Below are 72,089 nucleotides of genomic sequence, written 5' to 3' on the forward strand. Positions count from 1 at the left end.
AGCCAAGACACCTTAGCCAAGACACCTTAGCCAAGACACATTAGCCAAGACACCTTAGCCAAGACACCTTAGCCAAGACACATTAGCCGAGACACATAAGCCAAGACACCTTAGCCAAGACACCTTAGCCAAGACACCTTAGCCAAGACACCTTAGCCAAGACACCTTAGCCAAGACACCTTAGCCAAGACACCTTAGCCAAGACACCTTAGCCGAGACAAATTAGCCGAGACACCTTAGCCAAGACACATTAGCCAAGACACATTAGCCAAGACACATAAGCCGAGACACCTTAGCCAAGGCACCTTAGCCAAGACACCTTAGCCAAGACACATTAGCCAAGACACATTAGCCGAGACACATTAGCCAAGACACCTTAGCCAAGACACCTTAGCCAAGACACCTTAGCCAAGACACATTAGCCGAGACACATTAGCCAAGACACCTTAGCCAAGACACATTAGCCAAGACACATTAGCCAAGACACATTAGCCAAGACACCTTAGCCAAGACACCTTAGCCAAGACACCTTAGCCAAGACACATTAGCCGAAACACATTAGCCAAGACACCTTAGCCAAGACACCTTAGCCAAGACACCTTAGCCAAGACACATTAGCCAAGACACCTTAGCCAAGACACCTTAGCCAAGACACATTAGCCAAGACACCTTAGCCAAGACACATTAGCCAAGACACCTTAGCCAAGACACCTTAGCCAAGACACATAAGCCAAGACACCTTAGCCAAGACACCTTAGCCAAGACACCTTAGCCAAGACACATAAGCTAAGGAACATTAGCCAAGACACATTAGCCGAGACACTTTAGCCAAGACACATTAGCCAAGACACCTTAGCCAAGACACCTTAGCCAAGACACATTAGCCGAGACACATAAGCCAAGACACCTTAGCCAAGACACCTTAGCCAAGACACCTTAGCCAAGACACCTTAGCCAAGACACCTTAGCCAAGACACCTTAGCCAAGACACCTTAGCCAAGACACCTTAGCCAAGACACCTTAGCCAAGACACCTTAGCCGAGACAAATTAGCCGAGACACATTAGCCAAGACACATTAGCCAAGACACATTAGCCGAGACACCTTAGCCAAGGCACCTTAGCCAAGACACCTTAGCCAAGACACATCAGCCAAGACACATTAGCCGAGACACATTAGCCAAGACACCTTAGCCAAGACACCTTAGCCAAGACACCTTAGCCAAGACACATTAGCCGAGACACATTAGCCAAGACACCTTAGCCAAGACACATTAGCCAAGACACATTAGCCAAGACACATTAGCCAAGACACCTTAGCCAAGACACCTTAGCCAAGACACCTTAGCCAAGACACATTAGCCGAAACACATTAGCCAAGACACCTTAGCCAAGACACCTTAGCCAAGACACCTTAGCCAAGACACCTTAGCCAAGACACCTTAGCCAAGACACATTAGCCAAGACACCTTAGCCAAGACACATTAGCCAAGACACCTTAGCCGAGACACCTTAGCCAAGACACCTTAGCCAAGACACATTAGCCGAAACACATTAGCCAAGACACCTTAGCCAAGACACCTTAGCCAAGACACCTTAGCCAAGACACCTTAGCCAAGACACCTTAGCCAAGACACATTAGCCAAGACACCTTAGCCAAGACACATTAGCCAAGACACATTAGCCAAGACACCTTAGCCAAGACACCTTAGCCAAGACACCTTAGCCAAGACACCTTAGCCAAGACACCTTAGCCAAGACACATTAGCCAAGACACATTAGCCAAGACACCTTAGCCAAGACACATTAGCCAAGACACATTAGCCAAGACACCTTAGCCGAGACACCTTAGCCAAGACACCTTAGCCAAGACACATTAGCCAAGACACCTTAGCCGAAACACATTAGCCAAGACACATTAGCCAAGACACATTAGCCAAGACACATTAGCCAAGACACCTTAGCCAAGACACCTTAGCCAAGACACCTTAGCCAAGACACATTAGCCGAAACACATTAGCCAAGACACCTTAGCCAAGACACCTTAGCCAAGACACCTTAGCCAAGACACCTTAGCCAAGACACCTTAGCCAAGACACATTAGCCAAGACACCTTAGCCAAGACACATTAGCCAAGACACATTAGCCAAGACACCTTAGCCGAGACACCTTAGCCAAGACACCTTAGCCAAGACACCTTAGCCAAGACACCTTAGCCAAGACACCTTAGCCAAGACACCTTAGCCAAGACATCTTAGCCGAGACACATTAGCCGAGACACCTTAGCCAAGACACATTAGCCAAGACACATTAGCCTAGACACACAGTCGGTGGGACACACACAATCGGTGGCAGTCAGTGCTAGCAGACGTGAAACTGTTTGCTCTGTTGTTATTCACTAGTGACTCTTGTAAAAGTGATGCTTCTACGCCGATTTGTTTTGAACCCTAAAGATTGGGTCGTGAAGTCGAAGTTCCAGTAGTGGTCTCCTTGGTTCAGCGGAGGATTGTGCTGTGATTTGGGCGTGATTCATTCCTGCGTCCCGGCGGTTACGCCCGGCGGACAGCATTGGTCAACCCAAACCAGCTGCCTAGCCGACAAGTGATCACCAGGAGATCTGTTAAGTTGGTGCTGTGATTGGTGCGCTTAGTCCGTAAACGTTTCGTGTTTTGTTTGTAAACAGACGGTGCGTGCTAGCAACAACAAAAGTGATCTTCCCTGTTTGGGTTAAGTGGCGTCGTTTTTCGCATATTGAGGCTCTGCTTCGCTACGTTCATGCGTTGGTGTTAGTGTGCTCGGCCTAGTGGTTCCACAAACATTAGTGAAGAGGAGTGCTTGTTTGGTTTAGTGAAGCTACGCGATCGTCGCTTCCGATCCTGTTTGACTCCCGAGAGTGTGAGTGTCGTGAGTTACCGCGAGTTTCCCCTCAGCGTGGCTTGGCCGCTGTTAAGCTCCTTCTACACGTCTGCTACTTCATGTACTAAATGAGTGCGCGTGGAAAAAATGAGTGAGCACGACACAAGCCAATCAAATGCAGGCTTGGGCACGGCGCTGAAGGACTTCTTCCGTAAGAGCAGCAAGACTGTACGCTCACCCCCTAGTGGGAACGTACAGAACAATGAAGCTGATTGCAGAGAAGAAGAAGTAGTGGCAGGTAAGGAAGTTACTGCCAGTTATGCAGGAGCGGCGAAAAATATCGCCTGCAGCCAGGGAGCCGGAACGGGGTGTGATGAAACCCAACCAGCGGCGGAAACGGGTGGTTCCATGCAAGTAGGCAGAAGCAAGCTGAAAGAAGCCCTGGAGACAGCGAGGGAGTTGCATCTCTACACCAAAGACCGCAACAATGTTCACGCACCCATCAAGAGGATGTCGGTCAAAATATTATCCGATCTCAGCAGCGTGGAACGTGAACTACTTACATGGAAGATGCGAGCAGAACGAGCAGAAAAGCTGCTTAGCGAGGCTAGATCGAGTTGCAGCGAGACGGTGACACCACTGACGCAAACCGCGGGTTCATCTAAACGGGGGAGAAGTGTGATAACCCCGGAAGCTGTACCATTGATGCAGAAGAAGCCTAAAAGTGACGCTTCGGGGAACCTCGTAACCGAAACTCCCATAACCGAAACGTCCGACGAACTGCCGTGGACCACCATCGTTAAGCGGAGGCAGCAAGAGCCCAAGAAGACGACTACCGAGCAAGCGGGTAAGGCAGCAGTCCTGCCAAAGATGGCCTCTCAAACGCGCCACAAAACGGAAGCGATAGTAGTGGGGCTCAAAGAAAAGGAGTCGTACGCCGACATTCTGCGAAGGGTGAAGGCGGATCCGAAACTGCAATCGCTTGGGAAGCAAGTTTCCAAGGTTAGACGCACGAGGGAGGGAAACCTGATTTTCGAGCTGAAGCGAGACGATGCAGTAAGCGGTAGCGACTTTAAAGACCTGCTGCAGGATTCCGTGGGAGAAGCCGGTCAGGTCACAGTGCGAGGAAATGTTGCGACACTTGAAATTCGCGACATAGACGAGGTGACAAGCCTGGAAGATGTTGAACGCGCGCTAAAAGCGAGATTCGAACTCGGTACTACTCGCCTCGACATCAACATAAAGCCGGCATTCAACGGAACGCAGACAGCCTGCATAAAAATGGCAGCCAAGCAAGCGCTGCTTATAGCGTCAGCGAGAGAGGTAGAAATTGACTGGTCAATTTGCCGAATCCGCATTCTGCCACAATCGCGAAGGTGTTTCCGCTGCTGGGAATACAACCATGTGAAGCGAGACTGCAAGGGACCGGATAGGAGAAACAACTGTCTGCGGTGCGGCGAGGAGGGCCACCAGGCTCGCACGTACACCAAACCGGCAGTATGCCTAGTATGTGCTCCAGGCAACAATGCTCACCAGGTCGGAGGAACGTATTGTCCAGCAGCCCAGAAAGCATGGAGATAGTGCAAGTAAACCTGAATCACTGCGAGGCTGCACAAGATCTTTTGTGTCAGGTAGTGGTTGAGGAAAAGGGCGATGTGGTCATTCTGTCGGAGCCGTATCAAGCACCGAAAGGCGGCAGCAACAACTGGGTTTCGGACAAAACAGGCAAGGCTGCAATCTGGGCTGCGGGAAGATTCCCGATTCAGAGAGTGGTTTCCTGTACATTCGAGGGTTTCGTGATCGCCGAAGTAAACGGAGTGTGCATCTGCAGCAGCTACGCACCGCCAAGCTGGGAGCTGAAAAGGTTCAACGAGATGTTGGACAACCTAGTCGCTGAACTCAGTGGGATAAGCGACGTGATCATCGCCGGAGACTTTAACGCATGGGCCGTTGAATGGGGGAGCATTCGCACGAACAACAGGGGAGAAGCGATACTGGAGAGTTTCGCCCGGCTGAACGTTGTCCTGGGAAACGTTGGCTCCACTCCTACATTCAGCAGGAACGACAGGACGTCGATTATCGACATTACGTTCTGTAGTCCCGTCCTGGCGCAACACCTAAACTGGCGAGTGAGCGATGCGTATACCCTGAGCGATCATCGAGTTGTCCGGTATAGCATCGGGAAAAAGCGCATAACACTGCAGGTTCCGTCAAACAAAATGCGAGGCTGGAAAACCCGGATGTTCAACAAAGAACTTTTCTTGGAAGCGCTTAACTTCGGCGATTTTGGAATAGTTCGAAATGCTCCAGATCTTGTAGCTGCTCTGTCCACGGCGTGTGATGCCACGATGCCCCGTAGAAAGCCACCCCGTCATTCCCGTACTCCTGCCTACTGGTGGGACTCTACCATCGCGAAGTTCCGGTCTGATTGCTTGGCAGCCCGCAGAAAAATGCAACGTGAGAGGTGTCCGAAACGAAAACTGCAGCTGAGAGACGCCTACGTTACGGCTAGGTCGGTCTTAAAGAGAGAGATTAAGTCGAGCAAACGGCGTTACTTTCTTCAATTATGCGCAGCAGTCGCTCGGAAGCCATGGGGTTCTGCTTTCAAGGAGCTGATGGGGAAAGGCAGAACACATGAACCCGTCGAGCGTTGCCCTGTTGTGCTTAAAAGCATCATCGAAAGATTGTTCCCGACGCACAACCCTCCGGTACTAAACCCAGCGTTCACAGTCCCGGAGTCCGAACCTGAGCCGATTACAGTCGACGAGATCCTCAGGATCGCTGACCGCCTCAAACCAGGAAAAGCACCCGGGCCGGATGGACTTCCTAACGAGGCAGTCATGGTGGCCATGAAAGCGTATCCGGCAGTGTTCCAAACCGTGCTGCAGACCACTCTCCTGTCTGGGCAGTTCCCGTCGTTGTGGAAGAAGCAAAAGCTGGTTCTAATTCCAAAGCCGGGCAAGCCACCGGGTGACCCGTCAGCCTTCAGGCCGTTGGGTCTCATCGACACCATGGCTAAGGTTCAGGAGATGACGCTTCTGGATCGTTTGGTTCAATACACGGAAGGCGAACACGGACTTTCTGAGTGCCAGTTCGGTTTTCGGAAGAAGCGCTCAACGGTTGACGCAGTACTGGCGGTGCTCGAGAAAGGCAACGCAGCGTTTCGTCGGAAAAGGTGTGGTGCTCGCTACTGTGCAGTCGTCACTATAGACGTCAAAAACGCATTCAACAGCGCTAGTTGGGAGGCGATAGCAGTTGCGTTGGAGAACATGAGGGTTCCCCCGTATTTGTGCAGGGTGCTGAGGAGCTACCTCCACGGCCGCGTTTTGCAGTACGAAACAGGCGAGGGGGTTAAAACGTCCACCATTACAGCCGGAGTTCCACAGGGATCAGTTCTTGGTCCCACCCTGTGGAACGTCATGTATAACGGAGTACTAACCCTCGCTCTTCCTCCAAAAACTGAGCTCACCGGCTTTGCAGACGACATTGCGTTAACAGTCACCGGCGAATCCATCGAGGAGGTTGAGATGTTAGCCACGGATGCTGTCGGTAGAATCGATGAATGGATGAAAGCAGCCTGCTTAGAAATTGCGCCCGCGAAAACAGAGTTCATACTCATCAGCAGCCATAAGGAAGTGCAGAAGGCATCGATACTGGTGGGCTCAGAGCACATTGAGTCCGTCAGGAATCTCAAATACCTTGGGATTCGAATCGATGACCGGCTGAAATTCAAGCACCATCTAGATGATGCATGCAATAAAGCCATGAAGACCGCAAATGCGTTGGCATCATTCATGCCAAACATAGGTGGACCCAGCAGCAGCATACGACGTCTTCACGCAAGCGTTGCCATATCCGTTATAAGATATGGTGCGCCAGTCTGGGCGCATATTCTGTCGGAAAAGCAGCACCAGAATACTGTACGTAGAGTACATCGGCGATTGGCCATGCGTGTTGCTAGTGCTTACCGTACCATCTCGTACGATGCGGTTTGCGTGATATCGGGTATGATGCCCCTATGCATCATTCTTGAGGAGGACTTGGAGAATTTCCGGACGGCACGTGCGGGGGAACCTCTCACTGCAGCTGTGAAGAAACGCATCAGGGCAGAGACGACGCAGAAATGGCAGAGCAGCTGGTCAAGTTCAACAACAGGCAGATGGACCTATTCGCTGATTCCCGATGTTGCGGCATGGGTTGGAAGGACGCATGGTGACGTAGACTTCTTCGTCACGCAGATTCTTTCCGGCCATGGCTGCTTCCGGAGCTACTTGCATAGGTTTACGCACGCGTCTTCGCCGCGGTGCCCAGCTTGTCCGGACGCCGACGAGACGGCAGAACATGTCATGTTCGGCTGTCCAAGGTTCATAGCCGAACGTCAGCAGCTGAACGACATGTGCGATACGGAGGTTGGGCACTCAAACTTGGTGCAGCTGATGCTCCAGAACAGCAATATGTGGGAGGCTGCGTCGACGATGATGCGCCAGGTCGTTACAAAGCTGCAGCGGTGGTGGAGAGAAGACCAGATGCATGGTCTTGCCTGAGAGTTTAGTGTGAAGTGTTGTGTTGTTTGTGTGTGCGTGTGTGACCGTTCAGTGTAAAACCTACATGTGCTCGAGAGTGTTATATGTTGCTAGTACGTACCAAGTAGACTAAGTGCACTGCACTGCCCCTCTCATGAAGTAATACCGCGAGGTGATTCCGTGGGAGGGTGCACAGGGTTCAAAGAGAGTTTTTTACTGGGTAAAAATCCCATGTCCCCCACTGTGGGTGTCTTTCGAAGATTTTAAACTCCTTGTAAAAAAAAAAAAAAAAAAAAAAAAAAAAAAAAAACATTAGCCGAGACACATTAGCCAAGACACCTTAGCCAAGACACATTAGCCAAGACACTTTAGCCGAGACACTTTAGCCAAGAAACATTAGCCAAGACACTTTAGTCAAGACACTTTAGCCAAGACACATTAGCCAAGACACCTTAGCCAAGACACCTTAGCCAAGACACATTAGCCAAGACACCTTAGCCAAGACACCTTAGCCAAGACACTTTAGCCAAGACACCTTAGCCAAGACACATTAGCCAAGACACTTTAGCCAAGACACCTTAGCCAAGACACCTTAGCCAAGACACCTTAGCCAAGACACCTTAGCCAAGACACCTTAGCCAAGACACCTTAGCCAAGACACCTTAGCCAAGACACCTTCGCCAAGACACATTAGCCAAGACACCTTAGCCAAGACACATTAGCCAAGACACCTTAGCCAAGACACATTAGACGAGACACATTAGCCAAGACACCTTAGCCAAGACACCTTAGCCAAGACACATTAGCCAAGACACATTAGCCAAGACACCTTAGCCAAGACACATTAGCCAAGACACCTTAGCCAAGACACATTAGCCAAGAAACATTAGCCGAGACACATTAGCCGAGACACATTAGCCAAGACACCTTAGCCAAGACACCTTAGCCAAGACACCTTAGCCAAGACACATTAGCCGAGACACATTAGCCAAGACACCTTAGCCAAGACACATTAGCCAAGACACATTAGCCAAGACACCTTAGCCAAGACACCTTAGCCAAGACACCTTAGCAAAGACGCATTAGCCAAAACACCTCAGCCAAGACACCTTATCCAAGACACCTTAGCCAAGACACATTAGCCAAGTTACATTAGCCAAGACACCTTAGCCAAGACACTTTAGCCAAGACACCTTAGCCAAGACACCTTAGCCAAGACACATTAGCCAAGACACCTTAGCCAAGACACCTTAGCCAAGACACATTAGCCAAGACTCCTTAGCCAAGACACATTAGCCAAGGCACATTAGCCGAGACACATTAGCCAAGACACCTTAGCCAAGACACCTTAGCCAAGACACATTAGCCGAGACACATTAGCCAAGACACCTTAGTCAAGACACATTAGCCAAGACACCTTAGCCAAGACACATTAGCCAAGACACCTTAGCCAAGACACATTAGCCAAGACACATTAGCCAAGACACCTTAGCCAAGACTCCTTAGCCAAGACACATTAGCCGAGACACATTAGCCAAGACACCTTAGCCAAGACACCTTAGCCAAGACACCTTAGCCAAGACACCTTAGCCAAGACACATTAGCCGAGACACATTAGCCAAGACACCTTAGCCGAGACACCTTAGCCAAGACACATTAGCCAAGACACATTAGCCAAGACACCTTAGCCAAGACTCCTTAGCCAAGACACATTAGCCAAGACACATTAGCCAAGACACATTAGCCAAGACACATTAGCCAAGACACCTTAGCCAAGACACCTTAGCCAAGACACATTAGCCAAGACACATTAGCCAAGACACCTTAGCCAAGACACATTAGCCAAGACTCCTTAGCCAAGACACATTAGCCAAGGCACATTAGCCGAGACACATTAGCCAAGACACCTTAGCCAAGACACATTAGCCAAGACACCTTAGCCAAGACACTTTAGCCAACACACATTAGCCAAGACACATTAGCCAAGACACATTAGCCAAGACACCTTAGCCGAGACACCTTAGCCAAGACACCTTAGCCAAGACACATTAGCCAAGACACATTAGCCAAGACACATTAGCCAAGACACATAAGCCAAGACTCCTTAGCCAAGACACATTAGCCAAGGCACATTAGCCGAGACACATTAGCCAAGACACCTTAGCCAAGACACCTTAGCCAAGACACCTTAGCCAAGACACCTTAGCCAAGACACATTAGCCAAGACACATTAGCCAAGACACATTAGCCAAGACTCCTTAGCCAAGACACATTAGCCAAGGCACATTAGCCGAGACACATTAGCCAAGACACCTTAGCCAAGACACATTAGCCAAGACACCTTAGCCAAGACACATTAGCCAAGACACCTTAGCCAAGACACCTTAGCCAAGACACATTAGCCAAGACACATTAGCCAAGACACATTAGCCAAGACTCCTTAGCCAAGACACATTTGCCAAGGCACATTAGCCGAGACACATTAGCCAAGACACCTTAGCCAAGACACATTAGCCAAGACACCTTAGCCAAGACACATTAGCCAAGACACTTTAGCCAAGGCACATTAGCCAAGACACATTAGCCAAGACACCTTAGCCGAGACACCTTAGCCAAGACACATTAGCCAAGACACATTAGCCGAGACACATTAGCCAAGACACCTTAGCCAAGACACATTAGCGAAGACACCTTAGCCAAGACACATTAGCCAAGACACATTAGCCCAGACACATTAGCCGAGACACATTAGCCGAGACACCTTAGCCAAGACACATTAGCCAAGACACCTTAGCCAAGACACATTAGCCGAGACACATTAGCCAAGACACCTTAGCCAAGACACCTTAGCCAAGACACCTTAGCCAAGACACATTAGCCGAGACAAATAAGCCAAGACACCTTAGCCAAGACACATTAGCCAAGACACCTTAGCCAAGACACATTAGCCGAGACAAATAAGCCAAGACACCTTAGCCGAGACACATTAGCCAAGACACATTAGCCAAGACACCTTAGCCAAGACACATTAGCCAAGACACCTTAGCCAAGACACCTTAGCCAAGACACCTTACCCAAGACACATTAGCCGAGACACATTAGCCGAGACACATTAGCCAAGACACCTTAGCCAAGACACATTAGCCAAGACACCTTAGCCAAGACACATAAGCCAAGACACCTTAGCCAAGACACATTAGCCAAGACACATTAGCCAAGACACCTTAGCCAAGACACCTTAGCCAAGACACCTTAGCCAAGACACCTTAGCCAAGACACATTAGCCGAGACACCTTAGCCAAGACACCTTAGCCAAGACACATTTGCCAAGACATCTTAGCCAAGACACATTAGCCAAGACACCTTAGCCAAAACACATTAGCCAAGACACCTTAGCCAAGACACATAAGCCGAGACACATTAGCCAAGACACTTTAGCCGAGACACCTTAGCCCAGACACCTTAGCCAAGACACATTAGCCGAGAGACATTAGCCAAGACACCTTAGCCAAGACACCTTAGCCAAGACACCTTAGCCAAGACACCTTAGCCAAGACACATTAGCCAAGACACATTAGCCGAGACACATTAGCCAAAACACCTTAGCCAAGACACCTTAGCCAAGACACATAAGCCAAGACACATTAGCCAAGACACATTAGCCAAGACACCTTAGCCGAGACACATTAGCCAAGACACATTAGCCGAGACACATTAGCCAAGACACCTTAGCCAAGACACCTTAGCCAAGACACCTTAGCCAAGACACATTAGCCAAGACACATTAGCCGAGACACATTAGCCAAGACACCTTAGCCAAGACACCTTAGCCAAGACCCCTTAGCCAAGACACATTAGCCAAGACACATTAGCCGAGACACATTAGCCAAGACACCTTAGCCAAGACACCTTAGCCAAGACACCTTAGCCAAGACACCTTAGCCAAGACACCTTAGCCAAGACACATTAGCCGAGACACATTAGCCAAGACACCTTAGCCAAGACACATTAGCCAAGACACATTAGCCGAGGCACATTAGCCAAGACACCTTAGCAAAGACACCTTAGCCAAGACACCTTAGCCAAGACACCTTAGCCAAGACACATTAGCCAAGACACCTTAGCCAAGACACATTAGCCAAGACACCTTAGCCAAGACACATTAGCCAAGACACATTAGCCGAGACACATTAGCCAAGACACCTTAGCCAAGACACTTTAGCCAAGACACATTAGCCAAGACACATTAGCCGAGACACATTAGCCGAGACACCTTAGCCAAGGCACATTAGCCAAGACACATTAGCGAAGACACCTAAGCCAAGACACATTAGCCAAGACACATTAGCCAAGACACCTTAGCCAAGACACATTAGCCAAGACACATTAGCCAAGACACATTAGCCAAGACACCTTAGCCAAGACACCTTAGCCAAGACACCTTAGCCAAGACACATTAGCCAAGACACATTAGCCGAGACACATTAGCCAAGACACCTTAGCCAAGACACCTTAGCCAAGACACCTTAGCCAAGACACATTAGCCGAGACACATTAGCCAAGACACCTTAGCCGAGACACCTTAGCCAAGACACCTTAGCCAAGACACCTTAGCCAAGACACATTAGCCGAGACACATTAGCCGAGACACATTAGCCAAGACACCTTAACCAAGACACATTAGCCAAGACACATTAGCCAAGACACCTTAGCCAAGACACATTAGCCGATACACATTAGCCAAGACACCTTAGCCAAGACACATTAGCCAAGACACATTAGCCAAGACACATTAGCCGAGACACATTAGCCAAGACACCTTAGCCAAGACACCTTAGCCAAGACACCTTAGCCAAGACACATAAGCCAAGACACCTTAGCCAAGACACCTTAGCCAAGACACATTAGCCAAGACACCTTAGCCAAAACACCTTAGCCAAGATACATTAGCCAAGACACATTAGCCGAGACACATTAGCCAAGACACCTTAGCCAAGACACCTTAGCCAAGACACCTTAGCCAAGACACATTAGTCAAGACACCTTAGCCAAGACACATTAGCCAAGACACATTAGCCAAGACACCTTAGCCAAGACACTTTAGCCAAGACACATTAGCCAAGACACATTAGCCAAGACACATTAGCCGAGACACATTAGCCGAGACACCTTAGCCAAGACACATTAGCCAAGACACCTAAGCCAAGACACATTAGCCAAGACACATTAGCCAAGACACCTTAGCCAAGACACATTAGCCAAGACACATTAGCCAAGACACATAAGCTAAGGCACATTAGCCAAGACACTTTAGCCGAGACACATTAGCCAAAACACCTTAGCCAAGACACCTTAGCCAAGACACATTAGCCGAGACACCTTAGCCAAGACACCTTAGCCAAGACACCTTAGCCAAGACACCTTAGCCAAGACACCTTAGCCAAGAAACATTAGCCAAGACACATTAGCCGAGACACCTTAGCCAAGACACCTTAGCCAAAGCACATTAGCCAAGACACCTTAGCCAAGACACATTAGCCAAGACACATTAGCCGAGACACATTAGCCAAGACACATTAGCCAAGACACATTAGCCAAGACAAATTAGCCAAGACACATTAGCCACGACACATTAGCCGAGACACCTTAGCCAAGACACCTTAGCCAAGACACCTTAGCCAAAACACCTTAGCCAAGACACATTAGCCAAGACACATTAGCCGAGACACATTAGCCAAGACACCTTAGCCTACACACCTTAGCCAAGACACCTTAGCCAAGACACCTTAGCCAAGACACATTAGCCGAGACACATTAGCCAAGACACCTTAGCCAAGACACCTTAGCCAAGACACCTTAGCCAAGACACCTTAGCCAAGACACATAAGCCAAGACACATTAGCCAAGACACATAAGCCGAGACACATTAGCCAAGACACCTTAGCCAAGACACCTTAGCCAAGACACCTTAGCCAAGACACATTAGCCAAGACACCTTAGCCAAGACACCTTAGCCAAGACACCTTAGCCAAGGCACCTTAGCCAAGACACATTTGCCGAGACACCTTAGCCAAGACACATTAGCCGAGACACATTAGCCAAGACACCTTAGCCAAGACACATTAGCCAAGACACATTAGCCGAGACACCTTAGCCAAGACACCTTAGCCAAGACACATTAGCCAAGACACCTTAGCCAAGACACCTTAGCCAAGACACCTGAGCCAAGACACATAAGCCGAGACACATTAGCCAAGACACCTTAGCCAAGACACCTTATCCAAGACACCTTATCCAAGACACATAAGCCAAGACACATTAGCCAAGACACATTAGCCGAGACACATTAGCCAAGACACCTTAGCCAAGACACATTAGCCAAGACACATAAGCCGAGACACATTAGCCAAGACACCTTAGCCAAGACACCTTAGCCAAGACACCTTAGCCAAGACACCTTAGCCAAGACACATTAGCCAAGTTACCTTAGCTGAGACACATTAGCCAAGACACATTAGCCAAGACACATTAGCCAAGACACCTTAGCCAAGACACCTTAGTAGAAGCACATTAGCCAAGACACCTTAGCCGAGACACATCAGCCAAGACACATTAGCCGAGATACATTAGCCAAGACACATTAGCCGAGACACCTTAACCAAGACACATTAGCCAAGACACATTAGCCAAGACACATTAGCCGAGACACATTAGTCAAGACACCTTAGCCAAGACACATTAGCCAAGACACATTAGCCGAGACACATTAGCCAAGACACATTAGCCAAGACACATTAGCCGAGACACATTAGCCAAAACACTTAGCCAAGTCACATTAGCCAAGACACATTAGCCGAGACACATAAGCCAAGACACATTAGCCAAGACACCTTAGCCAAGACACCTTAGCCAAGACACCTTAGCCAAGACACCTTAGCCAAGACACATTAGCCAAGACACCTTAGCCAAGACACATTAGCCAAGACACCTTAGCCAAGACACATTAGCCAAGACACATTAGCCGAGACACATTAGCCAAGACACCTTAGCCAAGACACTTTAGCCAAGACACATTAGCCAAGACACATTAGCCGAGACACATTAGCCGAGACACCTAAGCCAAGGCACATTAGCCAAGACACATTAGCGAAGACACCTAAGCCAAGACACATTAGCCAAGACACATTAGCCAAGACACCTTAGCCAAGACACATTAGCCAAGACACATTAGCCAAGACACATTAGCCAAGACACCTTAGCCAAGACACCTTAGCCAAGACACCTTAGCCAAGACACATTAGCCAAGACACATTAGCCGAGACACATTAGCCAAGACACCTTAGCCAAGACACCTTAGCCAAGACACCTTAGCCAAGACACATTAGCCGAGACACATTAGCCAAGACACCTTAGCCGAGACACCTTAGCCAAGACACCTTAGCCAAGACACCTTAGCCAAGACACATTAGCCGAGACACATTAGCCGAGACACATTAGCCAAGACACCTTAACCAAGACACATTAGCCAAGACACATTAGCCAAGACACCTTAGCCAAGACACATTAGCCGATACACATTAGCCAAGACACCTTAGCCAAGACACCTTAGCCAAGACACATTAGCCAAGACACATTAGCCGAGACACATTAGCCAAGACACCTTAGCCAAGACACCTTAGCCAAGACACCTTAGCCAAGACACATAAGCCAAGACACCTTAGCCAAGACACCTTAGCCAAGACACATTAGCCAAGACACCTTAGCCAAAACACCTTAGCCAAGATACATTAGCCAAGACACATTAGCCGAGACACATTAGCCAAGACACCTTAGCCAAGACACCTTAGCCAAGACACCTTAGCCAAGACACATTAGCCAAGACACCTTAGCCAAGACACATTAGCCAAGACACATTAGCCGAGACACATTAGCCAAGACACCTTAGCCAAGACACTTTAGCCAAGACACATTAGCCAAGACACATTAGCCAAGACACATTAGCCGAGACACATTAGCCGAGACACCTTAGCCAAGACACATTAACCAAGACACATTAGCCAAGACACCTAAGCCAAGACACATTAGCCAAGACACATTAGCCAAGACACCTTAGCCAAGACACATTAGCCAAGACACCTTAGCCAAGACACATAAGCTAAGGCACATTAGCCAAGACACTTTAGCCGAGACACCTTAGCCAAAACACCTTAGCCAAGACACATTAGCCAAGACACATTAGCCGAGACACCTTAGCCAAGACACCTTAGCCAAGACACCTTAGTTAAGACACCTTAGCCAAGACACCTTAGCCAAGAAACATTAGCCAAGACACATTAGCCGAGACACCTTAGCCAAGACACCTTAGCCAAAGCACATTAGCCAAGACACCTTAGCCAAGACACATTAGCCAAGACACATTAGCCGAGACACATTAGCCACGACACATTAGCCAAGACACATTAGCCAAGACAAATTAGCCAAGACACATTAGCCAAGTGTGCGAGTTTGCACCCCCCTTTTTGAAGCGAAAGGAAGGAAATTAAAAACTGCATTCGCGGCCGTGCATCTTCGGCGTCAGGTCGCTTCGGCGACAGGCAGCCTGCTGCATCTTTCGTGTAAAGTGCTTTGGTATCGAGGGACAGACTAGTGTGCTGAAACCTAGTGCTCGTGGGTGGCTTGCGTTTTGTTTACTAACAAAAACGGTGCGTCGCTAGCAACAAAGTGTTTGGTACGGTGCTTGGTACGAATCAGTATTTTGCGCGGCGTGTCCTTTGTGTCGATCGAAAATAGTATTCGTGAGGGCAGCAGGCGTCCCCACGCACATTAAAGTAAAACGTGTCTCCACGCACATAAGTACATGTGCGTCCCTGGTTTAGTGCGACGTTGCGTACACTGATCCTGACTACGTGCTGTTCGAACGTGAGTGTGAGCCTGCGTGAGTGATCGTATAGTGCGTCAGATGGTGTTCAGCGGTGAGTGCTGTGCTTAAGGCTCATTTACACGAGCGAAACGCAGCATTTTTTAAAATGAGTGAACACGAAGGAAGTCACCCAAACGCATTGGGTACTGCACTGAGCGTTTTCTTCGGCCGTAGCAGTAAAACTGTGCGTTCTCCGCCCAGTGGAAATTCCCAGTCGGTAGAAGAAGGGAAGAAGGACAGTGAAGGACAGGGAGCAGGTGAGCATACTACAATCGAATGTTGCGATTTAGCTCAGGAAGCGCAGGCGGAAAAAGATCCTGCAGGTATTGCTGGCGGAAAAAAGCTTGTGCAGATGCAAATATTTCCGAGGCAGGAGAGCGCCGAAGCATTGACCAAAAGCAGGCTTCAAGAAGCGCTTGACACGGCGCGTGAGTTGCACCTGTACACTAAGGATCGCAACAATGTCCATGCGCCGATAAAGAGGATGTCGGTGAAAATATTGAATGCTCTTAGCAACGTGGAACGTGAGCTTGCTACCTTGAAGCTGCGAGCAGAAAGAGCGGAAAAGGCACTAAGCTATGCTGAAGCAACCCGCGATTCATCGGCTACTCCTGTTATCCCTCTGGCAGGCCCCTCGAAACGTGGGAGAAACCAGAGAACACCGGAGGCCGATGTAGAAGGACAAAAGAAGCAGAAGAGCGATATCACGGAGAAGAAAATGCCGACTTCAGCCGATGAAAGCAGCGAGTATCAGTGGAATACTGTTGTAAGGAAAAAACAGCAGAGACCAACACCCGCAGAAGAAAAACATGCCGCTTGGACTTATCCTCCATCGAAGCCGCAAGTGCGTCCGAAAACAGAAGCCATAGTGATCGGGCTTAACGAAAAAGATTCCTACGCGGATATCTTACGGCGTGTTAAGACAGACCCAAAGCTACACACGCTGGGTAAACAGGTCTCGAAGATCAGGCGCACGCGAGAAGGAAATATGATCTTCGAGCTGAAAAAGGACGAAACGGCCTGTGGGATGAATTACAAGGATCTCCTACAGGAGTCTGTGGGAGAAGCGGGGAAAGTAACAGTACGTGGCAACGAGGCGACAATTGAATGTCGTGATATAGATGAAGTCACAGCAGCAGAGACAGTTGAACTCGCTTTGCGAAGTCGGTTCGAACTAGGAAATGCCACCGTGGAAATAAAGATGAAACCGGCGTTTAATGGAACGCAGACGGCGTACATAAAAATGCCGTTAAAGCAAGCGTTGATTGTAGCAGAAGCCAGAGAGGTAGAGGTTGATTGGTCAATCTGTCGCGTCCGCATTTTGCCCCAGACCAGAAGGTGTTATCGTTGTTGGGAGTTCGACCATGTCCTACGTGACTGTAAGGGCCCAGACAGAAGAGAGCACTGTCTACGCTGCGGTGAAAAAGGGCATCAAGCGCGAACCTGCGTCAAACCAGCAGTGTGTCTCGTGTGCCCCCCGGGAAGCAATGCACACCAAGTCGGAGGAACCCGTTGCCACGCAGCTCGGAAAGCATGGAAGTAGTCCAAGTGAACCTTAACCATTGCGAGGCTGCACAGGATCTTCTGTGGCAGGTGATAATGGAGGAAAAAGGCGATGTGGCCATTATATCAGAACCCTATCGTGCACCAGGTAACACCAACAACTGGGTCATGGATAAAACTGAGATGGCTGCAATCTGGGCTGTGGGACCTTTTCCCATTCAAACAGTAGTATCCTGCGGCTTCGAGGGGTTCGTCATCGCCCTGATCAATGGAGTCTATTTCTGCAGCTGCTACGCTCCCCCCAGGTGGGAGCTAAACAAATTCAACGATATGTTAGACAGCCTAGTGGAACAGCTCGAGGGTCGAAGCCCAGTAGTTATAGCTGGAGACTTCAATGCCTGGGCGGTTGAATGGGGAAGTAGACGGACGAACACCAGAGGAGACGCGGTGCTAGAAAGCCTTGCTCGACTGGATGTTGTTTTGGGAAACGTAGGTTCTACTCCCACGTTTAGTAGAAATGATAGGACTTCGATTATAGACATCACGTTCTGTAGCCCAATCCTAGCGCGACATCTGAACTGGAGAGTGAGCGAAGCGTACACTCTCAGCGACCATCGAGTTGTCCGATACGCTGCCATCAGAAGGAGCATGCCAACGACAGTGTATACTAACGGCACCCTAGGTTGGAAAATTCAGTTTTTCGACGAGGAGCTGTTCAAGGAGGCGTTAGCCTTTGGTGGCTTCGCAGATGCGCGCAGCGTGCACGAACTAGCAGCTGGGTTGACTGATGCTTGCGATGCGACAATGCCGAGGAGAAAAGCCTCCAGCTGTAAGCGAAACCCTGCCTATTGGTGGAACGCTTCTATCGCGACACTACGGGCCAGGTGCATAGCAGTACGCCGGAAATTACAGCGGGAGAGACGTATTGGAAACCGAGATCAACTGCGAGCAGCATACGTCACGGCCAGGTCTGAGCTGAAGAGAGCAATTAAAGACAGTAAGAGGAGATGCTTCCTGGAGCTTAGTGCTGAAATTGCTCGGAAGCCCTGGGGTTTTGCCTACAAGACAGTGATGCAGAAGGTGAAAACTCGCCAAGAGCCTGTGGAACGATGTCCCATGAGGCTTAAAAGGATCATTGGGAATTTGTTCCCCACTCATGACGCTCCAGAACTGTACACTACCTTCAGAACTTCAGAAAAAGAGATTGAGCCAATAACTGAAGACGAAATTCTACGGATTGCCGACCGTCTTAAACCTGGGAAAGCACCTGGCCCGGATGGCATTCCAAACGAAGCAGTCAAAGTAGCCATGAGAGCTTTCCCGAAAGTGTTCCAGATTGTACTCCAGGACACACTGAAGTCAGGCCAATTCCCGCCGACGTGGAAACAGCAGAAGCTGGTGCTAATACCAAAACCAGGAAAGCAGCCGGGCGACCCATCAGCTCTAAGGCCTTTGGGGCTCACTGATTCCCTGGCTAAGGTACAGGAAATTCCTATTCTGGATCGCCTGACAGTGCACACGGAAGGTCCGCTTGGACTTTCTAAGCGGCAGTTTGGATTTCGGAAGAAGCGCTCAACAGTCGACGCAATGTTGGCAGTGCTGGAGACGGGATATGCTGCGTTTCGGAGAAAAAGGTCCGGTGCACGTTACTGCGCGTTGATTACAATCGATGTAAAAAACGCCTTTAACAGTGCTAGCTGGGAGGCAATTGCTGCTGCGTTGGAGCGCATGGAGGTTCCCCCGTACTTGTGCAGGCTCTTGAGTAATTATCTTCAAGGACGGGTGCTACAATATGACACGGAGGAAGGAGTCCGGACAACCTCGATTACGGCAGGCGTCCCACAGGGATCAGTTTTAGGACCCACTCTGTGGAACGTCATGTATGACGGGGTGCTGACTCTCGCACTGCCACCAGGAGCTCAATTGATCGGGTTTGCAGATGACATCGCCCTTACAATAACCGGCGAAACGATTGAGGAGATCGAGATGCTGGCAACGGACGCAGTCAACAGGATTGATAGGTGGATGAGAGGGGTAAAGCTGCAAATTGAGCACGCGAAGACGAAGTTTATAGTCATCAGCAGCCACAGGGAAGTACAGAAAGCTACGATATTGGTTGGCTCGCACCACATTGAGTCTACCAGATATCTAAAATATCTCGGAGTCATAATCGACGATCGGCTGAACTTCAAGCAGCACCTCTTAGAAGTGTGCGGGAAGGCTATGAAGACCGCAAATATGATGGCAACATTCATGCCAAATATAGGTGGACCAAGCAGCAACATTAGGCGCCTACACGCTAATGTAGCTACGTCCGTAGTGAGGTACGGAGCCCCTGCGTGGGCGCACATCATGTCGGCGAAGCAGAACCGGAAAGCTGTGGATAAGGTACACAGACGATTGGTCATGCGTGTTACCAGTGCGTATCGTACCATATCGTATGATGCGGTATGCGTAATTGCGGGAATCATGCCGCTCTACATCACCCTTGAAGAAGACGCGAAGAACTTCCGCAACGCACGCTCGGGGGAACCTCTTGCTGATGGAGCAGTTAAGTCGGAGTCAAAGAGGAAATGGCAGGTGGCTTGGAGCAACTCGGCGAAAGGGAGATGGACCTATTCCTTGATCCCCGACGTTGAAACGTGGCTGGGAAGGAAACATGGCGAAGTGAACTTCTTCGTCACACAATTTCTCTCCGGTCATGGCTGTTTCAGGAACTACCTGCATAGATTCCGACATGCCGCTTCACCACGATGCCCAGCATGCGGGGACGTAGATGAGACAGCTGAACACGTTTTGTTCTACTGTCCTAGATTCGCTGAGGAGCACCGGCAATTGAGCGACAAGTGCGGAACGGCAGTGAACGCGTCGAACATCCTGCAAGTGATGTTGCAGAGTGCAGATCTGTGGAAGGCAGCTGAAACGGCGATGCGATCGATTCTGGTGAAACTGCAGAAACAGTGGCGACAAGATCAACGGTTTGGTCTCGCATGAGTGTGTGCTGTGCTGTGTATGTGATGTCCAGTGTTGTGTTGTGTTGTGAAAAAATAAAAAAAAAAAAACAAACAAAAGTGTTGCTTGTTGCTAGCGCGTATCATAAGACAGACTGAGTGCCACAGCACTGCCTCTCCCATGAAGTAATACCGCGAGGTGATTCCGTGGGAGGGTGCACAGGGTTCAAGGAGAGTTTTTTACTGGGTAAAAATCCCATGTCCCCCATTGTGGGTGTCTTTCGAAAATTTTAAACTCCTTGTAAAAAAAAAAAAAAAAAAAAAAAAAAAAAAAAAAAAAAAAAAAAAACATTAGCCAAGACACATTAGCCGAGACACCTTAGCCAAGACACCTTAGCCAAGACACCTTAGCCAAAACACCTTAGCCAAGACACCTTAGCCAAGACACATTAGCCAAGACACCTTAGCCAAGACACATTAGCCAAGACACATTAGCCAAGACACCTTAGCCAAGACACCTTAGCCGAGACACCTTAGCCAAGACACCTTAGCCAAGACACATTAGCCAAGACACATTAGCCAAGACACCTTAGCCAAGACACATTAGCCAAGACACCTTAGCCAAGACACCTTAGCCAAGACACATTAGCCAAGACACCTTAGCCAAGACACATTAGCCAAGACACATTAGCCAAGACACTTTAGCCGAGACACTTTAGCCAAGATACCTTAGCCGAGACACCTTAGCCAAGACACCTTAGCCAAGATACCTTAGCCGAGACACATTAGCCAAGACACCTTAGCCGAGACACATTAGCCAAGACACCTTAGCCAAGGCACCTGAGCCAAGACACCTTAGCCAAGACACATTAGCCAAGACACCTTAGCCAAGACACATTAGCCAAGACACATTAGCCAAGACACTTTAGCCGAGACACTTTAGCCAAGACACCTTAGCCGAGACACATTAGCCGAGACACATTAGCCAAGACACATTAGCCAAGACACATTAGCCGAGACACATTCCCACTTGGCAAAAGTCGTACGACATCGAGGCTTATTAGCCGGCTTATTAAAAGCTTACTAGCAACTTAGTAAGCCTCGTTCGTGGATCGTTCGCGGGGGTGGGGGAATCGGGTACAGGGGCGGGGCGTATGCCGTATGTACGCTTGTATATAGCCTGCAAGCTTGCAGGCTTATTTATAATAAGCTTTGGTAGCCTAATAAGCTTCAGTGTGTCCCGTTCTTTCCTTCGCTTTTTTGTTCTTTCTCGCTTTCCCTTTCTTTCCTATTGCTGCTTTCGGGACACCCTCGTCCCGAACACACCACGACCGTGAACGAAATAATTACCAGGAAATACATACGATCCCTTTTTTTATTGCACATACGCTCATCATGCGACAAACAGGTAAAAAAACTGAGGTTTCTGTAAATATATAGAAGAAAAAAAAAACGGAGAGACGTGAGAAATCTTTACACTTTGTTTTTTTTCTTTAACTCATTTCGAGTGTTAAAATGCGTTCCTCATCCTGCGGTTTAACTCCGGCTTCACCCTTTCCGCTTCACGGCCAAACTCTTTCCATCAGCTGATCGACTCGATGGGATTCACTACGCACAAAACACAAGGAATAGAATTAATTCACTTATCACAATCACTAGTTTTCACATTACTTACCGGAGCAAAGAATCACTTCACAAAACACGATAACGCTTGCGCACACACCTCCGCCTCCAGCAAAGGCCAAACTCATATGAATACGCCAAAGACAGGGCAAAAGCAATTTTGCAGTGAAAGAAAGGAGACAGCGAAAAACAATATAGTGCCACACTCCTCGACAGGCTTCAAAGTGTGGAACCAAAATTGTCTAACACTTCGAGCATGGGACCGTTCAGGTGTGGGGTTGGTTGGTGACGCAGGTTGCGGTGAGGGTTTACATAGAATATAGGAGCGTGTGTGAGTGAGGTAGGGTGGTGGAGTGAGAGTTTGTCGTACGATCGCTCGAAAGTGAGGGTCAGGGGCAGTGTTGTGAACGGTGATGTTCATTGACATGCAATTGTTGACATTCACTCTGTTCGAAGATTCGCATTCGCATCCAGCTCTTTCATTTGACATTCACGTTAAAAAATGTCATTCGACACAATGACATTTTTTGAATCCATTCATTTGACTATTCGTTTGACCATCAATAGTAGGCTACGCAAACCTTATAGTTTGTCTTGTAAATTATATTCAATTAACAATTTGTTGAACGACTGTGCTTTGCAGGAATCCTTTAGGTGACACAAAATACGGTGTGGCGAGATTACCTGGAGCAGTGATTGAGTGAAACCGTAATAAATCGCCCAAACTAAATCCTCATTGATTTCAATATAAAAAAAGAATATCTTAGTTTTATCCCAAAAATGGAAAACTTCATTAATGATTATTTTGTTCCCAGCGTCAACGCATTATAATTTACGGAATTCCTTTGGATATTATGTTTCGAAAAAAATGTCAAAAAATGTCAAATGACATTCAAACTACACTGTTTACATTTCATGTCGCCGCAGAAACTCTGACGGTAAAACAAAAATGAATATCACTCCATGAATGTCATGTCATGGCAACGTAGAATGTCTTCGAATAAAAATTGATGTTGACAGACGCTTGCTACGAATGTCATAAAAAATGTTAACAGTTCACAACACTGGTCAGAGGTAGCGAGAATGAAGAAATTTCCCCCCTCTCATGCGATTTCTGCCAAGTGGGTTAGCCAAGACACCTTAGCCAAGGCACATTAGCCGAGACACATTAGCCAAGACACATTAGCCAAGACACCTTAGCCGAGACACATTAGCCAAGACACCTTAGCCAAGACACCTTAGCCAAGATACATTAGCCAAGACACCTTAGCCAAGACACATTAGCCGAGACACATTAGCCAAGACACCTTAGCCAAGACACCTTAGCCAAGACACCTTAGCCAAGACACCTTAGCCAAGACACATTAGCCAAGACACATTAGCCAAGACACCTTAGCCAAGACACATTAGCCAAGACACCTTAGCCGAGACACATTAGCCAAGACACATTAGCCAAGACACCTTAGCCAAGATACATTAGCCAAGACACCTTAGCCAAGACACATTAGCCGAGACACATTAGCCAAGACACCTTAGCCAAGACACCTTAGCCAAGACACCTTAGCCAAGACACCTTAGCCAAGACACATTAGCCAAGACACCTTAGCCAAGACACATTAGCCAAGACACCTAGCCAAGACACATTAGCCAAGACACATTAGCCGATACACATTAGCCAAGACACCTTAGCCAAGACACCTTAGTTAAGACACCTTAGTTAAAACACCTTAGCCAAGACACTTTAGCCAAGACATATTAGCCGAGACACATTAGCCAAGACACATTAGCCGAGACACCTTAGCCAAGACACCTTAGCCAAGACACATTAGCCAAGACACCTTAGCCAAGACACCTTAGCCAAGACACCTTAGCCAAGACACATTAGCCAAGACACATTAGCCAAGACACCTTAGCCAAGACACCTTAGCCAAGACACCTAGCCAAGAAATATTAGACAAGACACCTTAGCCGAGACACATTAGCCAAGACACCTTAGCCAAGACACCTTAGTTAAGACACCTTAGCCAAGACACCTTAGCCAAGACACATTAGCCGAGACACATTAGCCAAGACACCTTAGCCAAGACACATTAGCCAAGACACCTTAGCCAAGACACATTAGCCGAGACACATTAGCCAAGACACCTTAGCCAAGACACCTTAGCCAAGACACATTAGCCGAGACACATTAGCCAAGACACCTTAGCCAAGACACCTTAGCCAAGACACCATAGCCAAGACACCTTAGCCAAGACACATTAGCAAAGACACATTAGCCGAGACACATTAGCCAAGACACATTAGCCGAGACACCTTAGCCAAGACACTTTAGCCGAGACACATTAGCCAAGACACATTAGCCAAGACACCTTAGCCAAGACACCTTAGCCAAGACACCTTAGCCAAGACACCTTAGCCAAGACACATTAGCCAAGACACCTTAGCCAAGACACCTTAGCCAAGACACATTAGCCAAGACACCTTAGCCTAGACACCTTAGCCAAGACACCTTAGCCAAGACACCTTAGCCAAGACACATTAGCCGAGACACATTAGCCAAGACACCTTAGCCAAGACACCTTAGCCAAGACACATTAGCCGAGACACATTAGCCAAAACACCTTAGCCAAGACACCTTAGCCAAGACATCTCAGCCAAGACACATAAGCCAAGACACATTATCCAAGACACATTAGCCGAGACACATTAGCCAAGACACCTTAGCCACGACACCTTAGCCAAGACACCTTAGCCAAGACACCTTAGCCAAGACACCTTAGCCAAGATACCTTAGCCGAGACACATTAGCCAAGACACCTTTGCCGAGACACATTAGCCAAGACACCTTAGCCAAGGCACCTTAGCCAAGACACCTTAGCCAAGACACCTTAGCCAAGACACCTTAGCCAAGACACATTAGCCAAGACACATTAGCCAAGACACTTTAGCCGAGACACTTTAGCCAAGACACCTTAGCCAAGACACATTAGCCGAGACACATTAGCCAAGACACATTAGCCAAGACACATTAGCCAAGACACCTTAGCCAAGACACCTTAGCCAAGACACCTAGCCAAGACACATTAGACAAGACACCTTAGCCGAGACACATTAGCCAAGACACCTTAGCCAAGACACCTTAGTTAAGACACCTTAGTTAAGACACCTTAGCCAAGACACCTTAGCCAAGAAACATTAGCCGAGACACATTAGCCAAGACACATTAGCCGAGACACCTTAGCCAAGACACCTTAGCCAAGACACATTAGCCAAGACACATTAGCCAAGACACATTAGCCAAGACACATTAGCCAAGACACCTTAGCCAAGACACCTTAGCCAAGACACATTAGCCGAGACACATTAGCCAAGACACCTTAGCCAAGACACTTTAGCCAAGACACATTAGCCAAGACACATTAGCCAAGACACCTTAGCCAAGACACCTTAGCCAAGACACCTTAGCCAAGACACCTTAGCCAAGACACCTTAGCCAAGACACCTTAGCCAAGACACCTTAGCCAAGACACATTAGCCAAGACACCTTAGCCTAGACACCTTAGCCAAGACACCTTAGCCAAGACACCTTAGCCAAGACACATTAGCCGAGACACATTAGCCAAGACACCTTAGCCAAGACACCTTAGCCAAGACACATTAGCCGAGACACATTAGCCAAAACACCTTAGCCAAGACACCTTAGCCAAGACATCTTAGCCAAGACACATAAGCCAAGACACATTAGCCAAGACACTTTAGCCGAGACACATTAGCCAAGACACCTTAGCCAAGACAACTTAGCCAAGACACCTTAGCCAAGACACCTTAGCCAAGACACCTTAGCCAAGACACCTTAGCCAAGACACCTTAGCCAAGATACCTTAGCCGAGACACATTAGCCAAGACACCTTAGCCGAGACACATTAGCCAAGACACCTTAGCCAAGGCACCTTAGCCAAGACACCTTAGCCAAGACACATTAGCCAAGACACCTTAGCCAAGACACATTAGCCAAGACACATTAGCCAAGACACTTTAGCCGAGACACTTTAGCCAAGACACCTTAGCCAAGACACATTAGCCGAGACACATTAGCCAAGACACATTCCCACTTGGCAAAAGTCGTACGACATCGAGGCTTATTAGCCGGCTTATTAAAAGCTTACTAGCAACTTAGTAAGCCTCGTTCGTGGATCGTTCGCGGGGGTGGGGGAATCGGGTACAGGGGCGGGGCGTATGCCGTATGTACGCTTGTATATAGCCTGCAAGCTTGCAGGCTTATTTATAATAAGCGTTGGTAGCCTAATAAGCTTCAGTGTGTCCCGTTCTTTCCTTCGCTTTTTTGTTCTTTCTCGCTTTCCCTTTCTTTCCTATTGCTGCTTTCGGGACACCCTCGTCCCGAACACACCACGACCGTGAACGAAATAATTACCAGGAAATACATACGATCCCTTTTTTTATTGCACCTACGCTCATCATGCGACGAACAGGTAAAAAAACTGAGGTTTCTGTAAATATATAGAAGAAAAAAAACGGAGAGACATGAGAAATCTTTACACTTTGTTTTTTTTCTTTAACTCATTTCGAGTGTTAAAATGCGTACCTCATCCTGCGGTTTAACTCCGGCTTCACCCTTTCCGCTTCACGGCCAAACTCTTTCCATCAGCTGATCGACTCGATGGGATTCACTACGCACAAAACACAAGGAATAGAATTAATTCACTTATCACAATCACTAGTTTTCACATTACTTACCGGAGCAAAGAATCACTTCACAAAACACGATAACGCTTGCGCACACACCTCCGCCTCCAGCAAAGGCCAAACTCATATGAATACGCCAAAGACAGGGCAAAAGCAATTTTGCAGTGAAAGAAAGGAGACAGCGAAAAACAATATAGTGCCACACTCCTCGACAGGCTTCAAAGTGTGGAACCAAAATTGTCTAACACTTCGAGCATGGGACCGTTCAGGTGTGGGGTTGGTTGGTGACGCAGGTTGCGGTGAGGGTTTACATAGAATATAGGAGCGTGTGTGAGTGAGGTAGGGTGGTGGAGTGAGAGTTTGTCGTACGATCGCTCGAAAGTGAGGGTCAGGGGCAGTGTTGTGAACGGTGATGTTCATTGACATGCAATTGTTGACATTCACTCTGTTCGAAGATTCGCATTCGCATCCAGCTCTTTCATTTGACATTCACGTTAAAAAATGTCATTCGACACAATGACATTTTTTGAATCCATTCATTTGACTATTCGTTTGACCATCAATAGTAGGCTACGCAAACCTTATAGTTTGTCTTGTAAATTATATTCAATTAACAATTTGTTGAACGACTGTGCTTTGCAGGAATCCTTTAGGTGACACAAAATACGGTGTGGCGAGATTACCTGGAGCAGTGATTGAGTGAAACCGTAATAAATCGCCCAAACTAAATCCTCATTGATTTCAATATAAAAAAAGAATATCTTAGTTTTATCCCAAAAATGGAAAACTTCATAAATGATTATTTTGTTCCCAGCGTCCACGCATTATAATTTACGGAATTCCTTGGGATATTATGTTTCGAAAAAAATGTCAAAAAATGTCAAATGACATTCAAACTACACTGTTTACATTTCATGTCGCCGCAGAAACTCTGACGGTAAAACAAAAATGAATATCACTCCATGAATGTCATGTCATGGCAACGTAGAATGTCTTCGAATAAAAATTGATTTTGACAGACGCTTGCTACGAATGTCATAAAAAATGTTAACAGTTCACAACACTGGTCAGAGGTAGCGAGAATGAAGAAATTTCCCCCCTCTCATGCGATTTCTGCCAAGTGGGTTAGCCAAGGCACATTAGCCGAGACACATTAGCCAAGACACATTAGCCAAGACACCTTAGCCGAGACACATTAGCCAAGACACATTAGCCAAGACACATTGGCCGAGACACATTAGCCAAGACACCTTAGCCAAGACACCTTAGTTAAGACACCTTAGTTAAGACACCTTAGCCAAGACACCTTAGCCAAGACACATTAGCCGAGACACATTAGCCAAGACACATTAGCCGAGACACCTTAGCCAAGACACCTTAGCCAAGACACATTAGCCACGACACCTTAGCCAAGACTCATTAGCCAAGACACATTAGCCAAGACACCTTAGCCAAGACACCTTAGCCAAGACACATTAGCCGAGACACATTAGCCAAGACACCTTAGCCAAGACACATTAGCCAAGACACATTAGCCAAGACACATTAGCAAAGACACATTAGCCAAGACACCTTAGCCAAGACACCTTAGCCAAGACACCTTAGCCAAGACACCTTAGCCAAGACACCTTAGCCAAGAAACATTAGCCAAGACACATTAGCCAAGACATCTTAGCCAAGACACCTTAGCCAACACACATTAGCCGAGACACCTTAGCCAAGACACATTAGCCAAGACACCTTAGCCAAGACACATTAGCCAAGACACCTTAGCCAAGACACCTTAGCCAAGACACCTTAGCCAAGACACCTTAGCCAAGACACATTAGCAAAGACACATTAGCCGAGACACATTAGCCAAGACACATTAGCCGAGACACATTAGCCAAGACACTTTAGCCGAGACACATTAGCCAAGACACCTTAGCCAAGACACCTTAGCCAAGACACCTTAGCCAAGACACCTTAGCCAAGACACATTAGCCAAGACACAATAGCCAAGACACCTTAGCCAAGACACATTAGCCAAGACACCTTAGCCAAGACACCTTAGCCAAGACACCTTAGCCAAGACACATTAGCCGAGACACATTAGCCAAGACACCTTAGCCAAGACACCTTAGCCAAGACACCTTAGCCGAGACACATTAGCCAAAACACCTTAGCCAAGACACCTTAGCCAAGACATCTTAGCCAAGACACATTAGCCAAGACACCTTAGCCAAGACACATTAGCCAAGACACATTAGCCAAGACACCTTAGCCAAGACACCTTAGCCAAGACACCTTAGCCAAGACACCTTAGCCAAGACACCTTAGCCAAGACACCTTAGCCAAGACACATTAGCCGGGACACATTAGCCAAGACACATTAGCCAAGACACTTTAGCCAAGAAACCTTAGCCAAGACACCTTAGCCAAGACACCTTAGCCAAGACACCTTAGCCAAGACACCTTAGCCAAGACACATTAGCCAAGACACCTTAGCCAAGACACATAAGCCGAGACACATTAGCCAAGACACATTAGCCGAGACACATTAGCCAAGACACCTTAGCCAAGACACTTTAGCCAAGACACATTAGCCAAGACACATTAGCCAAGACACCTTAGCCAAGACACCTTAGCCAAGACACCTTAGCCAAGACACATTAGCCAAAACACCTTAGCCAAGACACCTTAGCCAAGACACATTAGCCAAGACACCTTAGCCAAGACACCTTAGCCAAGACACCTTAGCCAAGACACATTAGCCAAGACACATAAGCCAAGACACATAAGCCAAAACACCTTAGCCAAGACACCTTAGCCAAGACACATAAGCTGAGACACCTTAGCCAAGAAACCTTAGCCAAGACACATTAGCCAAGACACATTAGCCAAGCCACATTAGCAAAGACACATTAGCCAAGAAACCTTAGACAAGACACCTTAGCCAAGACACCTTAGCCAAGACACATTAGCCGAGACACATTAGCCAAGACACCTTAGCCAAGACACCTTAGCCAAGACACATTAGCCGAGACACATTAGCCAAGACACCTTAGCCAAGACACCTTAGCCAAGACACCTTAGCCAAGACACCTTAGCCAAGACACTTTAGCCCAGACACCTTAGCCAAGACACCTTAGCCAAGACACCTTAGCCAATACACCTTAGCCAAGACACATAAGCCAAGACACATTAGCCAAGACACATTAGCCAAAACCTTAGCCAAGACACCTTAGCCAAGACACCTTAGCCAAGACACATTAGCCGAGACACATTAGCCAAGACACATTAGCTGAGACACATTAGCCAAGACACCTTAGCCAAGACACATTAGCCGAGACACCTTAGCCAAGACACCTTAGCCAAGACACATTAGCCGAGACACATGAGCCAAGACACCTTAGCCAAGACACATTAGCCAAGACACTTTAGCCGAGACACTTTAGCCAAGACACCTTAGCCAAGACACATAAGCCGAGACACCTTAGCCAAGACACCTTAGCCAAGACACCTTAGCCGAGACACATTAGCCAAGACACATTAGCCAAGACACATTAGCCAAGACACCTTAGCCAAGACACCTTAGCCAAGACACCTTAGCCAAGACACCTTAGCCAAGACACATTAGCCGAGACACATTAGCCAAGACACCTTAGCCAAGACACCTTAGCCAAGACACCTTAGCCAAGACACATTAGCCGAGACACATTAGCCAAGACACCTTAGCCAAGACACATTAGCCAAGACACTTAAGCCGAGATACTTAAGCCGAGACACCTTAGCCAAGACACCTTAGCCAAGACACATTAGCCGAGACACATTAGCCAAGACACCTTAGCCAAGACACCTTAGCCAAGACACCTTAACCAAGACACATTAGCCAAGACACCTTAGCCAAGACACATTAGCCAAGACACCTTAGCCGAGACACATTAGCCAAGACACATTAGCCAAGACACATTAGCCAAGACACATTAGCCAAGACACCTTAGCCAAGACACCTTAGCCGAGCCACATTAGCCGAGACACCTTAGCCAAGACACATTAGCCAAGACACCTTAGCCAAGACACATTAGGCAAGACACCTTAGCCGAGACACATTAGCCAAGACACCTTAGCCAAGACACCTTAGCCAAGACACCTTAGCCAAGACATATTAGCCGAGACACTTTAGCCAAGACACCTTAGCCAAGACACCTTAGCCAAGACACATTAGCCAAGACACCTTAGCCAAGACACCTTAGCCAAGACACCTTAGCCAAGACACCTTAGCCAAGACACATTAGCCAAGACACATTAGCCAAGACACCTTAGCCAAGACACCTTAGCCAAGACACCTTAGCCAAGCTACATAAGCCAAGACACCTTAGCCAAGACACCTTAGCCAAGACACATTAGCCAAGACACCTTAGCCAAGACACATTAGCCGAGACACATTAGCCAAGACACCTTAGCCAAGACACCTTAGCCAAGACACCTTTGCCAAGATACCTTAGCCGAGACACATTAGCCAAGACACCTTAGCCGAGACACATTAGCCAAGACACCTTAGCCAAGGCACCTTAGCCAAGACACCTTAGCCAAGACACATTAGCTAAGACACCTTAGCCAAGACACATTAGCCAAGACACATTAGCCAAGACACTTTAGCCGAGACACTTTAGCCAAGATACCTTAGCCGAGACACCTTAGCCAAGACACCTTAGCCAAGATACCTTAGCCGAGACACATTAGCCAAGACACCTTAGCCGAGACACATTAGCCAAGACACCTTAGCCAAGGCACCTTAGCCAAGACACCTTAGCCAATACACATTAGCCAAGACACCTTAGCCAAGACACATTAGCCAAGACACATTAGCCAAGACACTTTTGCCGAGACACTTTAGCCAAGACACCTTAGCCGAGACACATTAGCCGAGACACATTAGCCAAGACACATTAGCCAAGACACATTAGCCGAGACACATTCCCACTTGGCAAAAGTCGTACGACATCGAGCCTTATTAGCCGGCTTATTAAAAGCTTACTAGCAACTTAGTAAGCCTCGTTCGTGGATCGTTCGCGGGGCTGGGGGAATCGGGTACAGGGGCGGGGCGTATGCCGTATGTACGCTTGTATATAGCCTGCAAGCTTGCAGGCTTATTTATAATAAGCGTTGGTAGCCTAATAAGCTTCAGTGTGTCCCGTTCTTTCCTTAGCTTTTTTGTTCTTTCTCGCTTTCCCTTTCTTTCCTATTGCTGCTTTCGGGACACCCTCGTCCCGAACACACCACGACCGTGAACGAAATAATTACCAGGAAATACATACGATCCCTTTTTTTAATTGCACATACGCTCATCATGCGACAAACAGGTAAAAAAACTGAGGTTTCTGTAAATATATAGAAGAAAAAAAAACGGAGAGACATGAGAAATCTTTACACTTTGTTTTTTTTCTTTAACTCATTTCGAGTGTTAAAATGCGTACCTCATCCTGCGGTTTAACTCCGGCTTCACCCTTTCCGCTTCACGGCCAAACTCTTTCCATCAGCTGATCGACTCGATGGGATTCACTACGCACAAAACACAAGGAATAGAATTAATTCACTTATCACAATCACTAGTTTTCACATTACTTACCGGAGCAAAGAATCACTTCACAAAACACGATAACGCTTGCGCACATACCTCCGCCTCCAGCAAAGGCCAAACTCATATGAATACGCCAAAGACAGGGCAAAAGCAATTTTGCAGTGAAAGAAAGGAGACAGCGAAAAACAATATAGTGCCACACTCCTCGACAGGCTTCAAAGTGTGGAACCAAAATTGTCTAACACTTCGAGCATGGGACCGTTCAGGTGTGGGGTTGGTTGGTGACGCAGGTTGCGGTGAGGGTTTACATAGAATATAGGAGCGTGTGTGAGTGAGGTAGGGTGGTGGAGTGAGAGTTTGTCGTACGATCGCTCGAAAGTGAGGGTCAGGGGCAGTGTTGTGAACGGTGGTGTTCATTGACATGCAATTGTTGACATTCACTCTGTTCGAAGATTCGCATTCGCATCCAGCTCTTTCATTTGACATTCACGTTAAAAAATGTCATTCGACACAATGACATTTTTTGAATCCATTCATTTGACTATTCGTTTGACCATCAATAGTAGGCTACGCAAACCTTATAGTTTGTCTTGTAAATTATATTCAATTAACAATTTGTTGAACGACTGTGCTTTGCAGGAATCCTTTAGGTGACACAAAATACGGTGTGGCGAGATTACCTGGAGCAGTGATTGAGTGAAACCGTAATAAATCGCCCAAACTAAATCCTCATTGATTTCAATATAAAAAAAGAATATCTTAGTTTTATCCCAAAAATGGAAAACTTCATTAATGATTATTTTGTTCCCAGCGTCCACGCATTATAATTTACGGAATTCCTTTGGATATTATGTTTCGAAAAAAATGTCAAAAAATGTCAAATGACATTCAAACTACACTGTTTACATTTCATGTCGCCGCAGAAACTCTGACGGTAAAACAAAAATGAATATCACTCCATGAATGTCATGTCATGGCAACGTAGAATGTCTTCGAATAAAAATTAATTTTGACAGACGCTTGCTACGAATGTAATAAAAAATGTTAACAGTTCACAACACTGGTCAGAGGTAGCGAGAATGAAGAAATTTCCCCCCTCTCATGCGATTTCTGCCAAGAGGGTTAGCCAAGACACCTTAGCCAAGGCACATTAGCCGAGACACATTAGCCAAGACACATTAGCCAAGACACCTTAGCCGAGACACATTAGCCAAGACACATTAGCCAAGACACCTTAGCCAAGATACATTAGCCAAGACACCTTAGCCAAGACACATTAGCCGAGACACATTAGCCAAGACACTTTAGCCAAGACACCTTAGCCAAGACACCTTAGCCAAGACACATTAGCCAAGACACATTAGCCAAGACACCTTAGCCAAGACACATTAGCCAAGACACCTAGCCAAGACACATTAGCCAAGACACATTAGCCGAGACACATTAGCCAAGACACCTTAGCCAAGACACCTTAGTTAAGACACCTTAGTTAAGACACCTTAGCCAAGACACCTTAGCCAAGAAACATTAGCCGAGACACATTAGCCAAGACACATTAGCCGAGACACCTTAGCCAAGACACCTTAGCCAAGACACATTAGCCAAGACACATTAGCCAAGACACATTAGCCAAGACACATTCGCCAAGACACCTTAGCCAAGACACCTTAGCCAAGACACATTAGCCGAGACACATTAGCCAAGACACCTTAGCCAAGACACATTAGCCAAGACACATTAGCCAAGACACATTAACCAAGACACATTAGCCAAGACACCTTAGCCAAGACACCTTAGCCAAGACACATTAGCCGAGACACATTAGCCAAGACACCTTAGCCAAGACACATTAGCCAAGACACCTTAGCCAAGACACATTAGCCAAGACACATTAGCCGAGACACCTTAGCCAAGACACCTTAGCCAAGACACATTAGCCGAGACACCTTAGCCAAGACACCTAAGCCAAGACACCTTAGCCAAGACACCTTAGCCAAGACACCTTAGCCAAGACACCTTAGCCAAGACACATTAGCAAAGACACATTAGCCGAGACACATTAGCCAAGACACATTAGCCGAGACACCTTAGCCAAGACACTTTAGCCGAGACACATTAGCCAAGACACCTTAGCCAAGACACATTAGCCAAGACACCTTAGCCAAGACACCTTAGCCAAGACACCTTAGCCAAGACACATTAGCCAAGACACCTTAGCCAAGACACCTTAGCCAAGACACATTAGCCAAGACACCTTAGCCTAGACACCTTAGCCAAGACACCTTAGCCAAGACACCTTAGCCAAGACACCTTAGCCAAGACACATTAGCCGAGACACATTAGCAAAGACACATTAGCCGAGACACCTTAGCCAAGACACATTAGCCGAGACACATTAGCCAAAACACCTTAGCCAAGACACCTTAGCCAAGACATCTTAGCCAAGACACATAAGCCAAGACACATTAGCCAAGACACATTAGCCGAGACACATTAGCCAAGACACCTTAGCCAAGACACCTTAGCCAAGACACCTTAGCCAAGACACCTTAGCCAAGACACATTAGCCAAGACACCTTAGCCAAGACACATTAGCCAAGACACATTAGCCGGGACACATTAGCCAAGACACCTTAGCCAAGACACCTTAGCCAAGACACCTTAGCCGAGACACATTAGCCAAGACACCTTAGTGAAGACACATTAGCCAAGACACCTTAGCCAAGACACTTTAGCCGAGACACTTTAGCCAAGACACCTTAGCCAAGACACATTAGCCGAGACACATTAGCCAAGACACATTAGCCAAGACACCTTAGCCAAGACACATTAGCCAAGACACATTAGCCGAGACACATTAGCCAAGACGCCTTAGCCAAGACACATTAGCCAAGACACATTAGCCAAGACACATTAGCCAAGACACATTAGCCAAGACACATTAGCCAAGACACCTTAGCCAAGACACATTAGCCAAGACACATTAGCCGAGACACCTTAGCCAAGACACCTTAGCCAAGACACATTAGCTAAGACACATTAGCCAAGACACCTTAGCCAAGACACCTTAGCCGAGACACCTTAGCCAAGACACCTTAGCCAAGACACATTAGCCAAGACACATTAGCCAAGACACCTTAGCCAAGACACATTAGCCAAGACACCTTAGCCAAGACACCTTAGCCAAGACACATTAGCCAAGACACCTTAGCCAAGACACATTAGCCAAGACACATTAGCCAAGACACTTTAGCCGAGACACTTTAGCCAAGATACCTTAGCCGAGACACCTTAGCCAAGACACCTTAGCCAAGATACCTTAGCCGAGACACATTAGCCAAGACACCTTAGCCGAGACACATTAGCCAAGACACCTTAGCCAAGGCACCTGAGCCAAGACACCTTAGCCAAGACACATTAGCCAAGACACCTTAGCCAAGACACATTAGCCAAGACACATTAGCCAAGACACTTTAGCCGAGACACTTTAGCCAAGACACCTTAGCCGAGACACATTAGCCGAGACACATTAGCCAAGACACATTAGCCAAGACACATTAGCCGAGACACATTCCCACTTGGCAAAAGTCGTACGACATCGAGGCTTATTAGCCGGCTTATTAAAAGCTTACTAGCAACTTAGTAAGCCTCGTTCGTGGATCGTTCGCGGGGGTGGGGGAATCGGGTACAGGGGCGGGGCGTATGCCGTATGTACGCTTGTATATAGCCTGCAAGCTTGCAGGCTTATTTATAATAAGCTTTGGTAGCCTAATAAGCTTCAGTGTGTCCCGTTCTTTCCTTCGCTTTTTTGTTCTTTCTCGCTTTCCCTTTCTTTCCTATTGCTGCTTTCGGGACACCCTCGTCCCGAACACACCACGACCGTGAACGAAATAATTACCAGGAAATACATACGATCCCTTTTTTTATTGCACATACGCTCATCATGCGACAAACAGGTAAAAAAACTGAGGTTTCTGTAAATATATAGAAGAAAAAAAAACGGAGAGACATGAGAAATCTTTACACTTTGTTTTTTTTCTTTAACTCATTTCGAGTGTTAAAATGCGTACCTCATCCTGCGGTTTAACTCCGGCTTCACCCTTTCCGCTTCACGGCCAAACTCTTTCCATCAGCTGATCGACTCGATGGGATTCACTACGCACAAAACACAAGGAATAGAATTAATTCACTTATCACAATCACTAGTTTTCACATTACTTACCGGAGCAAAGAATCACTTCACAAAACACAATAACGCTTGCGCACACACCTCCGCCTCCAGCAAAGGCCAAACTCATATGAATACGCCAAAGACAGGGCAAAAGCAATTTTGCAGTGAAAGAAAGGAGACAGCGAAAAACAATATAGTGCCACACTCCTCGACAGGCTTCAAAGTGTGGAACCAAAATTGTCTAACACTTCGAGCATGGGACCGTTCAGGTGTGGGGTTGGTTGGTGACGCAGGTTGCGGTGAGGGTTTACATAGAATATAGGAGCGTGTGTGAGTGAGGTAGGGTGGTGGAGTGAGAGTTTGTCGTACGATCGCTCGAAAGTGAGGGTCAGGGGCAGTGTTGTGAACGGTGATGTTCATTGACATGCAATTGTTGACATTCACTCTGTTCGAAGATTCGCATTCGCATCCAGCTCTTTCATTTGACATTCACGTTAAAAAATGTCATTCGACACAATGACATTTTTTGAATCCATTCATTTGACTATTCGTTTGACCATCAATAGTAGGCTACGCAAACCTTATAGTTTGTCTTGTAAATTATATTCAATTAACAATTTGTTGAACGACTGTGCTTTGCAGGAATCCTTTAGGTGACACAAAATACGGTGTGGCGAGATTACCTGGAGCAGTGATTGAGTGAAACCGTAATAAATCGCCCAAACTAAATCCTCATTGATTTCAATATAAAAAAAGAATATCTTAGTTTTATCCCAAAAATGGAAAACTTCATTAATGATTATTTTGTTCCCAGCGTCCACGCATTATAATTTACGGAATTCCTTTGGATATTATGTTTCGAAAAAAATGTCAAAAAATGTCAAATGACATTCAAACTACACTGTTTACATTTCATGTCGCCGCAGAAACTCTGACGGTAAAACAAAAATGAATATCACTCCATGAATGTCATGTCATGACAACGTAGAATGTCTTCGAATAAAAATTGATGTTGACAGACGCTTGCTACGAATGTCATAAAAAATGTTAACAGTTCACAACACTGGTCAGAGGTAGCGAGAATGAAGAAATTTCCCCCCTCTCATGCGATTTCTGCCAAGTGGGTTAGCCAAGACACCTTAGCCAAGGCACATTAGCCGAGACACATTAGCCAAGACACATTAGCCAAGACACCTTAGCCGAGACACATTAGCCAAGACACATTAGCCAAGACACCTTAGCCAAGACACATTAGCCAAGACACCTTAGCCAAGACACATTAGCCGAGACACATAAGCCAAGACACCTTAGCCAAGACACCTTAGCCAAGACACCTTAGCCAAGACACCTTAGCCAAGACACATTAGCCAAGACACATTAGCCAAGACACCTTAGAAAAGACACATTAGCCAAGACACCTAGCCAAGACACATTAGCCAAGACACATTAGCCGAGACACATTAGCCAAGACACCTTAGCCAAGACACCTTAGTTAAGACGCCTTAGTTAAGACACCTTAGCCAAGACACCTTAGCCAAAAAACATTAGCCGCGACACATTAGCCAAGACACATTAGCCGAGACACCTTAGCCAAGACACCTTAGCCAAGACACATTAGCCAAGACACATTAGCCAAGACACATTCGCCAAGACACCTTAGCCAAGACACCTTAGCCAAGACACATGTTGTAAATGATTGCGACTTCGAAAAGGTTTTGTTGGTTCACCTATTAGCGACCACAAATTGGTCTTTATTTGCCGCGTTTTTGAAATGTAAGAGGCCGAAAGCGCGTCTTTTGGCCCCTATTTATACAATTCCCTTTTCCTTAACGGCCATCCTTTTTCCTTTCACGGCGTTCCGTCCCGGTGTCATTCGTCTGCTATAATCGATTAATTACGATTAATTAACTGTCACATTATAGCTAACTAACCAAAACAAATGAATTCTGTCACCGCATTCTAGTCAAAACACTGACGCGTTGTTATTCACAACATACTCCCCTCCAGTGCAGCAACCCGGTGCTTCACTTAACGAACGTCATTGTAGACCACGCGGTCTCTAATACTGATCTGATCTGACCGCTTAATCCCTCCGCGTTTTTACGTCTAACACTGCGATTTTAGTAGCGGGTCGTTCGATTGTACCGCTGTTAGTCTGTACCGTCGCGCGTCTAACCTGACCGTCTTTTGCCTGAACTATTGCGATTACGCGTCCCTTCGGATAGCAACTACGAGGTAGGTTTCCGTCGATAATCAACACTATGTCGCCGACTGCGATTGGTTTTACAGGTTCGAACCACTTCGTTCGCCGGGTTAACGTTGGCAAGTAGTCTTCGGTCCACTTCTTCCAGAATAGCTGCGCGTTACGTTGTGCAGCACACCACGATGCCTTTACAGCTGCCGGCGAATCATCCAGGAACGCTTCTGGCTTAGCTCCGTCCGAGCTACCCAACAGGAGGTGGTTTGGCGTTATCGGAGAGTCCATCTCGTCTTCTAAAGGTATGTACGTCAGTGGTCTGCAATTAATAATTAGTTCGATTTCCGTTAGGGTTGATATCAGCTGCTCATCACTCGGAGTTTTGGGTAAATCCAGGCTGCTTAGCGCCTTCTTGACCGATTGCACCAGACGCTCCCAACATCCACCAAAGTGAGGCGCGGATGGTGGGTTGAAAGTCCACTTCATCACCGGACTCGAAAACCTCTCCATTAACGCATCCGTGTCGACGTCCTTCAAGGCTTCTCGTAACTCTCGCGCTGCTCCGACGAAATTAGTGCCCTGGTCACTGATGATCTCACGTGGTGATCCACGTCTCGCGACGAATCGGCGGATCGCCAGAATACAGGAGGCTGTTGTAAGCGTGTGGACTACCTCCAAATGAATCGCTCGCGTTGTCAGGCAGGTGAAGATCGCTCCCCACCGTTTCTCATGGCGACGTCCAACGGTGACATGTATCGGTCCAAAATAGTCCAGCCCGGTGTAGGTGAAAGGCCTTTGCGAAACTGCAAGCCTTTGGAAAGGGATGCTCCCCATTATCGGCGGGTTTGGCGCTGCATCGCGGATCTTGCACCACTGACACAGGCGTCGCACGCGGTTGAATTCTACCCGAACCTTCGGTATGTGGAACTTCGCCTGTAGTTGGTTTACCACCGTCCTATGGTTCTGATGACAGTACCTTTCATGGAAATCCTGTACAATAAGGTCTGTGACATGGTGCCGCCTCGGGAGGATTACCGGTCTCTGAAGTGACTCATCAAAAAGGTAGTGGTTAATACGCCCGTGTACTCTAAGCACACCATGTTCATCTAAAATGGGACAAAGCTTATATAGTTTGCTTTCCCTTTTCAGCGGTTTCGTCCATGGATACTTCCTGTCGGTGGTGTTCTTCATGCGCTTCACATCACTCCCAAACTCTACCATTTGGACGACGATGAATATTGTTCGTTCCGCTGTCGATAGTTCCTCCTGCGTTAGTGGCCCCTTTGGTACTTCAAGCTGTCGGACCTTGCGCCGTAGAGTTTCTACGTACCGTATGACGTATCCGACTGTTCTCAAGAGCGTTTTCCATCGCGAAAACCGTGTGAAGTCAACCAGATAATCGTCTATTGTGTGGTGCAGGATTACTTGCCGAGCTTCCTCGACCGTCTCTCCGACATCGGCGTTGTTTATCGGCCACTCTCCTTCTGGTTGCCAGATGAACTCCGGCCCACGAAACCATCGTCCCGACGGCCCCATTTCCGGAATCGCCTGCCATTTGGTCGCGTCATCCGCGACGTTTAGCTTGGTTGATAGCCAATGCCATTCTTCCGTGTTAGTGGATTCGATCAATTCGCTTACCCGAAATGCAACAAATGGGGAATATCGCCTATGGTCGGACCTGATCCAGCTAACGACGTTTCTCGAATCGGTCCAAAATATCCTTTTGGTGATGCTTAAACGATGCTCGTCTGCTATGTGCCTGGCGAAGCGAGCCCCTATTAATGCGGCTTGCAGCTCGAGCCTTGGAATGGACAGATATTTAATCGGCGCTACACGTGTTTTCGAGCCGACCAGTGCGCACTCTATTATGCCATTTTCTTCGAATCGCAGGTAAGCTACCGCTGCCATACCGCTTTGACTGGCGTCGCAAAATATGTGCAGTTGTATGTTGTTGACACTGTGCGACGATAATTCTCGATAACATCTTCTAACGGTAGTCTTTTGCAGGTCAGGCAGTACTGCTACCCATTTCAACCATTTCTTCGCGACGTCGCCCTCCAGAGTATCATCCCATCCTAGACGGGAGCGCCACAGATCTTGCAGTAAGACTTTCAGAAACATCAGAAAGTGTCCAATCAGACCTAGAGGATCATATATGACCATCAGCGTTCGAAGTACTTCACGTTTTGTGGGCATCTTGGTTCCAGCCAATAGCTCCTGGTCGTTCTTCGGGCTGAGTCGAAAGGTGAATGTGTCATCCTCCGTGTTCCACCACATTCCCAATACCTTTTCCGTGCCTTGTTCGGCACACATTTCGATGCTTGTTTGGTCGTTGGCTGCGCTTCGCAAGCGCTTAACTACCTCCCTGGAATTGGATAACCAGTTCCGGATCTCGAATCCACCTTGTGCATGTACGTGTTTAACGTCTTCTGCTAACGTTACTGCTTCCTCCTCCGTCTCGACGCTGGACAGCATGTCATCTACGTAGTGTTCGTACTTTATGCACTGTGAAGCTCGGGGAAACCTTTCAGCGAACCTATCCGCGTTGATATTCTTCACGTAGTGAGCACTACCAGGAGAACAAGCAGCTCCAAATGTCATGACGGAGACTGCGTAGATATTCGGTGGCCTGTTTGGACTGCTCCCGTCATCCCAGAAGAATAATTGGCTACGTTGGTCTGCTGGTTTCATACGTACTTGGAAAAACATCTCGCGGATGTCTCCCGTTACTGCTACACGGAACTCACGAAATTTGTAGAGTACTGCGACCAATCCCACCAACTGGTCCGGCCCTGTGAGGAGGAAACTGTTTAGACTAACTCCTTGGACCTGTGCGGCAGCGTCGAACACCATTCGGAGTTTCCCTGGCTTATTGACGTTGAAGACTGGGAAAATTGGCAAGAACCAGTCTCTGGGCTCCCGTTTAGCAACCTCACTCTCGTTCATTCGGCGGATGTAGCCCTTCGCCTCGTAGTCCTTCATCTTTTGGGTGATAGCGTTCGCTAATTCGGGATCTTTCTCCATCTTTTTTCTTAGGCCCGTATATCTTCGCAAAGCCATGTTTCTGTTACACGGCAGCCGTACGTCGTCGTATTTCCACAGTAAGGCTGTTTGGTAACGGTTATCCAGCAATCGGGTTTCCGATGCAAGGATCGCATTGGCCCTTTCATTTTCCTTCGGAATAACGGTCTTTGTGCTACTAATTCCCAGCGATTCAATAGCGTAATGTGTCTTCAATGCGTTGTATAAATGGTCACTCGAAACACCATCGCATATGCACACATGATAGCAGCTACGAACTGCTTCTCCACGTGACGATCCACCGCGTGCCCCGAAAACGGTCCAACCTAGCTTCGTCTTCGTAGCGAGCGGCTCTCTACTCCCACCTTCGGCGTACTTGAGAGGCCTGCCTAGGCCCCAGTTGTCCACGCCAATCAGGATACGGGGTCTTGCCTTGTAGTACGAGGCGACAGGCAATCCCCTCAGATGAGTATACCTTGCACTTAGTTCTTCCATGCTTACTGATTGTTCTGGAAGAGATAAATCGTTAACAGAGTGTACTATTTTTAGATGGAACGCCTTGGACCCTTCGCGCACGCCTGAGATGCTAAGTGCCACACGAACTGAGCCAACCTCCTGACGTGTGGTGCCGCCCGTCCACCTCAAACTCATCGGATCCGGTCTGCCCTCAACACCGAGCTCTTCGATCAAACTATGCTCTATAAATGTCGCTGTCGACCCTTCATCAAGGAGAGCGTACGTCCGTACCTCCTTATTATTGCCGTAAAGGATGACCGGTACATAGCGTAGCAGAATGTTTCCATCTGTGCTTGTGTGTGCGTTACATCGTTTAGTGTCTTGTGTGGTGTCGTGTTTAGTGCTGTGTGCGTTGCCTGATCTTCCCGTAGTGCTACTTCTCTCGTGCAACAGTGCGTGATGGTGTAATTTGCACCCTTCGATATTACACACCGTCTTTATAAAGCACACACCCCGGTGCGCTGCTAAACATCGTACGCATAAACTCTCGTTTCGGACGTATGCGCGTCGTTCCGACAACGATAACTCCCGAAACATTTCGCAGTCTACCAGTTTGTGCCACGCGTCGTGACATAATTTACACTCACGACTGGTAGATGGTTCGGTTGTGTGTACGGTTACATGCGCTTGTCGAGTGTTTGGTGATTCACGGCGATCAAGTATTGGCCCCTTTTTTGAGACCTTCACCATTAACCTGGCAGCCGTCGCGATTTCTCCAATCCACTTGCCGAATTCGCTGACGGTAGCCTCTGGCAATTGCACCTTGTACCGCGCCCATTCCAGCAGCCGTTCCGGGGGTAATTTCGCCGCCAGCTCGTCGAGTAAGGCGACATCGCAGTCATATTGTCGCAGTCCCGATATTTGAATCGTTGCGCACATCTTCTGCACGCCCTTCCCGAAGGCTGCGATGGTCTCCAGACTTTCCGCTCTAGGCGCGGGCATTTTCCTCACCTTTTGGATCAGGCTCTCCACGATGAGTCCCGGCCTTCCGTACTCGGACCTGAGAATGTCCAACGCCTTCTGCAGCCCCGAGGGCATCAGCAGTATGTGATCTACCGACTCGAGAGCTGGTCCACGCAAGGCTCGCTGCAACCGTAGCAGGTTCTCCTGATCGTCGAAGCCGCATGCCGCGGACGATCGCTGGTAGCTGGCATAAAACATCGGCCATTGCTCTGGCACCCCGGAGAAGGTAGGGAGCTCCCTACTGACGATCTTGCGCGCTGCCTTTTGACGGACAGTCAAAATGTCGTCCCCTAGCGTCACGTTCAACGGCTTGGCCATCTGAAACGAAACACCACGCTCACCCGTTGCCGCTTCTCCATATTTCTCCTGCTGTCTACGCTGGGCCTCACGGTGCGTCGCGAGGGATTCGTCCACCGCGCGACGCCAATCAGCATACTCCTGGTCCAGCGCTGCGGCTTGGTCGATGGCCACCGTATGATCGTAGCCTGGCGGTGACGCGGCCATTGTAGCGTCGAATGGCCGCCAGCGTCGTAGGTTGTCCGCCATCGTGCTACTACTCGGCTGCAACACTCGCGTCCCGTACCCGTCCGGACTCGAAACTAGGGTCGAAGGGTGATGAACCCGCCGGTCCTCCGTCGCCATTGCAGCTGCAGTCCGTTTTGGCGCCGTCATTCCCAGCCGCTCCGTGTCTTGCAGCCAACCCTCCATCCTGTCCGCCTTACCATCCGGTACACCTTGCAAACTGGGGTTGCTGCGTTCTCGTTCGCGCGCGAGTTCTCGCCGCTCTAGCTCAAGCTCCCGACGCTCCAACTCAAGCTCCTTCCGCGCCAGCTTGAGCTCTCTGGCCTCCAGGCTGGGAAGATTCGTCCTCCTCGAACTAATGGACTCTTCGTCCACCGATGGTGTACGAGTTCCCGTACGCCTTTCTGAAGGCTCCTCGAGTGCTTCCGACTGGTACTGCCGCTCCGCACTCGCACTTTTAGAGCCTCTTGCTCCTTCCATTTCTTTACAACTTCTTTCACTTTTGGACGAGTCTACAAAAAAATCACTTCCCGACGGTTCACTTTTTCGTGGCTTATCGCGCGCGTACCGACACTTTACATACGATCGAACGAATAGCACTTACTTCGCGAGTGACCGAATTGCGTGGATTGTGAATAAGACTAGTGAATTACGTTAAACAATTTGTGGAATGTTGTAAATGATTGCGACTTCGAAAAGGTTTTGTTGGTTCACCTATTAGCGACCACAAATTGGTCTTTATTTGCCGCGTTTTTGAAATGTAAGAGGCCGAAAGCGCGTCTTTTGGCCCCTATTTATACAATTCCCTTTTCCTTAACGGCCATCCTTTTTCCTTTCACGGCGTTCCGTCCCGGTGTCATTCGTCTGCTATAATCGATTAATTACGATTAATTAACTGTCACATTATAGCTAACTAACCAAAACAAATGAATTCTGTCACCGCATTCTAGTCAAAACACTGACGCGTTGTTATTCACAACAACACATTAGCCGAGACACATTAGCCAAGACACCTTAGCCAAGACACATTAGCCAAGACACATTAGCCAAGACACATTAGCCAAGACACATTAGCCAAGACACCTTAGCCAAGACACCTTAGCCAAGACACATTAGCCGAGACACATTAGCCAAGACACCTTAGCCAAGACACATTAGCAAAGACACCTTAGCCAAGACACATTAGCCAAGACACATTAGCCGAGACACCTTAGCCAAGACACCTTAGCCAAGACACATTAGCCAAGACACATTAGCCAAGACACCTTAGCCAAGACACCTTAGCCAAGACACCTTAGCCAAGACACCTTAGCCAAGACACATTTGCAAAGACACATAAGCCGAGACACATTAGCCAAGACACATAAGGCGAGACACCTTAGCCAAGACACTTTAGCCGAGACACATTAGCCAAGACACCTTAGCCAAAACACCTTAGCCAAGACACCTTAGCCAAGACACCTTAGCCAAGACACATTAGCCAAGACACCTTAGCCAAGACACATTAGCCAAGACACATTAGCCAAGACACCTTAGCCTAGACACCTTAGCCAAGACACCTTAGCCAAGACACCTTAGCCAAGACACCTTAGCCAAGACACATTAGCCAAGACACATTAGCCAAGACACCTTAGCCAAGACACCTTAGCCAAGACACATTAACCGAGACACATTAGCCAAAACACCTTAGCCAAGACACCTTAGCCAAGACATCTTAGCCAAGACGCATAAGCCAAGACACATTAGCCAAGACACATTAGCCGAGACACATTAGCCAAGACACCTTAGCCAAGACACATTAGCCGAGACACATAAGCCACGACACCTTAGCCAAGACACCTTAGCCAAGACACCTTAGCCAAGACACATTAGCCAAGACACCTTAGCCAAGACACCTTAGCCAAGACACCTTAGCCAAGACACCTTAGCCAAGACACCTTAGCCAAGACACCTTAGCCAAGACACCTTAGCCAAGACACATTAGCCAAGACACCTTAGCCTAGACACCTTAGCCAAGACACCTTAGCCAAGACACCCTAGCCAAGACACCTTAGCAAAGACACCTTAGCCGAGACACATTAGCCAAGACACCTTAGCCAAGGCACCTTAGCCAAGACACCTTAGCCAAGACACATTAGCCGAGACACCTTAGCCAAGACACCTTAGCCAAGCCACATTAGCCGAGACACATTAGCCAAGACACCTTAGCCAAGACACCTTAGCCACGACACCTTAGCCAAGACACATTAGCCAAGACACATTAGCCAAGACACCTTAGCCAAGACACCTTAGCCAAGACACATAAGCCAAGACACATTAGCCAAGACACATTAGCCGAGACACATTAGCCAAGACACCTTAGCCAAGACACATTAGCCAAGACACCTTAGCCAAGACACCTTAGCCAAGACACCTTAGCCAAGACACCTTAGCCAAGACACATAAGCCAAGACACATTAGCCGAGACACATTAGCCAAGACACATTAGCCAAGACACATGAGCCAAGACACCTTAGCCAAGACACCTTAGCCAAGACACCTTAGCCAAGACACATTAGCCAAGACACATTAGCCGAGACACATTAGCCAAGACACATTAACCGAGACACCTTAGCCAAGACACCTTAGCCAAGACACCTTAGCCAAGACACATTAGCCGAGACACATGAGCCAAGACACCTTAGCCAAGACACATAAGCCAAGACACATTAGCCAAGACACCTTAGCCAAGACACCTTAGCCAAGACACCTTAGCCAAGACACATAAGCCAAGACACATTAGCCGAGACACATTAGCCAAGACACCTTAGCCAAGACACATTAGCCAAGACACCTTAGCCAAGACACCTTAGCCAAGACACCTTAGCCAAGACACATTAGCCAAGACACCTTAGCCAAGACACCTTAGCCAAGACACATTAGCCAAGACACCTTAGCCTAGACACCTTAGCCAAGACACCTTAGCCAAGACACCTTAGCCAAGACACCTTAGCCAAGACACATTAGCCGAGACACATTAGCAAAGACACATTAGCCGAGACACCTTAGCCAAGACACATTAGCCGAGACACATTAGCCAAAACACCTTAGCCAAGACACCTTAGCCAAGACATCTTAGCCAAGACACATAAGCCAAGACACATTAGCCAAGACACATTAGCCGAGACACATTAGCCAAGACACCTTAGCCAAGACACCTTAGCCAAGACACCTTAGCCAAGACACCTTAGCCAAGACACATTAGCCAAGACACCTTAGCCAAGACACATTAGCCAAGACACATTAGCCGGGACACATTAGCCAAGACACCTTAGCCAAGACACCTTAGCCAAGACACCTTAGCCGAGACACATTAGCCAAGACACCTTAGTGAAGACACATTAGCCAAGACACCTTAGCCAAGACACTTTAGCCGAGACACTTTAGCCAAGACACCTTAGCCAAGACACATTAGCCGAGACACATTAGCCAAGACACATTAGCCAAGACACCTTAGCCAAGACACATTAGCCAAGACACATTAGCCGAGACACATTAGCCAAGACGCCTTAGCCAAGACACATTAGCCAAGACACATTAGCCAAGACACATTAGCCAAGACACATTAGCCAAGACACATTAGCCAAGACACCTTAGCCAAGACACATTAGCCAAGACACATTAGCCGAGACACCTTAGCCAAGACACCTTAGCCAAGACACATTAGCTAAGACACATTAGCCAAGACACCTTAGCCAAGACACCTTAGCCGAGACACCTTAGCCAAGACACCTTAGCCAAGACACATAAGCCAAGACACATTAGCCAAGACACCTTAGCCAAGACACATTAGCCAAGACACCTTAGCCAAGACACCTTAGCCAAGACACATTAGCCAAGACACCTTAGCCAAGACACATTAGCCAAGACACATTAGCCAAGACACTTTAGCCGAGACACTTTAGCCAAGATACCTTAGCCGAGACACCTTAGCCAAGACACCTTAGCCAAGATACCTTAGCCGAGACACATTAGCCAAGACACCTTAGCCGAGACACATTAGCCAAGACACCTTAGCCAAGGCACCTGAGCCAAGACACCTTAGCCAAGACACATTAGCCAAGACACCTTAGCCAAGACACATTAGCCAAGACACATTAGCCAAGACACTTTAGCCGAGACACTTTAGCCAAGACACCTTAGCCGAGACACATTAGCCGAGACACATTAGCCAAGACACATTAGCCAAGACACATTAGCCGAGACACATTCCCACTTGGCAAAAGTCGTACGACATCGAGGCTTATTAGCCGGCTTATTAAAAGCTTACTAGCAACTTAGTAAGCCTCGTTCGTGGATCGTTCGCGGGGGTGGGGGAATCGGGTACAGGGGCGGGGCGTATGCCGTATGTACGCTTGTATATAGCCTGCAAGCTTGCAGGCTTATTTATAATAAGCTTTGGTAGCCTAATAAGCTTCAGTGTGTCCCGTTCTTTCCTTCGCTTTTTTGTTCTTTCTCGCTTTCCCTTTCTTTCCTATTGCTGCTTTCGGGACACCCTCGTCCCGAACACACCACGACCGTGAACGAAATAATTACCAGGAAATACATACGATCCCTTTTTTTATTGCACATACGCTCATCATGCGACAAACAGGTAAAAAAACTGAGGTTTCTGTAAATATATAGAAGAAAAAAAAACGGAGAGACATGAGAAATCTTTACACTTTGTTTTTTTTCTTTAACTCATTTCGAGTGTTAAAATGCGTACCTCATCCTGCGGTTTAACTCCGGCTTCACCCTTTCCGCTTCACGGCCAAACTCTTTCCATCAGCTGATCGACTCGATGGGATTCACTACGCACAAAACACAAGGAATAGAATTAATTCACTTATCACAATCACTAGTTTTCACATTACTTACCGGAGCAAAGAATCACTTCACAAAACACAATAACGCTTGCGCACACACCTCCGCCTCCAGCAAAGGCCAAACTCATATGAATACGCCAAAGACAGGGCAAAAGCAATTTTGCAGTGAAAGAAAGGAGACAGCGAAAAACAATATAGTGCCACACTCCTCGACAGGCTTCAAAGTGTGGAACCAAAATTGTCTAACACTTCGAGCATGGGACCGTTCAGGTGTGGGGTTGGTTGGTGACGCAGGTTGCGGTGAGGGTTTACATAGAATATAGGAGCGTGTGTGAGTGAGGTAGGGTGGTGGAGTGAGAGTTTGTCGTACGATCGCTCGAAAGTGAGGGTCAGGGGCAGTGTTGTGAACGGTGATGTTCATTGACATGCAATTGTTGACATTCACTCTGTTCGAAGATTCGCATTCGCATCCAGCTCTTTCATTTGACATTCACGTTAAAAAATGTCATTCGACACAATGACATTTTTTGAATCCATTCATTTGACTATTCGTTTGACCATCAATAGTAGGCTACGCAAACCTTATAGTTTGTCTTGTAAATTATATTCAATTAACAATTTGTTGAACGACTGTGCTTTGCAGGAATCCTTTAGGTGACACAAAATACGGTGTGGCGAGATTACCTGGAGCAGTGATTGAGTGAAACCGTAATAAATCGCCCAAACTAAATCCTCATTGATTTCAATATAAAAAAAGAATATCTTAGTTTTATCCCAAAAATGGAAAACTTCATTAATGATTATTTTGTTCCCAGCGTCCACGCATTATAATTTACGGAATTCCTTTGGATATTATGTTTCGAAAAAAATGTCAAAAAATGTCAAATGACATTCAAACTACACTGTTTACATTTCATGTCGCCGCAGAAACTCTGACGGTAAAACAAAAATGAATATCACTCCATGAATGTCATGTCATGACAACGTAGAATGTCTTCGAATAAAAATTGATGTTGACAGACGCTTGCTACGAATGTCATAAAAAATGTTAACAGTTCACAACACTGGTCAGAGGTAGCGAGAATGAAGAAATTTCCCCCCTCTCATGCGATTTCTGCCAAGTGGGTTAGCCAAGACACCTTAGCCAAGGCACATTAGCCGAGACACATTAGCCAAGACACATTAGCCAAGACACCTTAGCCGAGACACATTAGCCAAGACACATTAGCCAAGACACCTTAGCCAAGATACATTAGCCAAGACACCTTAGCCAAGACACATTAGCCGAGACACATAAGCCAAGACACCTTAGCCAAGACACCTTAGCCAAGACACCTTAGCCAAGACACCTTAGCCAAGACACATTAGCCAAGACACATTAGCCAAGACACCTTAGAAAAGACACATTAGCCAAGACACCTAGCCAAGACACATTAGCCAAGACACATTAGCCGAGACACATTAGCCAAGACACCTTAGCCAAGACACCTTAGTTAAGACGCCTTAGTTAAGACACCTTAGCCAAGACACCTTAGCCAAAAAACATTAGCCGCGACACATTAGCCAAGACACATTAGCCGAGACACCTTAGCCAAGACACCTTAGCCAAGACACATTAGCCAAGACACATTAGCCAAGACACATTCGCCAAGACACCTTAGCCAAGACACCTTAGCCAAGACACATTAGCCGAGACACATTAGCCAAGACACCTTAGCCAAGACACATTAGCCAAGACACATTAGCCAAGACACATTAGCCAAGACACATTAGCCAAGACACCTTAGCCAAGACACCTTAGCCAAGACACATTAGCCGAGACACATTAGCCAAGACACCTTAGCCAAGACACATTAGCCAAGACACCTTAGCCAAGACACATTAGCCAAGACACATTAGCCGAGACACCTTAGCCAAGACACCTTAGCCAAGACACATTAGCCAAGACACATTAGCCAAGACACCTTAGCCAAGACACCTTAGCCAAGACACCTTAGCCAAGACACCTTAGCCAAGACACATTTGCAAAGACACATAAGCCGAGACACATTAGCCAAGACACATAAGGCGAGACACCTTAGCCAAGACACTTTAGCCGAGACACATTAGCCAAGACACCTTAGCCAAAACACCTTAGCCAAGACACCTTAGCCAAGACACCTTAGCCAAGACACATTAGCCAAGACACCTTAGCCAAGACACATTAGCCAAGACACATTAGCCAAGACACCTTAGCCTAGACACCTTAGCCAAGACACCTTAGCCAAGACACCTTAGCCAAGACACCTTAGCCAAGACACATTAGCCAAGACACATTAGCCAAGACACCTTAGCCAAGACACCTTAGCCAAGACACATTAACCGAGACACATTAGCCAAAACACCTTAGCCAAGACACCTTAGCCAAGACATCTTAGCCAAGACACATAAGCCAAGACACATTAGCCAAGACACATTAGCCGAGACACATTAGCCAAGACACCTTAGCCAAGACACATTAGCCGAGACACATAAGCCACGACACCTTAGCCAAGACACCTTAGCCAAGACACCTTAGCCAAGACACATTAGCCAAGACACCTTAGCCAAGACACCTTAGCCAAGACACCTTAGCCAAGACACCTTAGCCAAGACACCTTAGCCAAGACACCTTAGCCAAGACACCTTAGCCAAGACACATTAGCCAAGACACCTTAGCCTAGACACCTTAGCCAAGACACCTTAGCCAAGACACCCTAGCCAAGACACCTTAGCAAAGACACCTTAGCCGAGACACATTAGCCAAGACACCTTAGCCAAGGCACCTTAGCCAAGACACCTTAGCCAAGACACATTAGCCGAGACACCTTAGCCAAGACACCTTAGCCAAGACACATTAGCCGAGACACATTAGCCAAGACACCTTAGCCAAGACACCTTAGCCACGACACCTTAGCCAAGACACATTAGCCAAGACACATTAGCCAAGACACCTTAGCCAAGACACCTTAGCCAAGACACATAAGCCAAGACACATTAGCCAAGACACATTAGCCGAGACACATTAGCCAAGACACCTTAGCCAAGACACATTAGCCAAGACACCTTAGCCAAGACACCTTAGCCAAGACACCTTAGCCAAGACACCTTAGCCAAGACACATAAGCCAAGACACATTAGCCGAGACACATTAGCCAAGACACATTAGCCAAGACACATGAGCCAAGACACCTTAGCCAAGACACCTTAGCCAAGACACCTTAGCCAAGACACATTAGCCAAGACACATTAGCCGAGACACATTAGCCAAGACACATTAACCGAGACACCTTAGCCAAGACACCTTAGCCAAGACACCTTAGCCAAGACACATTAGCCGAGACACATGAGCCAAGACACCTTAGCCAAGACACATAAGCCAAGACACATTAGCCAAGACACATTAGCCGAGACACATTAGCCAAGACACCTTAGCCAAGACACATTAGCCAAGACACCTTAGCCAAGACACCTTAGCCAAGACACCTTAGCCAAGACACATAAGCCAAGACACATTAGCCGAGACACATTAGCCAAGACACATTAGCCAAGACACATGAGCCAAGACACCTTAGCCAAGACACCTTAGCCAAGACACCTTAGCCAAGACACCTTAGCCAAGACACATTAGCCGAGACACATTAGCCAAGACACATTAACCGAGACACCTTAGCCAAGACACCTTAGCCAAGACACCTTAGCCAAGACACATTAGCCGAGACACATGAGCCAAGACACCTTAGCCAAGACACATTAGCCGAGACACATTACCCAAGACACCTTAGCCAAGACACATTAGCCAAGACACCTTAGCCAAGACACCTTAGCCAAGACACCTTAGCCAATACACCTTAGCCAAGACACATAAGCCGAGACACATTAGCCAAGACACATTAGCCGAGACACCTTAGCCAAGACACCTTAGCCAAGACACATTAGCCGAGACACATTAGCCAAGACACATTAGCCGAGACACCTAAGCCAAGACACATTAGCCGAGACACCTTAGCCAAGACACCTTAGCCGAGACACATTAGCCAAGACACATTAGCCAAGACACATTAGCCAAGACACATTAGCCAAGACACCTTAGCCAAGACACCTTAGCCAAGACACCTTAGCCAAGACACATTAGCCAAGACACATTAGCCGAGACACATTAGCCAAGACACCTTAGCCAAGACACCTTAGCCAAGACACCTTAGCCAAGACACATTAGCCGAGACACATTAGCTAAGACACCTTAGCCAAGACACATTAGCCAAGACACCTTAGCCGAGATACTTAAGCCGAGACACCTTAGCCAAGACACCTTAGCCAAGACACCTTAGCCAAGACACATTAGTCAAGACACCTAGCCAAGACACCTTAGCCGAGACACATTAGCCAAGACACCTTAGCCAAGACACCTTAGCCAAGACACCTTAGCCAAGACACATTAGCCAAGACACCTTAGCCAAGACACATTAGCCAAGACACCTTAGCCGAGACACATTAGCCAAGACACATTAGCCAAGACACCTTAGCCAAGACACCTTAGCCAAGACACCTTAGCCGAGCCACATTAGCCGAGACACCTTAGCCAAGACACATTAGCCAAGACACCTTAGCCAAGACACATTAGGCAAGACACCTTAGCCGAGACACATTAGCCAAGACACCTTAGCCAAGACACCTTAGCCAAGACACCTTAGCAAAGACACATTAGCCGAGACACCTTAGCCAAGACACCTTAGCCAAGACACCTTAGCCAAGACACATTAGCCAAGACACCTTAGCCAAGACATCTAGCCAAGACACCTTAGCCAAGGCACCTTAGCCAAGACACATAAGCCGAGACACATTAGCCAAGACACCTTAGCCAAGACACCTTAGCCAAGACACCTTAGCCAAGCTACATAAGCCAAGACACCTTAGCCAAGACACCTTAGATAAGACACATTAGCCAAGACACCTTAGCCAAGACACATTAGCCGAGGCACATTAGCCAAGACACCTTAGCCAAGACACCTTAGCCAAGACACCTTAGCCAAGACACATTAGCCAAGACACCTTAGCCAAGACACCTTAGCCAAGACACATAAGCTAAGGCACATTAGCCAAGACACATTAGCCAAGACACATTAGCCAAGACACATTAGCCGAGACACATTAGCCAAGACACCTTAGCCAAGACACATTAGCCAAGACACCTTAGCGAAGACACATTAGCCGAGACACATTAGCCAAGACACCTTAGCCAAGACACATTAGCCAAGACACCTTAGCCAAGACACCTTAGCCAAGACACCTTAGCCAAGACACATTAGCCAAGACACCTAGCCAAGACACCTTAGCCAAGACACATTAGCCAAGACACATTAGCCGAGACACCTTAGCCAAGACACCTTAGCCAAGACACATTAGCCAAGACACCTTAGCCAAGACACATTAGCCAAGACACCTAGCCAAGACACATTAGCCGAGACACCTTAGCCAAGACACCTTAGCCAAGACACATTAGCCAAGACACATTAGCCGAGACACATTAGAAAAGACACATTAGCCAAGACACCTTAGCCAAGACATCTTAGCCAAGACACATTAGCCAAGACACCTTAGCCAAGACACCTTAGCCAAGACACCTTAGCCAAGACACATTAGCCAAGACACCTTAGCCAAGACACATTAGCCAAGACACCTTAGCCGAGACACATTAGCCAAGACACATTAGCCAAGACACCTTAGCCAAGACACCTTTGCCAAGACACCTTAGCCAAGACACATTAGCCGAGACACCTTAGCCAAGACACATTAGCCAAGACACCTTAGCCAAGACACATTAGGCAAGACACCTTAGCCGAGACACATTAGCCAAGACACCTTAGCCAAGACACCTTAGCCAAGACACCTTAGCAAAGACACATTAGCCGAGACACCTTAGCCAAGACACCTTAGCCAAGACACCTTAGCCAAGACACATTAGCCAAGACACCTTAGCCAAGACACCTTAGCCAAGACACCTTAGCCAAGACACCTTAGCCAAGACACATTAGCCGAGACACATTAGCCAAGACACCTTAGCCAAGACACCTTAGCCAAGACACCTTAGCCAAGCTACATAAGCCAAGACACCTTAGCCAAGACACCTTAGCCAAGACACCTTAGCCAAGACACCTTAACCAAGACACCTTAGCCAAGACACATTAGCCAAGACACCTTAGCAAAGACACATTAGCCGAGACACCTTAGCCAAGACACCTTAGCAAAGACACCTTAGCCAAGACACATTAGCCGAGACACATTAGCCAAGACACCTTAGCCAAGACACCTTAGCCAAGACACATAAGCTAAGGCACATTAGCCAAGACACATTAGCCAAGACACATTAGCCGAGACACATTAGCCAAGACACCTTAGCCAAGACACATTAGCCAAGACACCTTAGCGAAGACACATTAGCCGAGACACATTAGCCAAGACACCTTAGCCAAGACACCTTAGCCAAGACACCTTAGCCAAGACACATTAGCCAAGACACCTTAGCCAAGACACCTTAGCCAAGACACATAAGCTAAGGCACATTAGCCAAGACACATTAGCCAAGACACATTAGCCGAGACACATTAGCCAAGACACCTTAGCCAAGACACATTAGCCAAGACACCTTAGCGAAGACACATTAGCCGAGACACATTAGCCAAGACACCTTAGCCAAGACACATTAGCCAAGACACCTTAGCCAAGACACCTTAGCCAAGACACCTTAGCCAAGACACATTAGCCAAGACACCTAGCCAAGACACCTTAGCCAAGACACATTAGCCAAGACACATTAGCCGAGACACCTTAGCCAAGACACCTTAGCCAAGACACATTAGCCGAGACACATCAGCCAAGACACCTTAGCCAAGACACCTTAGCCAAGACACCTTAGCCAAGACACATTAGCCGAGACACATAAGCTAAGACACCTTAGCCAAGACACATTAGCCAAGACACTTAAGCCGAGATACTTAAGCCGAGACACCTTAGCCAAGACACCTTAGCCAAGACACATTAGCCGAGACACATTAGCCAAGACACCTTAGCCAAGACACCTTAGCCAAGACACATTAGCCGAGACACATTAGTCAAGACACCTTAGCCAAGACACCTTAGCCAAGACACCTTAGCCAAGACACATTAGCCAAGACACCTTAGCCAAGACACATTAGCCAAGACACCTTAGCCGAGACACATTAGCCAAGACACATTAGCAAAGACACCTTAGCCAAGACACCTTAGCCAAGACACCTTAGCCGAGCCACATTAGCCGAGACACCTTAGCCAAGACACATTAGCCAAGACACCTTAGCCAAGACACATTAGGCAAGACACCTTAGCCGACACACATTAGCCAAGACACCTTAGCCAAGACACCTTAGCCAAGACACCTTAGCAAAGACACATTAGCCGAGACACCTTAGCCAAGACACCTTAGCCAAGACACCTTAGCCAAGACACATTAGCCAAGACACCTTAGCCAAGACACCTTAGCCAAGACACCTTAGCCAAGACACCTTAGCCAAGACACATTAGCCGAGACACATTAGCCAAGACACCTTAGCCAAGACACCTTAGCCAAGACACCTTAGCCAAGCTACATAATCCAAGACACCTTAGCCAAGACACCTTAGCCAAGACACCTTAGCCAAGACACATTAGGCAAGACACCTTAGCCGAGACACATTAGCCAAGACACCTTAGCCAAGACACCTTAGCCAAGACACCTTAGCAAAGACACATTAGCCGAGACACCTTAGCCAAGACACCTTAGCCAAGACACCTTAGCCAAGACACCTTAGCCAAGACACCTTAGCCAAGACACATTAGCCGAGACACATTAGCCAAGACACCTTAGCCAAGACACCTTAGCCAAGACACCTTAGCCAAGCTACATAAGCCAAGACACCTTAGCCAAGACACCTTAGATAAGACACATTAGCCAAGACACCTTAGCCAAGACACATTAGCCGAGGCACATTAGCCAAGACACCTTTGCCAAGACACCTTAGCCAAGACACCTTAGCCAAGACACATTAGCCAAGACACCTTAGCCAAGACACCTTAGCCAAGACACATAAGCTAAGGCACATTAGCCAAGACACATTAGCCAAGACACATTAGCCAAGACACATTAGCCGAGACACATTAGCCAAGACACCTTAGCCAAGACACATTAGCCAAGACACCTTAGCGAAGACACATTAGCCGAGACACATTAGCCAAGACACCTTAGCCAAGACACATTAGCCAAGACACCTTAGCCAAGACACCTTAGCCAAGACACCTTAGCCAAGACACATTAGCCAAGACACCTAGCCAAGACACCTTAGCCAAGACACATTAGCCAAGACACATTAGCCGAGACACCTTAGCCAAGACACCTTAGCCAAGACACATTAGCCAAGACACCTTAGCCAAGACACATTAGCCAAGACACCTAGCCAAGACACATTAGCCGAGACACCTTAGCCAAGACACCTTAGCCGAGCCACCTTAGCCGAGACACCTTAGCCAAGACACATTAGCCAAGACACCTTAGCCAAGACACATTAGCCAAGACACCTTAGCCAAGACACCTTAGCCGAGCCACCTTAGCCGAGACACCTTAGCCAAGACACATTAGCCAAGACACCTTAGCCAAGACACATTAGGCAAGACACCTTAGCCGAGACACATTAGCCAAGACACCTTAGCCAAGACACCTTAGCCAAGACACCTTAGCAAAGACACATTAGCCGAGACACCTTAGCCAAGACACATTAGCCAAGACACCTTAGCCAAGACACCTTAGCCAAGACACCTTAGCCAAGACACATTAGCCAAGACACCTTAGCCAAGACACATTAGCCAAGACACCTTAGCCGAGACACATTAGCCAAGACACATTAGCCAAGACACCTTAGCCAAGACACCTTAGCCAAGACACCTTAGCCGAGCCACCTTAGCCGAGACACCTTAGCCAAGACACATTAGCCAAGACACCTTAGCCAAGACACATTAGGCAAGACACCTTAGCCGAGACACATTAGCCAAGACACCTTAGCCAAGACACCTTAGCCAAGACACCTTAGCAAAGACACATTAGCCGAGACACCTTAGCCAAGACACCTTAGCCAAGACACCTTAGCCAAGACACATTAGCCAAGACACCTTAGCCAAGACACCTTAGCCAAGACACCTTAGCCAAGACACATTAGCCGAGACACATTAGCCAAGACACCTTAGCCAAGACACCTTAGCCAAGACACCTTAGCCAAGCTACATAAGCCAAGACACCTTAGCCAAGACACCTTAGCCAAGACACCTTAGCCAAGACACCTTAGCCAAGACACCTTAGCCAAGACACATTAGCCAAGACACCTTAGCAAAGACACATTAGCCGAGACACCTTAGCCAAGACACCTTAGCCAAGACACCTTAGCCAAGACACATTAGCCGAGACACATTAGCCAAGACACCTTAGCCAAGACACCTTAGCCAAGACACATAAGCTAAGGCACATTAGCCAAGACACATTAGCCAAGACACATTAGCCGAGACACATTAGCCAAGACACCTTAGCCAAGACACATTAGCCAAGACACCTTAGCGAAGACACATTAGCCGAGACACATTAGCCAAGACACCTTAGCCAAGACACCTTAGCCAAGACACCTTAGCCAAGACACATTAGCCAAGACACCTTAGCCAAGACACCTTAGCCAAGACACATAAGCTAAGGCACATTAGCCAAGACACATTAGCCAAGACACATTAGCCGAGACACATTAGCCAAGACACCTTAGCCAAGACACATTAGCCAAGACACCTTAGCGAAGACACATTAGCCGAGACACATTAGCCAAGACACCTTAGCCAAGACACATTAGCCAAGACACCTTAGCCAAGACACCTTAGCCAAGACACCTTAGCCAAGACACATTAGCCAAGACACCTAGCCAAGACACCTTAGCCGAGACACATTAGCCAAGACACATTAGCCGAGACACCTTAGCCAAGACACCTTAGCCAAGACACATTAGCCGAGACACATTAGCCAAGACACCTTAGCCAAGACACCTTAGCCAAGACACCTTAGCCAAGACACATTAGCCGAGACACATTAGCTAAGACACCTTAGCCAAGACACATTAGCCAAGACACTTAAGCCGAGATACTTAAGCCGAGACATTTTAGCCAAGACACCTTAGCCAAGACACATTAGCCGAGACACATTAGCCAAGACACCTTAGCCAAGACACCTTAGCCAAGACACATTAGCCGAGACACATTAGCCAAGACACCTTAGCCAAGACACCTTAGCCAAGACACCTTAGCCAAGACACATTAGCCAAGACACCTTAGCCAAGACACATTAGCCAAGACACCTTAGCCGAGACACATTAGCCAAGACACATTAGCCAAGACACCTTAGCCAAGACACCTTAGCCAAGACACCTTAGCCGAGCCACATTAGCCGAGACACCTTAGCCAAGACACATTAGCCAAGACACCTTAGCCAAGACACATTAGGCAAGACACCTTAGCCGAGACACATTAGCCAAGACACCTTAGCCAAGACACCTTAGCCAAGACACCTTAGCAAAGACACATTAGCCGAGACACCTTAGCCAAGACACCTTAGCCAAGACACCTTAGCCAAGACACATGAGCCAAGACACCTTAGCCAAGACACATTAGCCGAGACACATTAGCCAAGACACCTTAGCCAAGACACATTAGCCGAGACACATTAGCCAAGACACCTTAGCCAAGACACCTTAGCCAAGACACCTTAGCCAAGCTACATAAGCCAAGACACCTTAGCCAAGACACCTTAGCCAAGACACCTTAGCCAAGACACCTTAGACAAGACACCTTAGCCAAGACACATTAGCCAAGACACCTTAGCCAAGACACATTAGCCAAGACACATTAGCCGAGACACATTAGCCAAGACACATTAGCCGAGACACCTTAGCCAAGACACATTAGCCAAGACACCTTAGCCAAGACACATTAGCCGAGACACATTAGCCAAAACACCTTAGCCAAGACACCTTAGCCAAGACACCTTAGCCAAGACACATTAGCCAAGACACCTTAGCCAAGACACATTAGCCGAGACACATTAGCCAAGACACCTTAGCCAAGACACCTTAGCCAAGACACCTAAGCCAAGACACCTTAGCCAAGACACCTTAGCCAAGACACATTAGCCAAGACACCTAGCCAAGACACCTTAGCCAAGACACATAAGCTAAGGCACATTAGCCAAGACACATTAGCCAAGACACATTAGCCAAGACACATTATCCAAGACACATAAGCCAAGACACCTTAGCCAAGACACCTTAGCCAAGACTTATAAGCCGAGACACCTTAGCCAAGACACCTTAGCCAAGACACATTAGCCAAGACACATTAGCCGAGACACATTAGAAAAGACACATTAGCCAAGACACCTTAGCCAAGACAACTTAGCCAAGACACCTTAGCCAAGACACCTTAGCCAAGACACATTAGCCAAGACACCTTAGCCAAGACACATTAGCCAAGACACATTAGCCGAGACACATTAGCCAAGACACATTAGCCGAGACACCTTAGCCAAGACACCTTAGCCAAGACACCTTAGCCAAGACACATTAGCCGAGACACATTAGCCAAAACACCTTAGCCAAGACACCTTAGCCAAGACACCTTAGCCAAGACACATAAGCCAAGACACACTAGCCAAGACACCTTGGCCAAGACACCTTAGCCAAGACACATTAGCCAAGACACATAAGCCAAGACACATTAGCCAAGACACCTTAGCCAAGACACCTTAGCCAAGACACCTTAGCCAAGACACCTTAGCCAAGACACCTTAACCAAGACACATTAGCCAAGACACATAAGCCGAGACACATTAGCCAAGACACCTTAGCCGAGACACCTTAGCCAAGACACCTTAGCCAAGACACCTTATCCAAGACACATTAGCCAAGACACATAAGCCGAGACACATTAGCCAAGACACATTAGCCGAGACACCTTAGCCAAGACACCTTAGCCAAGACACCTTATCCAAGACACATTAGCCGAGACACATTAGCCAAGACACCTTAGCCAAGACACCTTAGCCAAGACACCTTAGCCAAGACACATTAGCCAAGACACCTTAGCCAAGACACCTTAGCCAAGACACCTTAGCCAAGACACCTTAGCCAAGACACCTTAGCCAAGACACATTAGCCAAAACACCTTAGCCAAGACACCTTAGCCAAGACACATTAGCCGAGACACCTTAGCCAAGACACCTTAGCCAAGACACCTTAGCCAAGACACCTTAGCCAAGACACATTAGCCAAGACACATTAGCCAAGACACATAAGCCAAAACACCTTAGCCAAGACACCTTAGCCAAGACACCTTAGCCAAGACACCTTAGCCAAGACACCTTAGCCAAGACACATTAGCCAAGACACATTAGCCAAGCCACATTAGCAAAGACACATTAGCCAAGACACCTTAGCCAAGACACCTTAGCCAAGACACCTTCGCCAAGACACATTAGCCGAGACACATTAGCCAAGACACCTTAGCCAAGACACCTTAGCCAAGACACCTTAGCCAAGACACCTTAGCCAAGACACCTTAGCCAAGACACCTTAGCCAAGACACATTAGCCAAGACACCTTAGCCAACACACCTTAGCCAAGACACATTAGCCAAGACACCTTAGCCAAGACACCTTAGCCAAGACACCTTAGCCAAGACACATTAGCCGAGACACATTAGCCAAAACACCTTAGCCAAGACACATTAGCCGAGACACATTAGCCAAGACACCTTAGCCAAGACACATTAGCCGAGACACATTAGCCAAGACACCTTAGCCAAGACACATTAGCCGAGACACATTAGCCAAGACACCTTAGCCAAGACACCTTAGCCAAGACACCTTAGCCAAGCTACATAAGCCAAGACACCTTAGCCAAGACACCTTAGATAAGACACATTAGCCAAGACACCTTAGCCAAGACACATTAGCCGAGACACATTAGCCAAGACACCTTAGCCAAGACACCTTAGCCAAGACACCTTAGCCAAGACACATTAGCCAAGACACCTTAGCCAAGACACCTTAGCCAAGACACATAAGCTAAGGCACATTAGCCAAGACACATCAGCCAAGACACATTAGTCAAGACACATTAGCCGAGACACATTAGCCAAGACACCTTAGCCAAGACACATTAGCCAAGACACCTTAGCCAAGACACATTAGCCGAGACACATTAGCCAAGACACCTTAGCCAAGACACCTTAGCCAAGACACCTTAGCCAAGACACCTTAGCCAAGACACCTTAGCCAAGACACATTAGCCAAGACACCTAGCCAAGACACCTTAGTAAAGACACATTAGCTAAGACACATTAGCCAAGACACATTAGCCGAGACACCTTAGCCAAGACACCTTAGCCAAGACACATTAGCCAAGACACCTTAGCCAAGACACATTAGCCAAGACACCTAGCCAAGACACATTAGCCGAGACACCTTAGCCAAGACACCTTAGCCAAGACACATTAGCCAAGACACATTAGCCGAGACACATTAGAAAAGACACATTAGCCAAGACACCTTAGCCAAGACACCTTAGCCAAGACACATTAGCCAAGACACCTTAGCCAAGACACATTAGCCAAGACACATTAGCCGAGACACATTAGCCAAGACACATTAGCCGAGACACCTTAGCCAAGACACTTTAGCCAAGACACCTTAGCCAAGACACATTAGCCGAGACACATTAGCCAAGACACCTTAGCCATGACACCTTAGCCAAGACACATTAGCCAAGACACCTTAGCCAAGACACATTAGCCAAGACACCTTAGCCGAGACACATTAGCCAAGACACATTAGCCAAGACACCTTAGCCAAAACACCTTAGCCAAGACACCTTAGCCGAGCCACATTAGCCGAGACACCTTAGCCAAGACACATTAGCCAAGACACCTTAGCCAAGACACATTAGGCAAGACACCTTAGCCGAGACACATTAGCCAAGACACCTTAGCCAAGACACCTTAGCCAAGACACCTTAGCAAAGACACATTAGCCGAGACACCTTAGCCAAGACACCTTAGCCAAGACACCTTAGCCAAGACACATTAGCCAAGACACCTTAGCCAAGACACCTTAGCCAAGACACCTTAGCCAAGACACATTAGCCGAGACACATTAGCCAAGACACCTTAGCCAAGACACCTTAGCCAAGACACCTTAGCCAAGCTACATAAGCCAAGACACCTTAGCCAAGACACCTTAGCCAAGACACCTTAGCCAAGACACCTTAGCCAAGACACCTTAGCCAAGACACATTAGCCAAGACACCTTAGCCAAGACACATTAGCCAAGACACATTAGCCGAGACACATTAGCCAAGACACATTAGCCGAGACACCTTAGCCAAGACACATTAGCCAAGACACCTTAGCCAAGACACATTAGCCGAGACACATTAGCCAAAACACCTTAGCCAAGACACCTTAGCCAAGACACCTTAGCCAAGACACATTAGCCAAGACACCTTAGCCAAGACACATTAGCCGAGACACATTAGCCAAGACACCTTAGCCAAGACACCTTAGCCAAGACACCTTAGCCAAGACACCTTAGCCAAGACACCTTAGCCAAGACACATTAGCCAAGACACCTAGCCAAGACACCTTAGCCAAGACACATTAGCCAAGACACATAAGCTAAGGCACATTAGCCAAGACACATTAGCCAAGACACATTAGCCAAGACACATTATCCAAGACACATAAGCCAAGACACCTTAGCCAAGACACCTTAGCCAAGACACATTAGCCGAGACACCTTAGCCAAGACACCTTAGCCAAGACACATTAGCCAAGACACATTAGCCGAGACACATTAGAAAAGACACATTAGCCAAGACACCTTAGCCAAGACAACTTAGCCAAGACACCTTAGCCAAGACACCTTAGCCAAGACACATTAGCCAAGACACCTTAGCCAAGACACATTAGCCAAGACACATTAGCCGAGACACATTAGCCAAGACACATTAGCCGAGACACCTTAGCCAAGACACCTTAGCCAAGACACCTTAGCCAAGACACATTAGCCGAGACACATTAGCCAAAACACCTTAGCCAAGACACCTTAGCCAAGACACCTTAGCCAAGACACATAAGCCAAGACACACTAGCCAAGACACCTTAGCCAAGACACCTTAGCCAAGACACATAAGCCAAGACACATAAGCCAAGACACATTAGCCAAGACACCTTAGCCAAGACACCTTAGCCAAGACACCTTAGCCAAGACACCTTAGCCAAGACACCTTAGCCAAGACACATTAGCCAAGACACATAAGCCGAGACACATTAGCCAAGACACCTTAGCCGAGACACCTTAGCCAAGACACCTTAGCCAAGACACCTTATCCAAGACACATTAGCCAAGACACATTAGCCGAGACACATTAGCCAAGACACATTAGCCGAGACACCTTAGCCAAGACACCTTAGAAAAGACACCTTATCCAAGACACATTAGCCGAGACACATTAGCCAAGACACCTTAGCCAAGACACATTAGCCAAAACACCTTAGCCAAGACACCTTAGCCAAGACACATTAGCCGAGACACCTTAGCCAAGACACCTTAGCCAAGACACCTTAGCCAAGACACCTTAGCCAAGACACATTAGCCAAGACACATTAGCCAAGACACATAAGCCAAAACACCTTAGCCAAGACACCTTAGCCAAGACACATTAGCTGAGACACCTTAGCCAAGACACCTTAGCCAAGACACATTAGCCAAGACACATTAGCCAAGACACATTAGCCGAGACACATTAGCCAAGACACATTAGCCGAGACACCTTAGCCAAGACACATTAGCCAAGACACCTTAGCCAAGACACCTTAGCCAAGACACCTTAGCCAAGACACATTAGCCGAGACACATTAGCCAAAACACCTTAGCCAAGACACATTAGCCGAGACACATTAGCCAAAACACCTTAGCCAAGACACATTAGCCGAGACACATTAGCCAAGACACCTTAGCCAAGACACATTAGCCGAGACACATTAGCCAAGACACCTTAGCCAAGACACCTTAGCCAAGACACCTTAGCCAAGCTACATAAGCCAAGACACCTTAGCCAAGACACCTTAGATAAGACACATTAGCCAAGACACCTTAGCCAAGACACATTAGCCGAGACACATTAGCCAAGACACCTTAGCCAAGACACCTTAGCCAAGACACCTTAGCCAAGACACATTAGCCAAGACACCTTAGCCAAGACACCTTAGCCAAGACACATAAGCTAAGGCACATTAGCCAAGACACATCAGCCAAGACACATTAGTCAAGACACATTAGCCGAGACGCATTAGCCAAGACACCTTAGCCAAGACACATTAGCCAAGACACCTTAGCCAAGACACATTAGCCGAGACACATTAGCCAAGACACCTTAGCCAAGACACCTTAGCCAAGACACCTTAGCCAAGACACCTTAGCCAAGACACCTTAGCCAAGACACATTAGCCAAGACACCTTAGCCAAGACACATTAGCCGAGACACCTTAGCCAAGACACCTTAGCCAAGACACATTAGCCAAGACACATAAGCCGAGACACATTAGCCAAGACACCTTAGCCGAGACACCTTAGCCAAGACACCTTAGCCAAGACACCTTATCCAAGACACATTAGCCAAGACACATAAGCCAAGACACCTTAGCCAAGACACCTTAGCCAAGACACATTAGCCAAGACACCTTAGCCAAGACACCTTAGCCAAGACACCTTAGCCAAGACACCTTAGCCAAGACACCTTAGCCAAGACACATTAGCCAAAACACCTTAGCCAAGACACCTTAGCCAAGACACATTAGCCGAGACACCTTAGCCAAGACACCTTAGCCAAGACACCTTAGCCAAGACACCTTAGCCAAGACACATTAGCCAAGACACATTAGCCAAGACACATAAGCCAAAACACCTTAGCCAAGACACCTTAGCCAAGACACATTAGCTGAGACACCTTAGCCAAGACACCTTAGCCAAGACACATTAGCCAAGACACATTAGCCAAGACACATTAGCCGAGACACATTAGCCAAGACACATTAGCCGAGACACCTTAGCCAAGACACATTAGCCAAGACACCTTAGCCAAGACACCTTAGCCAAGACACCTTAGCCAAGACACATTAGCCGAGACACATTAGCCAAAACACCTTAGCCAAGACACATTAGCCGAGACACATTAGCCAAGACACCTTAGCCAAGACACATTAGCCGAGACACATTAGCCAAGACACCTTAGCCAAGACACATTAGCCGAGACACATTAGCCAAGACACCTTAGCCAAGACACCTTAGCCAAGACACCTTAGCCAAGCTACATAAGAAAAGACACCTTAGCCAAGACACCTTAGATAAGACACATTAGCCAAGACACCTTAGCCAAGACACATTAGCCGAGACACATTAGCCAAGACACCTTAGCCAAGACACCTTAGCCAAGACACCTTAGCCAAGACACATTAGCCAAGACACCTTAGCCAAGACACATTAGCCAAGACACCTTAGCCAAGACACATTAGCCGAGACACATTAGCCAAGACACCTTAGCCAAGACACCTTAGCCAAGACACATAAGCCAAGACACATAAGCCAAGACACATTAGCCAAGACACCTTAGCCAAGACACCTTAGCCAAGACACCTTAGCCAAGACACCTTAGCCAAGACACCTTAGCCAAGACACATTAGCCAAGACACATAAGCCGAGACACATTAGCCAAGACACCTTAGCCAAGACACATTAGCCAAGACACCTTAGCCAAGACACATTAGCCGAGACACATTAGCCAAGACACCTTAGCCAAGACACCTTAGCCAAGACACATAAGCCAAGACACATAAGCCAAGACACATTAGCCAAGACACCTTAGCCAAGACACCTTAGCCAAGACACCTTAGCCAAGACACCTTAGCCAAGACACCTTAGCCAAGACACCTTAGCCAAGACACCTTAGCCAAGACACCTTAGCTAAGGCACATTAGCCAAGACACATCAGCCAAGACACATTAGTCAAGACACATTAGCCGAGACACATTAGCCAAGACACCTTAGCCAAGACACATTAGCCAAGACACCTTAGCCAAGACACATTAGCCGAGACACATTAGCCAAGACACCTTAGCCAAGACACCTTAGCCAAGACACATAAGCCAAGACACATAAGCCAAGACACATTAGCCAAGACACCTTAGCCAAGACACCTTAGCCAAGACACCTTAGCCAAGACACCTTAGCCAAGACACCTTAGCCAAGACACATTAGCCAAGACACATAAGCCGAGACACATTAGCCAAGACACCTTAGCCGAGACACCTTAGCCAAGACACATTAGCCAAGACACCTTATCCAAGACACATTAGCCAAGACACATAAGCCAAGACACCTTAGCCAAGACACCTTAGCCAAGACACATTAGCCAAGACACCTTAGCCAAGACACCTTAGCCAAGACACCTTAGCCAAGACACCTTAGCCAAGACACCTTAGCCAAGACACATTAGCCAAAACACCTTAGCCAAGACACCTTAGCCAAGACACATTAGCCGAGACACCTTAGCCAAGACACCTTAGCCAAGACACCTTAGCCAAGACACCTTAGCCAAGACACATTAGCCAAGACACATTAGCCAAGACACATAAGCCAAAACACCTTAGCCAAGACACCTTAGCCAAGACACATTAGCTGAGACACCTTAGCCAAGACACCTTAGCCAAGACACATTAGCCAAGACACATTAGCCAAGACACATTAGCCGAGACACATTAGCCAAGACACATAAGCCGAGACACCTTAGCCAAGACACATTAGCCAAGACACCTTAGCCAAGACACCTTAGCCAAGACACCTTAGCCAAGACACATTAGCCGAGACACATTAGCCAAAACACCTTAGCCAAGACACATTAGCCGAGACACATTAGCCAAGACACCTTAGCCAAGACACATTAGCCGAGACACATTAGCCAAGACACCTTAGCCAAGACACATTAGCCGAGACACATTAGCCAAGACACCTTAGCCAAGACACCTTAGCCAAGACACCTTAGCCAAGCTACATAAGCCAAGACACCTTAGCCAAGACACCTTAGATAAGACACATTAGCCAAGACACCTTAGCCAAGACACATTAGCCGAGACACATTAGCCAAGACACCTTAGCCAAGACACCTTAGCCAAGACACCTTAGCCAAGACACATTAGCCAAGACACCTTAGCCAAGACACCTTAGCCAAGACACCTAAGCTAAGGCACATTAGCCAAGACACATCAGCCAAGACACATTAGTCAAGACACATTGGCCGAGACACATTAGCCAAGACACCTTAGCCAAGACACATTAGCCAAGACACCTTAGCCAAGACACATTAGCCAAGACACCTTATCCAGGACACCTTAGCCAAGACACATTAGCCAAGACACCTTAGCCAAGACACCTTAGCCAAGACACCTTAGCCAAGACACATTAGCCAAGACACCTAGCCAAGACACCTTAGTAAAGACACATTAGCTAAGACACATTAGCCAAGACACATTAGCCGAGACACCTTAGCCAAGACACCTTAGCCAAGACACATTAGCCAAGACACCTTAGCCAAGACACATTAGCCAAGACTTCTAGCCAAGACACATTAGCCGAGACACCTTAGCCAAGACACCTTAGCCAAGACACATTAGCCAAGACACATTAGCCGAGACACATTAGAAAAGACACATTAGCCAAGACACCTTAGCCAAGACACCTTAGCCAAGACACATTAGCCAAGACACCTTAGCCAAGACACATTAGCCAAGACACATTAGCCAAGACACCTTAGCCAAGACACATTAGCCGAGACACCTTAGCCAAGACACCTTAGCCAAGACACCTTAGCCAAGACACATTAGCCGAGACACATTAGCCAAGACACCTTAGCCATGACACCTTAGCCAAGACACATTAGCCAAGACACCTTAGCCAAGACACATTAGCCGAGACACATTAGCCGAGACACATTAGCCAAGACACCTTAGCCAAGACACCTTAGCCAAGACACATTAGCCAAGACACATTAGCCAAGACACATTAGCCAAGACACCTTAGCCAAGACACCATAACCAAGACATCTTAGCCAAGACACCTTAGCCAAGACACCTTAGCCAAGACACCTTAGCCAAGACACATTAGCCAAGACACATTAGCCGAGACACATTAGCCAAGACACCTTATCCAAGACACATTAGCCAAGACACCTTAGCCAAGACACATAAGCCAAGACACATTAGCCAAGACACATTAGCCGAGACACATTAGCCAAGACACCTTAGCCAAGACACATTAGCCGAGACACATTAGCCAAGACACCTTAGCCAAGACACCTTAGCCAAGACACATTAGCCAAGACACATAAGCCGAGACACATTAGCCGAGACACATTATCCAAGACACCTTAGCCAAGACACATTAGCCGAGACACCTTAGCCAAGACACCTTAGCCAAGACACCTTAGCCAAGACACCTTAGCCAAGACACATAAGCCAAGACACATTAGCCAAGACACCTTAGCCAAGACACATTAGCCAAGACACATTAGCCAAGACACATTAGCCGAGACACCTTAGCCAAGACACATAAGCCAAGACACATTAGCCGAGACACATTAGCCAAGACACCTTAGCCAAGACACATTAGCCAAGACACCTTAGCCAAGACACCTTAGCCAAGACACATTAGCCAAGACACCTTAGCCAAGACACATTAGCCAAGACACATTAGCCAAGACACATTAGCCGAGACACATTAGCCAAGAAACCTTAGCCAAGACACCTAAGCCAAGACACCTTAGCCAAGACACCTTAGCCAAGACACATTAGCCGAGACACATTAGCCAAGACACCTTAGCCAAGACACATTAGCCAAGACACCTTAGCCAAGACACCTTAGCCAAGACACATTAGCCAAGACACCTTAGCCAAGACACCTTAGCCAAGACACCTTAGCCAAGACACATTAGCCAAGACACATTAGCCGAGACACATTAGCCAAGACACCTTATCCAAGACACATTAGCCAAGACACCTTAGCCAAGACACATAAGCCAAGACACATTAGCCAAGACACATTAGCCGAGACACATTAGCCAAGACACCTTAGCCAAGACACATTAGCCAAGACACATTAGCCGAGACACATTAGCCAAGAAACCTTAGCCGAGACACATTAGCCAAGACACCTTAGCCAAGACACCTTAGCCAAGACACATTAGCCGAGACACATTAGCCAAGACACCTTAGCCAAGACACCTTAGCCAAGACACCTTAGCCAAGACACATTAGCCAAGACACCTTAGCCAAGACACATTAGTCAAGACACATTAGCCAAGACACATTAGCCAAGACACCTTAGCCAAGACACATTAGCCAAGACACATTAGCCGAGACACATTAGCCAAGACACCTTAGCCAAGACACCTTATCCAAGACACCTTAGCCAAGACACATAAGCCAAGACACCTTAGCCAAGACACCTTAGCCAAGACACATTAGTCAAGACACATTAGCCAAGACACCTTAGCCAAGACACCTTAGCCAAGACACCTTAGCCAAGACACATTAGCCAAGACACCTTATCCAAGACACCTTAGCCAAGACACATTAGCCAAGACACCTTAGCCAAGACACATTAGCCAAGACACCTTAGCCAAGACACCTTAGCCAAGACACCTTAGCCAAGACACCTTAGCCAAGACACATTAGCCAAGACACATTAGCCGAGACACATTAGCCAAGACACCTTAGCCAAGACACCTTAGCCAAGACACCTTAGCCAAGACACCTTAGCCAAGACACATTAGCCAAGACACCTTAGCCGAGACACATTTGCCAAGACACATTAGCCAAGACACCTTAGCCAAGACACCTTATCCAAGACACCTTAGCCAAGACACATTAGCCAAGACACCTTAGCCAAGACACCTTAGCCAAGACACCTTAGCCAAGACACCTTAGCCAAGACACCTTAGCCAAGACACCTTAGCCAAGACACATTAGCCAAGACACCTAGCCAAGACACCTTAGCCGAGACACATTAGCCAAGACACCTTAGCCAAGACACCTTAGCCAAGACACCTTAGCCAAGACACATTAGCCAAGACACCTTAGCCAAGACACATTAGCCAAGACACATTAGCCGAGACACCTTAGCCAAGACACATTAGCCAAGACACCTTAGCCAAGACATCTTAGCCGAGACACCTTAGCCAAGACACCTTAGCCAAGACACATTAGCCAAGACACCTTAGCCGAGACACATTAGTCAAGACACCTTAGCCAAGACACATTAGCCAAGACACATTAGCCGAGACACCTTAGCCAAGACACATTAGCCAAGACACCTTAGCCGAGACACATTAGCCAAGACACATTAGCCGAGACACCTTAGCCAAGACACATTAGCCAAGACATATTAGCCAAGACACATTAGCCGAGACACATTAGTCAAGACACCTTAGCCAAGACACATTAGCCAAGACACTTTAGCCGAGACACTTTAGCCAAGACACATTAGCCAAGACACATAAGCCGAGACACCTTAGCCAAGACACCTTAGCCAAGACACATTAGCCAAGACACATTAGCCGAGACACATTAGCCAAGACACCTTAGCCAAGACACATTAGCCAAGACACATTAGCCGAGACACATTAGCCAAGACACCTTAGCCAAGACACCTTAGCCAAGACACATTAGCCAAGACACCTTATCCAGGACACCTTAGCCAAGACACATTAGCCAAGACACCTTAGCCAAGACACCTTAGCCAAGATACCTTAGCCAAGACACCTTAGCCAAGACACCTTAGCCAAGACACCTTAGCCAAGACACATTAGCCAAGACACATTAGCCGAGACACATTAGCCAAGACACCTTAGCCAAGACACCTTAGCCAAGACACCTTAGCCAAGACACCTTAGCCAAGACACATTAGCCGAGACACATTTGCCAAGACACATTAGCCAAGACACCTTAGCCAAGACACCTTATCCAAGACACCTTAGCCAAGACACATTAGCCAAG

The 72,089-nt window shown here is 47.5% G+C and overlaps 1 protein-coding gene across 1 annotated transcript; it reads right to left on the reverse strand.

Annotated features, from left to right (window-relative positions):
• Positions 1-38,895: 38,895 nt before the first annotated feature.
• LOC125774271 (uncharacterized) lies at positions 38,896-44,511 on the reverse strand. The gene is made up of 2 exons (XM_049444530.1): positions 43,134-44,511; positions 38,896-42,833 (listed from the first exon to the last, which is right to left on the reverse strand). Exons 1-2 carry the CDS (start codon positions 44,509-44,511, stop codon positions 38,896-38,898), a joined length of 5,316 nt encoding a protein of 1,771 aa, XP_049300487.1.
• Between the last annotated feature and the right edge of the window lie 27,578 nt (positions 44,512-72,089).

The sequence above is a fragment of the Anopheles funestus genome, unplaced genomic scaffold (genome assembly GCF_943734845.2).
Source record: "Anopheles funestus unplaced genomic scaffold, idAnoFuneDA-416_04 scaffold_11_ctg1, whole genome shotgun sequence".
Taxonomy (NCBI): Eukaryota; Metazoa; Arthropoda; class Insecta; order Diptera; family Culicidae; genus Anopheles; species Anopheles funestus.

Bases quoted from the DNA above. Each gene is read 5' to 3' on its own strand.
- LOC125774271 (XM_049444530.1), bottom strand. From the start codon at position 44,511: ATGGAAGGAGCAAGAGGCTCTAAAAGTGCGAGTGCGGAGCGGCAGTAC. The intron at 42,834-43,133 runs GTGAGTGTAAAT...ACACAAGCACAG, and splicing joins AACCGAACCATCTACCAGTC to ATGGAAACATTCTGCTACGC.